Source organism: Scomber scombrus, chromosome 7 (genome assembly GCF_963691925.1).
Source record: "Scomber scombrus chromosome 7, fScoSco1.1, whole genome shotgun sequence".
NCBI lineage: Eukaryota > Metazoa > Chordata > Actinopteri > Scombriformes > Scombridae > Scomber > Scomber scombrus.
This window is the reverse complement of record NC_084976.1, coordinates 17205765-17275894: the sequence shown is the minus strand read 5'-3', so window position 1 is coordinate 17275894 and position 70130 is coordinate 17205765. Positions and strand designations below refer to the sequence as shown.

Below are 70130 nucleotides of genomic sequence, written 5' to 3'. Positions count from 1 at the left end.
AGTCAGTTCCGGCAGCTGCAGGTCACGTGGCCCATATACATTTAGAGTTTTGACTTGTTGTGCTATATGGCCATAGGTGGTTTGTGGGTGAGTTTTGACTTTTTGCATGTGGGCCACATATGAGCAATACATAGTTAGAGAGTGAGTCGCGACACCATTACAGCATTCTGTCTAAAAAAAAGGGCACACTTATTACACGTTATTTTACTGAAATGTGAGCCACAGAGCTTCAGGAGCCTCATATTAATGTTTAGAGCATTTAATTTGAACAAAATTAAGTACAATTGCATAGCTGTATGCTTATATAGCTGAGCTTATGATCCAATGTTAATGTTTTTTGTTTTAAAGATTTAAAACTAATGAAAGTGAATTACATTTTTTTTTTTTTGCTGAATCCTTTTTATGTAATTGCGGTGGCTTAAGGCTAGTTGTGGATTTAACAGTCGTCATATACTGAATATCAGCCTTTGTACTGAAAATTCAGTCATGGTCTTGGTTATGTTCCTGAAACTAAGAATATTTATTATGCCATCACTGACAAGAATGATAACAGCTAAAGAGGTCCCATGTCAAGAGATCAGTCTCCATGACAACTGGGCAAACTCATCTGCTGGGTCAGGTGGTTGAAAGCTCAGGAAGAAGCTTCAAAGTGGATCATGAAAATTAGTTGGGTTGAGCAAAAAGAACCAGATCATTAGTCCTTAATAAATTACAGACCCATTTCCAAACTTATCTTTATGTCTTAGGTTCTTGGGGGAAAACAGTTTTACGTTAACTACTATTACGAAGAGTCGATGACAGATGTCCTCCGACTGCTACCTTGTTTTGAAATATAAGTGCAGCCACAGGGCAAGGGTCTCTGGTTCTGTGTTGAACTGGATTTTCTATATTTATGCAACAGATGTTTTTCATCTCAACTGGTAACTCCTCTTTATCCCCATCCTCCATCTTCTGTGGAGTCCTTCAGGGTTCTGTACTTGGTCCACTACTTTTCTGCTGTCTATATGCTCCTGTGATGCAGTGGTATGAGTAAGTACTCAGATCTTTTACTTAAGTATACTTGTGTTAAAGTAGAGTAAGTATTACCTTCAAAATATGCACCAAGTACCAAAAGTAAAAATACTCATTATACAGAATCACCACACACAGTGTTGGATTATGACTATGGATGCATTTGTGTGCATCGTTGCTTTAATATAGCTGGTAATGGTGGGGCTGGTTTTAAATACCTAATACTGTTGAGGAGCTTGACCCATAATAATCCATAGTAATTTATGAGTTGATTGCATTTTGTATTGAGAGTTTGAATCAAGTAACTAAAGCTGTGAAAAAGATTTTGTGTGGTGAAATGTACAACAATTTGCAAACAAAAAACCTTCAGTCCTAAAATACTTGTCAAACTCTCTCCAGCTCAATGAACTCAACTCTCAATAAGAATAAATGTGAAGTCATATATTGGACCACAGTGCTTAACCTGTGTTCTCCTTGTCGGGTATTTATACTCTGTCTCCGATGTGGAGAAAGTTACCGTTATATCCTCCCACTTGATTAGTGATATTTCTTTATCTCATCACCAACTACTTTAAAAAGCTACAGCACAAGTTTTAACAAGGAGGGACCATATTCTCGCCTCCCTCCCTGGAGTAGCTTGTTAGCCACAGAACTCAATTTAGTATCCTGTGTTAATTCAGCTTTAAGTGGTCTTGTCTCTGCCAACATTACAGAGCTACTGTCCCTATAACACACTGACCCAAGTCTCCTGTCTGTCCACAGATCCAGGATAAGTGTTGTATGGTGAGAAGCCCTCTATAGCCGCTTCAAAACTATGAAACTTCGACTTCCTGCCACGTTTCTGTCTTCTGTTGAGAGATTTAAGAGCCATCTTCAAACACTTTTACTCATTGGCCTTTGCTGTAACCACATCTTCTGAAACCTCTGTGGGTGTTTTTTTATTTTGTTGGATTTGTGCAACACTGTCATATTATTACTTCTACTTGACTTTTTTTGTAGTTTCTTTTTGTGCTGTATTCACTTGGTTCTATGCAAGTTAAACTGATTAAAGTAGTGATCAGTATTTAAGTACTTCAAAAAATGTGAAGATTATCTGTGTGTCTGTGTGTGTGGTGAAACGACTCAGGTCAAATAAGGACAGCAGGCAGTGTGCATCTCATTTATTTCACCCATTCACACACCACCAAACAGCCACAGCTATCTTTGAGTCAAAACGGGGTACCATTAACCCCTTAAATTAGAATACATAAATAAAAGCTGTTTGCATATAAACAGTTGCTGATGTACACATTCCGACTTGTTGAAGCACACACTGATTTACAAAGACACTAACAATGTTTTCTTTTTCTTTTTCTCAAAATCTATGTATGAATTGAGGCTCGTTTTTTCAGTTCACTGTCACAATGTCCTTTCCTGTCGACAGATGTCAAGCCTTTGCATAACCGAGCAGGAGTAAAATCTGTTAGGGAGCGAGGACAGTCCTTTTGTAGCTGTATACTATTTACAGAGTGAATCACAGGAGGTTATTTGAAACAAACAAGATAAGGAGTCAAGGAAATGATAACAAAACAACTAAAAGCTGTTTTTTTGTTTTTTTTAAACATTCATATTCGTTTGCCGTTTCCATCAAAAACAACCAGAAGACCAGAGCTGGTTTATTGTCTCGTTCCACCTTAAAAAAAAAGAAGCAAGTTTCCTTGATTTAACAATTAGCCCTTAGCCCTGCTTGTCACATATTACACCCTCATTTCTCACACACACACTTTTTTTCCAATCTTCCATTCAACGCAAGCTTCAGCCAACTCCACATGAACAAAACTCTCTGCTGCCTCTGGGCCCGTGTGGCAGCCCATTCTCTCCATCTACAGGAGAAAGTCTGAACTACATAGTGCTTTCTGCTCCCCTGGGTTTCACATACATTTTTTAAAAGAAAACCTCTCTCTCTCTCGCCACCTCACGATTGTATTTGGCAGTTAAAAAAAAAAAAAAAAGACAAAGATCTGTTGCTGAGTAGAAGCAACAAACACACTTGTTCCATCTGCTCTGAGCGCAAGCACTATCTCATTACACTCTCAATAAAAAAAGGGAAAAGAAACAATAGTGACACTAAACCCAATTCACATACTGTACAATGCTAAGAAGCCTTGAAGGTGCCTGTAGTTTTTTTTTTTAATGATTGAGTAAACAAACACGATATAAGTTAAGGAATCCACATGGTGTCGTGTAAAACTCTGTCCATCATGGAGAGAGGAGAACAGAGGAGATGAAGAGAGGGACGTTTCAGAGTTGACGACTTCCACTTGTTTCTCTCGTGTGGCAGTCCCGTCACAGAGCTCGACGACATGAAACCCGTTCTGGCTGATTTTGTCAAACGTCTTTAGCGGAGTGTTGATGAACCCGAGGAGTCGGGTCTTACTCTTCGTCGGCGTTCTTCAGCATGAGGATGGAGTTGTAGATCTTCAGGGCCGGACCCAACTTGACGGACAGGATTTTAACGATGTCCGCCTGGGTGAGTAGCAGGAAGGCTTCGCCATCTATTTGCTAAAGAGCACAAAAAGAAAAGAAGAAAATGCAGGCGATTGTCATAGACAGATAACTGATCTAAACTGACTCAAACTGGACACGTCATCATCGTGGGTTTATTCACAGCTGATTAGTGTGTGGTGTGAAATTGGTACTATACATCTACAAAACATTATGCACAGTTTGACATTTAATCCTTTTTGGCAGCATTAAAACGCTTCGTGTCGAATCAAAAATGTCAAAGACAAAAAATATTCACATTTCTTTAGGGCTGCAGTCAACCAAAGAAAATTTTGGTTGACTGAAATTAGACATAATCTTCAAATAATCGATTAGTCGCAGGGGGAAAGAAAATGAACAATTGTTGGATGTTAGGGGACAGAGTGAACTCAGCAGCCACACATTTCCCCGTTCTCTATTTCTCTCTCCGTTCTCGTTGTTGCTAACCTTCACTTCTCCAGCAGTCGGTGAAACAACAGACTTTGTGACTTTTCTTTGTCCTGAGAAGCTGCACACTGTAGTCTGTACATTTACTGAAAACTTGCTGCTAACCTTTTCCTCTGCTACTCGCATTCACAGTCACTTTTCTGTCGGTCACTTTCTCACTTCAACATTCACTCGTTAGGCACACATTTTACACCCTATTCCTTAAAAGGAGCTACTCTACTAAGAGTTTTCCATGAAATGACACAGAGGTTTAGTCACATAACGGAACAGCGCTGCACAGAGGCCCCCAAATACTAATCATTTCAAAAGAGTGGATATTTGGTTTTATTTTTGGCATTAAAAAAATATTTTTTGTACAATTATAGAGATAATACAGATTCAGTAAACGCTCAGTAAACATACAGTTAGATCTGGCGGTCTCCATTAGTTTGGGCGAGTTCAAAATTGTGAAAACAAACACCTTAAGTTATTTGTTATTCTGTCCCTCCCACCGCAGAAAATAATAGATTAATCCTTGAAGGCGATTGAGCACTTTTCTCCATGTGAAAGTAACACAGTGATTATTTGACCAGTGTGAATTTGGTCAAATGAGAGCATATCAATCAACTAATCAGCCAGGAGATTTTTCTACAAATGTCTCCTTAGCATATGTAATATATGCAAATTTTAGGAAATGCAGGCATTCCATTGCACATAGCTACACAGCAAACTGCAAAGTCTGCACACTGTGACTGGTATAAAAAAAATGATTATATGAACAGACTGTTTTGGCCGAGTACACATGGGTAGCAGCAATACATACAGGAAATATTGACTTGATTAGTAAACAAAATGCTTATGTAGATATGCCTCATGTGTGAGTTTTTAAGTTGCAGCTGTGAACTCAAAACAGAAGAGCTGAGCATGTTTCTTAATGCATATCTTAAAATGCTAAACAACTGCCTTTAGTCTCACTGTTCACCAAAAGTTTTTATTTCTCTCTGCTTCTTTTTTCATTGATACAGAGAGACGTCTTTTTTTAAACGAGTAACTTGATGGACAGTAGGCGAGTGAGAAAAATTGGAGAATAACCTTTTCTTAATTTTGGATCAATATATTGTAAGAAAAGCTGATTAATTGGAAAAACCAGACCTGGGTGAATCGTAATCAGTAACACATTGTTGCACTAATCTGAAGCACTGGTGAGTTTGGCCTGTTGCACAAAAACTGAAAAATGCGAGCTGTGATTTGCAACTTGAGATCATTTTCTCTCCTGTTTATTTTGTCGTAATTTCACTGATCAAAATAAACTTGCAATTCATGCATGAGTATTTGAGAAGTCATCTGCTATTTGCACGCGACAATCATTTGTGAGACATGACGCTTTCACTATTTCCAATCTACATAAAAGCAGTTCTCCCAAATCACTTAAGTGAAATGAGGCCCTTACCTCTGTTTTAAATGTAGCAGCATGTTCTTTACATCCTGGGAGTCCTTTGACAAAACCAGCCACCTAATAAAAAAGAAAAAAACAGCTGTGACAGGCTGCAACATTCAAGCTGTTTAACTGAATAAACGTTTATCTTCGGCTCAAAGTGCCTTTTTGTCTTTATGGAAACATTATTAAATCTGACAGGCGAAGCGATAAAGCACCAATTCAGTCTAACAACAAGAAAGCTCCTGTTAAGTATTTATGCACAGTAGCGGTTTCTCTGAATGATCAGATGCCTTCATGTTGGACAAGTGAATGAATGTCTGCTTTTCATGTGTTGGCACAGTGAGTGAGTAAGCATGTCGGACCTCCTCAGCGCTCCATGTGGCCACTCTCTTGGCAGTCAGCCCCAGGACCTCAGGCAGCAGCTGGCAGTGTTTGTCCCAGCAGAGAGCCACCCGGTGAGGGGGGGAGGCAGAGATGCCAGGGGAGAAAACAGACTCGTGGAGGGCCTGCTGGAGAGAGATGGTGTCTGGAGAGGCTGTGGAGAGGAGAGAGGAGGGGAGAGACTGCAGTCAGTGAGGGAGAGGTGGTGAGTTACAGCCTTTATTTTACATCTTATTTTACACACACTGACATGCACCTTTACCATCGCCAATCTCCTCTTTGACATAGTGCATTTTCAGGTATTTGGGAACCGGAGCAGTCCTGAAGGAGACAACAACATAAAAGTTAAAAAAGTGTCTCCTCTAATACAAATGCACACTCTGCAGTGAACAGGTTTCAGGTACCTTTTAGGTCTGGTTCCATTTTGGCTTTGCTCACTGGCGCCACTTGGTGGATCTGGCTGACTGTTGCGTCCTGAACGCTCAGCTTCCACGGTCACCGGTTTCCTAGCAACACAGATAACCCGCTCTCAGGCACAGACCACTGGATAGAGTTGCATGTAAAACTCTGATAGCAGTTCTCATGGGAGTGTGTTCATGCTGTCAGTGTTGTATGAGTTCAGCGAACCTGTTCTGGGACTCTTCAGCTCCTTCAGGCTGATCTGGCGTTGAAGAGGTCGGTGTCGTAGTGTTTGTGTGAGGGTCGGGGCGTCGCCCGCGGGGATGAGGTCCACTGATGGCGAGAGGTCGCTCTCCACTGAGACGGTCTGGCAGCAAACCCTCTTTGTTCAGATTCATCTCCGAGTAGGGACAGCTCACCTGACTGCACACATAAAACCACAAAAACTTTAACAAAGGACAAACCATAATTTCCAAACTGTGAATGAGACAGAAAACTCACTTTTGATCTTCTGTAATAAACAAATCACACTGAATAAGAGGGAAAAGCAGCTAAAATCGCATTAAACTCCCCCACACACAAACACGAGCAACACATCTACACAGCCGGCAGCCCACACAAGAATTAATGACATTCACACCAGTAACATGCTGTCTGAGCAGTAGTGGTAAGATACAGAAAATTTGGGATAGGAATTGAAATAAGAATGTAGAAAATAAGAAATTGAGAAATTTTTTTGTTCAAGTATTTAAGAAACTGGATTTCATCATTTTAAATGTGTTAAGCAACAGCCGTTAAATCAAAAAGGAATTTTAAATGTCTAAGATGGAGAAGCAATACAACACACAGACAGAAAAAGAAAAGAAGCACTTGTGAAAGAACACAACTGAGCGAGTGTTACTGACGTGTAGTGGGTCCCATAGCGAGGTCCTCTGATGTGGCCGACCCCGTTGCATCCTGGGGTAGGACATCCTTGTCCTGGGGCAGTCAATACCTCACTAGAGCCTGAAACACACACACACACACACACACACAAAAGAGTGTGAATAAAAGTATGCAAACAACTGCAGGAAAATTTCCATTTTGTATTCATTATAGAAGTTACATGAAGGCTGAGACAAACTGTGCTGACTGTGTTGAAATTAAAATGTTGGATCCTCAGCTGACCTCACTAACTACTTGGCGGGACAGACAGAGAGAGTCGAAGTGTGTCTCACCGTTAGGGTATTGAAGAGGGTGTCCAGTTTTCTGACACCACCCTACAGGGTGCAGATCAGGGCAGTCTGTCTCCACCCAGTAGTCGTACTCTGAACTCCAGCCATCAAAGTGGATCTGATTCAGTGAAATCAGAAAAATACCAGATGATTAGACAGAAGCCGCGCACAGAGACAAGTCAAACAACATTTTGACGAGGAGACGCTTCGTACCTTCAGTCGGTGGTCCTCAGTGTCTGCTATAGTTGTAACACGGATGAGCATGGGGTTCCTTTTGTCCACAGCTTCCAATTTCATCCCAAACTGGAAGCCGTGCGGAGGCCGCTGTAGCACAGAGCAGCATACAAATCACACAGCTGTATGTAGGTTACTGTTACACACTGTGCATATTATACGTCTTTGTGCACTTTGTGTGTGTGTGTGTGTGTGTGTGTGTGTGTGTGTGTGTGTGTGTGTGTGTGTGTGTGTGTGTGTGTGTGTGTGTGTGTGTGTGTGTGTGTGTGTGTGAAACGTACGGGTTTGAAAGCCCGAGCAGGAGCAGCCTGTGTGCCCGTCTCTTCCAGATATTTCTCCCAGGAGAAGCTCTTAGGCTGTTTATATTCTGGAGAGAAGACAAAGACAAGATGGATCTGTCAGTCACTGAAGACGAATCAGACATTAAAACATCTGTGCAGCCTAATATAAGGCTGTTACATTAATGTATCGTCCATCAAAGACTAAAGACGATGTAGGCATTCACAGGCAGCATGCATTCCTCCACTGCTGTACTTTAAAAACTATCTTTTATACATTTATTCAGAAAGAAATTAGAACTGCTTATCATAGCAAACTTTAAGAAACATTTTTTTTACGCTTGTATCATTTTTTGCTACAGAAACACCAAAATAGGCAGAATACTTTCTATAAGAAAATGAGTCAAATCAGGGAATTATTCATTAGTTCTGCAGCAGAATAAGCTACATCTTTTTTAGCACATACAGTATATATTATAATGTTAGTTAGATCATACATTAGTTGGGCCCTACAGTATATTAAAATAGATTATACTGACCCACGTGTGTCTTGGTCTGTGTCTTACCAGCTGGAGTGGTCAGAGTCAGCTCGGCCTCTTCACAGAAACCCACAGGATGGATGTACGGACTGCTAGCATCACACCTGATCATTAAACAACATTAAACATTTAACAATTCATACAGTTTTGAAGTTTATACATGTGTGACCTTATTTTCCAGATTTTTTTGTTTCATTTCTTAACTTATCACTTTCATTTCCAATCATCTTTAGGCTACGGCTGGACAATTAATCATTTTTTATTTCTAATTATGATATTGGTTTCCGATTTAGTACCAGTTAATGATGCTGAGAGGACATTTCTCAACGTTTGCCATGAAACAATGAGAAAATAACGTTTTATTTCTCTCATTCACTGGCTTTGTGAATAACCACCACTCCCTCTCTTCACACCTTCTCTCTCTCTCTCTCTCTCTCTCTCTCTCTCTCACATTCGCTCATGCTCTCAGTTCCGTTGTGCATTCTTTTTTTTCTCTCAACCTTTTTAAAATAACTCGGGAATCCGACAGCATAACCTAACATTACTTTTAACATTACCAAATCTTAGGAGTTTTCAGCAGGTTGTGGCAGTGCACTAAAACATAGTTGATCTAATTTATTTTGATCTAATTTATTTTTATTAATTACTTTTAATTATTCAACAGTTAGTTCTGACCAGGAAATTTGATTGGACAAGTGTTATTTAATAAGTGCTGATACAGAGTATAACAGCACTGGGACTTTTAACTTTTCATGTATCGCACCACTTTACAGGTGCTTTAATAACCGTTAATAACATTAAAAGTCGTTATCTTGCTTAGATTGTAACAAACACCAACAGACAGCCTTGGGTATACAGCTGTTCCTCTGGGAGTAAACCAGCTGTCACAGATGTTACCCAGGATGTGCAGGGACAGTGACACATACATCTTCCACCAACCACGTACTGACAGCCGCTGCCGCACAGACACTGTCTGAAGCGGGAGTCGAGGCGAGAGAGATCATGGCAGTGAGTGGGCACAGGTGAGATGCTTTATATAAACATACAGAGACTACGATGCAAATTGTGATTTATATTGATGTGCAGGACAGTAAAAAAAATATACCGATAAACAAAAGACACCGGTCTCTTTTGCAGGTCTGAAAGTTTGCTAAAAAGTTCCAGGAGACCTATATATGATACTGCTTCTGACAATTTTTTAAATAACAGTTCAATAAATGTATGTTTTTATTGTCAATGAGTAATCATGTTAAATAAACATGATCTCAATATTGACCAAAATAATCATAATTATGATTTTTGCCATAATCGAACGGCTTGACTTTAGGCACCAACCACCATACTGATGCCTTACTGACATCTAACTCCCGCACATTTCACTTGGATTTAAAGCTTTGATCATGCCTTCTCTTTTCGTGTCAGCCCAGCAACACATGTTCTGAGTACCCTCATCTGCTGGACTCTCACCAATAATCATATGTGTCATCCCAGTTGTCAAAATGAATAAGCAGTCTGTTGTCCACGACAGCTGCGATGGTTGCAACACAGATCAGCGACGGGTTCTTGCGGTCAACTGCCTCCAGCTTCATCCCTGCTCGAAATCCAGACGGAGTCACAGACTAAAAGATAATTTTAAAAAAACCAAACACTTTTAGCCTGTGGATAGACAATACATGAAAAACCCCCACTTGTGCTTGATACTCACTGTGTTGAGGCTCTTGAAAAGGTGTTTGGGGGCCAGTTGACCCCTGCAGTTCTTCACATACATGCTCCAATTAAACTCTCCATCCTTACAACCTACAAGACAAAGTTACTCAGACCCGTTGTTGCAAAACACTAATTTAATGGTTATTTGTAAAACCATAGTTAGCATTTGTGAATACCTTTAGGCAACAATAACTTATGTCCATTCTTCTCACACCAGCCTGCAGGTTTCATGTCCCATGAGTCGGCGTTGGCCCAGAAGTCGTAGCATTCTGGGTAACCATCGAAGTGAAGTCGTACCCTATAGCCTTGAATCTGATAGAGGAGGACAAGAAACGAGAGAGTGAATTATGGGCAGAGATAAAAATACTGTAATAAACCAAAATCATAAAGAAACAGTAGCACCCGTACCTCTGCGACAGTGAGCACACAGAACAGAGACGGGTGACACGGGTCCAGCCCCTCCAGCTTCATTCCCACCTTAAAACTGTTTCTGCTTTGAGGAAATGACTGATGCTGCAAGACAAATGGAAATCACATCACAGTCATGATTCGGCTGTTTACGACAGACCAAATAAACAAAACCATCTGATTATATTTGAAAACATTAAATTAAATAAACACCTCTTTGAATAGTTTGACGGGAGCAGCAACAGCCCTCTCCTCTTCCAGATAAGCAGGCCAGCTCCACGCACGCTTTTTATTGGGTGCAGTGGCCACTAGGGGCGGGTCACAAAGAAAAATTTCAACAATAAATGTGTCAGCCAATGTTTATATTTGAAACACTTAAGTCTAATCATGCACCACTCGTGACAAACATATTTGTAGATAAACTTCCCCCCCTTGTTTAAAACAGTTTTATTCAGGTTTAGATGAGCCCAATTTACGTGACAATTTTATTAAATCATGTTATAGAAATAAATGTGAATGGATTATTAGGAAAAGAAAATGTTTTGTTCTGTTCCTGTAACGTTTGTGTGCATGTGAGCAGATGCCTATATCAAGTTTCCTAAAGTGCCTCCAAATTTGAACTAAAAGAAAAATACTTTTTAAAAGATTTGAGAAATTTTAAATGCCAAGTAGAATTGAAAATAAGACCTAATTTACAACAAGATCACAAATCTGAGGAGAAAAGTAACTGTTGATATATCAGAAGACTTACAAGAGGAACAACACAACAGTGAACTAAGACTAACAAAACAAAATGTTTTAGCTACATAAAGACTGGACTTGAGGTAGCATAATGCAAACTATTTTAAGACTTAAAGGATTTACAGGCATTACACATTTCACTCCATCCCTCCCTCCCTCCTTTTACAGTGGCAGCAGTCTCACATACCAAGTTTGGCAATTTTGGGACCTCTCCTGCCTTTGGTCGTCTTGGCTTTTTCCTACAAAAGTTGAACAAAATGAAGCCTGTTTATAACTGGCACTATTACATTTCCCCCCTATGGCTTTGTGTATTTTCTTGACATAAAGATAAAGAGAGCAACAACAATAATAATAATAATAGGAAAATTACAGAAGATGATATTTTGTTAGCAAAACAGTTCATTACAGCAAGATAAAGTGGCCCATAGCCCTGGCAGTGGTAGCAAATGTTACGGGTATGCTCCTTACCTCTGGTTCCTCCTGATTATCTTCCTCTTCATCACCAGAATCCATATAGATCTTCCTCTTTTTGCGCACACGTTTACCCAGCCTCTCACCTTCAACTGCCTGACTCTCTCGTGCTTCCCCTGGAGATGATCTGTACAAGAGATTTGGTTCATGATAAAACAACATACCGTAATACCTTAAAAGACAACAACGTGGCACTGGAGAATACAAGACGTGTGACTTTTACCTGCCACTGGAGGGCTGGGCACAAATGGAGCTACAGAACTTGCCCTGAAGGAGGGCATCCCGGGGAGCATGCCCACCACAGGCCCTGCATCTTGCCAGACCCCTGTTTGGGCCCATGACACCACTGGAGCCAACTTCAACGCTTGGGCCAATCTCCACACTGGGGCCCTCTGTACTGGGGCCTTCATCTAAAGACAGGAGAACAGGGCCAAGGCCTAGAGGTCAGAGAAGAAGGAAGTGTAGTTCACTGCACCAAAGTAGGGCATAAACACTGCCATACTATATGATAACAGTGCTGTAAAGGTTAAACATATGCTGTCCTACCTTTACTTTTAGATGATCCTGACTGACTCTGACTGGATGGAACTGTGGCTGTGCCAGCCTGTGATTGGCCCTCTGGTGGAGGGGTGGGACTGTGAGAGGGTGCTGGGTCCAAGGTCTCACATTTAGGCTCTGCCTCCTGTCCTTTGACCTCGAGGTCTGTGACAATCTCCAGAGTACCAAACTCTGTCATGCGAAACTGAAAGAAACAGGGGAGGAAAAAGATATTCTCATGAGGGTTTTTCTCTGAAAATAAATGATTAAACCAAGGTCTCCTGATCAGTTATATTTGTAGTTGATGGCCTAAACGATGGTTACAATCATTACCCGCGGGTTGCAAAATTAACTTTTTTGTCCATTGGCCACATGGTTGGTGACTCACATTTTACCAGCCACTCAATTGATTACCATTGTTTTGGCAGGTGAGTGAAGCAAATCTAACAGCCACACCAATTGTGTGGCCCGCTTACCTGAGCGAAACAGAGCTTCTGCTATTTTCCCCTGAAAGTCTATGTTTTATTTCATAGAAATGCATTTATTTTTTAGTAAGAGACGGTGGTTTTCACTTTAAACACCACTGTGTGAAAACCTGCTCATACAGATTTGCATGAGTATACACATAACAAAGGGTGATCCTGAATAGGGCTGCATCTAACAATTATTTTCATTATCAATTAATCTGATGGCTATTTTCTTGATTACTCGATTAGTTGTTTGATCTAGAAAGATGGAGAAAAATTTTGATCACTGTTTCCCAAAGCCCAAGGTGATGTCCTCAAATGTCTTGTTTTGTCCCAACAAACAGTCCACAACAAAAAGATATTCAGTTTACTATCAAAGAAGACTTAAGAAACCAGAAAATATTCAGATTTGAGAAGCTGGAATCAAATAAATTAAAAATAAGAAACTAATCAAAACAATTAATAGATTAAAAAAATAGCTGGAGATTAATTTAAAGATGACAAATAATCCACGTAAGAATCTGTATCATACCCTGATGTCACTCCCTGGCAATGTGGCAATACCATCCTTCCAGTCCAGAGCACCCATCATGTCAAACTCTGCTCCCTGGGAGGGTCCATCACTGGGCGGAGTGTCAGTCATTCCCACTCCTCTGATATCCCCAACCTGAAACGACATGACAGTTACATCAACAACACCAACATATACTCACATAAAGATGCTGCAAATAATCAAAATATGACACAGATGTTTAAAGGAGAGGCTCAGTCCATATTTCTGACTTCAGTGATGCCATCTTCCATCTGTGTTGACAGTAAGAGACTATCACAGTGTGGCAGCCTCTGTGTTGTTTTATCTACGAAGTGCTCCCAACTCCAAATGCAATTTATACCTGCACTTGTAAACAGTGTTGCGCAACATCACCGCTAGATGGAGACTGTGTGCTGGCTTGCAGGATACACCATGCACTTCGATTTCAGACAAAACAGTCAATAATAATATTGTTTTGCTGGTCAACTAACCGGGAAATAGGTGCACAAACGGCCCCATTAGGATGAACCTTCATCCAGATCATTGACAAACACGATGAAAGATGTCTCAACTTTAAGTTTACCACACAAGTTCATCTTTTCCTTGTTTTAACAGTATCTCTTAAAACCGGCTGTTTGCCTGGTTATGGGCAACTGTGGGGGTAATTTGATAATCAATTTCAAGGAAAACACTGTTTTCTGCACTGACTGGCCAAACTTCAAATCGTTTTAATCCGACTAAAATTGCGATATAACGTTTTAGTCTTGACGCATGTTCAACACTGAATTAAGGTGATATTTTCTGCTCGTTCGGAGGCCATAAGCATATGAAAAGTAACCAACAGCCCGAGCCAATTGGTGTTGATTAAGTTTGACTTTCCACTTCATACCTCAGTTTTATTCTCGCCATAAATAAAGTGTATGTAAGAGCGCCCATGATTAGCATTCGTCTTATACAAAATGGCGGAGCATAGGAAGAGGCCACCAACACGTTTAAACTATGTAAATTACTCAAGTTACCTATTTAAACAAAGCACGCAAAGCCGCTACGCGTCGAACAAAAGCACATGCTTGCTGTGTAATTTCCTGACTTGGTGTTTTCCTTCACTCTGGTTATTTTCTTCACTTTCCCCTTGTCACGGAATGTCAGCCCAGGTTTAGCTAGCGCTGACATGAAGCTAGCCCAGCTAGCTCCTCTCCGTTCAAGTGGACGGAGGATTGCTAGGCGGCTAGCCCTAGCATTGTGACTGGATGCAACCAGCTAAGGACAATCTGTAATAAATAAGTTTCCCGGTTAATAACAATAGGAAAAGGCAATTTGCAAAACATCAATATTTCACACAATAGCAGACAGACTGGCAATAACATCGTGCCACTGTGACGAGCTTGAACATTGTTGCTTGATTAATTTCTTCCAATAGAAACTTGAAAAACGATTTATTCTCGCCGTTTTAAATCAGAGTGGAAATAATGCGAACTAACGCGTACTAGCAAAACGAAGGCCGGTTTCTCACATTTTGCCTCTGTTAAGGGCAATAAATGAGTATTAACAGCGGTAATGTTTTAGAAATAGTGGAACTCACCTCGTTTCTGTTTTAACTCTTATTTAGAGCTGGATATAGAGGGATGCGCATGCGTGTGAGATGCGCTGCCTGACAACTTTGGGTCTCGGAAAAGTTCAGTTTTCAATCGGTGGTCAATATCAGGCCTGTGTGTGCTTATAACACGCCCAAAACTCACTTCACTCCCGGTGTAACGAGTGAGAGCGACTTGACCGGAGCTCGTTTCTCTTTGTTCATAAACAGGCTGAGAAGTATTTTCCTCTCAAGAAGCGCAAGGACCGCAGTGTGTCTGCTGAGGTCCCTCTGTGGTCAAACTGGACGCTTTAATCACTCTGCAATCGTCTGACGGACAATTTGTGTAGATTCCACACACAAAAACATGCGATAATTAATTAATACACGACCGTGTTTAATGTAGTGTTAAATACTCAGGCCTGTATTAACCACCCGAAGTGATTTTTATGAACCAAAACGACCCAAATACTTTGCAACACACGATTTGTCAGTGTACTTACAAAACATCTGCAGCTATGTGGGCTGATGACGCTATAATAAAGCTGAACAGAAACATTAAATAAAGCCGGACAAAATGAGCAGCTAATCTATAATCAATCTCTAGAGCGAAACATCACGTCTAATACTGTGAAGTAGAGGTGATGTTTTGCGAGTAAATTAATCCACACACATGGAGGCTGGTATCGTGTGTTGCGGTCCAACATCACTTTATGGCATTTCTAGGCTGCTGGATGTTGCTACATATCGTAGTTTATGGTTTTGACGTGACAGCAAATCCATTTAAATTGAATTAATGGGATAAGCAGTTCACTCATTCACTGTCTGGGGTCTTTTGATTGATTTGAAGTGTTGGTTGGGTCGCTATAGTCGTCCACTAACTCATACTGAAGCAAATTATCTCCAGCTAACCTGCAGTATTCAATCCCTCCATTACGAGCGGTTATGGAGATTTTATGGACCAGTTTAGCCATAATAATGCTGGAAACACACGGTTAATGAAACACAAAATCCTTATAACACCCATTACTATATCATTATGTGCTGAATAACAGGTACGCTGTGAGAAAAGTGGTTATTTCAGGCAACAAAGGCCGCCCTGATCGAGGTGAAGTGAGTTCATTTCTGGTAAAAGCAGCAGCAGCAGCGGCGGCGGCGGCTCAGGTTGGTGTCTTGTGTTTGTCGCTAGATGGCAGAAGAAGTCCACTTTCTGAGGGATTAGCCGGGTCGTGCAACCTGCAGCAAACCCTGGATTATTCTGTAATATAACATCATGTACAAATCATGAGATGGCATTCAAAGGCAAAGCGGTCGATTCGAAGGTAAGAGGGGCAACTCGTGTGTGAGGATGTAACCCGCAGCTGTGACCTGTCCGATCAGATCGTCTGTCGGTCGACTGAAGGGAAATCAATGAGCGATGAAAGAACCAAGATGACATAATGACACAAGATTGTCGGGGTTTTTATTTTAACATACACACGCAAAATTCCTCTAATTTTAATTTAAAGTGTATGCAGCAAGTCAGGCTTTGCAGTAACACACGACAGAGTAGCTATCTGCCTGCTCACCTACAGCGCACAGCCCTCCCACTGCAGGGCTACACACACACACACACACACACACACACACACACACACACACACACACACACACACACACACACACACACACACACACACAGCTCCAGGTTTTGGTAATGTGGCGTTAGGGTTGGGAAAATATGTGGTGTTGCCTACTAGACGGATTATACTGTTGTGAAATAATGACTCCCTTCCCTCTCTGTGTGTCTCCACCCCCCCTCCCAGACCGTGCTCTTCAATCTGCTGCTGTGTCTGTTCATATTTTACTGTCTGTTCTACATGATTGGCAGCGTGTGTTTCGGTGCCTTCAGGTGAGCCCCCCCCCCCCCCCCCCCCCCCCACACACACACACACACACACACACAGAGAGAGAGAGAGAGAGAGAGAGAGAGACACACACACACACACACACACACACACACACACACACACACACACACACACACACATACACATGCGCACTGATGCACATGCAAACAGAATATCTTCATCTTCATCATCATCATCACCACCACCATAATCAGCGGGGGGTAGTCCATAATGAAACAGGGGTCTCCTGCGTGTTAGAGTATAATTTAACATACAGAAGTCATGTAGGAAGTGGAGATCATCACTTTGAGCACGAACAAAGTGTCAACTTAAATTATTTGATTATGTTTTGCAGAGGCCATTTACTGTGGTGTCAAAATGTGCTTTTTACAGTTGATATTGTGTTTACATGGATAATTGATAAATAAAATCTTAAATATAATATACACTCACCGAGCAGATTATTAGGAATAACTGTGCAATCTAATGCCACAAATAATACTTTCACAAAGCTTATATTTATTTTTGTAAAATGTATTTAAAATATAATCTACTCCACCATTCACTATGACTTCAATAATAAACATAAAGTAGATTTATCATCTTCATGTAATATTCGTCAAAGTAGAATTTATAGCAGAGCTGTTGTATTTAAAATACCTTAAATTATACAGGTGTACCTAATAAAGTGCTCTGAGTTTATATTTATTGTTGTATTATCTACATACACACACTGCTAACCTGGGGCAGGTAGTGCTGTTTTTTTGTGTGTACGCTAAATATAGTGCCATGTGCAGTCTGCAGTATGTAGGCTACTTCATGGGTATTTGAAGGCGATGAGATACATACTGCAATCTGTGCACAACCGTTTATTTTTCTCCAGTATCCCATAGTGGGTTAATTTGGTGATGGATCAACGTTTGTAGCATTTTGCGGTGAGATTTGTCAAAATAAGTCTGTGAAGAAGTGTTTACATTACCCTGTAGCCTATAAGTGGAGACTCCCTTTTTTCTGAAGCAAAGTGACTTATATCTACGCTTTATGGTACTTAAGTTCTCTAGTTGTAATAGCTGGAAGTTTGTTTTCCTCTTCTTTTGATATTTAACCCACTTTTCACTTTATACAGGTTGGATCACTTTGATGGACTGATTCCATTTGACTTTAAGACTGAGCCTACTGAATCCAACTCCAAATATTTGGGTGAGCACACATTAACACGGTCACAAATGTGTATTTTGTGTGTTTTTTTCTCACTGAGAAAAAAATGTGTTTTTTCATGTGTTTTTTTCTCACTGTTTTGGCCTCCTGCAGTGAACCTCCTTTCCTTGGAGCTCACCTACTTTTGTAGTGGCCTTTTGTTTGTTGCAGTGGTGAAGAGGCGAGTCTGGGACTACGCTGTCACTGTGACGCTGCTGCATGTATTTATCACCAGTCTAGGTGAGCACAAAGTTACAAAATACTACTACTAGTACTACTAATGCGCTCACAAAAATACTAAATATTTTGTTTTTTTTATGCTGCAGTGATGATGGAGTTTCCCATGGTGTGGCAGTGGTGGCTGGCTTTAGGTAAAACTAATTGGCAACTTCCCTGTCAATAATTGCATCTCTGTAATCAGTTCTTTAAAGTGTTGTACATTATTGTTGTTTCATAGGCAGCGGCTTGTTTCTGATGATCTGCAATGGTCAGCTGACAGCTTACTTCACCTGCCAGAGTGACCAGAGCTACGCTTTTTTCAGCATCTACTGACAGACAGAAAACTCCTTTAAGTGTGTACAAACTGTTTTATACTCAGCTCTGTGAAATGGGGTAGAAAGGATCACACCAGATGCTCTCTTCCCGGAGACACCCATTAGATTCTCCATGGTGATGGGCTTTTTCTGTTTGTCTCTAAAAAAAGATATTTCCTCACCATAAAGTCAGAGATGGGACCAATTTGTGTATCAGGAGTTGCAAACAGACTGGCATGCTTTTGTTTGTTTTATGTAAATGCCACAAGGAGTTCTCTGTATTTTGTTTGAGACGTACAGTGCCTCTTGTCACTGTGCAGACTTTAAAGGCAGTCTGTGAAGTATTTATTCTGTAAACTGTGAATGTAATCGCCGAATGGGGATGTTGCAATACATGCTTGTATATTTTAAGGAAATAATGTGAGGTGTTTAACAAAAAAAACATCAAATGGATGGTTTATTGTCTCATGTTCTGATACATTAAGGTAATCAGGACTTGTGAAATAGTGACCCGCCTATTCCATATTGTGAAATGATTTCATAAAATACACATACTTAGAAATGCACTATTATTTCCTACTGCTAGCACATTAACACACACAATTAGACAATGCAAGTCCACTGCAGTGTTAGTGTAAGGAATATTTTGCTTAAGTATTTAAAAATAGACTGATTTAATAATTTATCACATAAAAAATAAATATTTGAACAATCGCTGCAGTGCTCCCAGAGGATTTGGCGGTGTTACGAAACAGGCCCTGCTGCCACGCACTCTTCTGGGTTCATGTAGGAGAATCCCAGGAAGGCCTCGCTCACTGCGCCCATCTGACACCTCTCATTGACGGAGGCTGGGACAGGTTGTATTGTGAACTCAGGGTCAATGTAGCTGACATCAGAGGGACCGGTCTGCAAAGATAGAAGAACAGACACACACTCAGGTAAACTGTGCAATAGATTTAAAAAGAAAAGAGTCCTCACAACAAACTTCTGAATCACTTGTACCACTTTGGGGATGAAGGGCGCTGTAACTCTTCGGGCCAGGAGGTCATCCCAGTTGATGGATGCAAAGAATGGATGTTCCTGCAGCTCCACCTGGATATAAAATGAAATAAACCCTGCTGTGGTTATGTGTGTTTATATTAATTGCTTTTTGTCTTTCTTTTGTGTGCGGACTTACAAAGTCACGGCTCTGGCCTAAACGTTTGGAGACGTCCCTTTCCAGCAAGCCTCCCAGCAGAGAGCGAGCAGCCTGAGATACCCCACTACGCAGCTGCAGAGGAGCGTGAAGTATGTTCTCAAACATCTCTGCTTTGCTGTGGCTGTAAAATGGAGGCTGAGAGAGAGAACAGGGGGATGTAGTGAGGAGAAGATGCTAAAGAAAGTGAGATTGTGAAAAGTTAATGTCCGTTTTTCTCACCATTCCATAAAGCATCTCAAAAAGCACACTGCCGAGGCTCCACCAGTCCACTGCTGGACTGTATGGGTGACCCTGTAGCACCTCTGGAGCAAGGTACTCAGGAGTCCCACAGAACGTGTGCATAATCCCACCGATGGCCACACCTTCTTTACAAAGTCCAAAGTCAGCCAGCATCACATGACCCTCATTGTCCAGCAAGATGTTCTCAGGTTTGAGGTCTCTAAGAGGGAAACCGATGCAAAAATGTATTTCACAAAATATATACTGGCTGCTGTTACAATTTTCACCTAGTTTCAGCTTTGCTTTGCTTCTTTTTACTCTTTATTTTTTAAAATACTGTTGGAGGACATAGTGGTTTTTAGTGAGAACATTTTTAATGCAGAACTCTCATCAAATTGAAAATGTCTTTAGGATTTCCCTGCATGAATAAATAAAACATGTGGAACACGTTTAAATCAAACATGAGGTAAGAAAGTGAGCAAAAGCAATGAGTCAAAAAAAAGACTTTGAAGACTGACTTTGCAGTGCTTATATGTGTGTGTATGTGTACCTGTAAACAATGTTAAGCGAGTGCAGGTAGCCCAGTGCCATGGCCATCTCTGCAGCATAGAAAGCAGCCCTGGGTTCAGGAAATAGCCCCTCTCTCTGAAGGTGGTAGAAAAGCTGAGGACAAACAGATGAGTGGTCACATACACTGAAAATAGTAGTTACCTGGATTCAACTCCAGTTCTGTAAGTACATATTATGCCCCTTAATGGGCTTTGTTGTTGGTATATCCCTCCGAGGCTCCATTTCAGCACATTGAGACAGATCTTTGCACTAACTTCCCAAACAGTGGGTACCATCCACCTACTTTAAAGCACCAGCACACCTGCTGTTCGTCTCCTTTTGAGCACAGCAACAGAATTAAACAGGGGACAGCTGGGCCTGTAGTTAGAGGACTACACATGTACTCAGAATGTGTAGAACTGGACTTACATCGAGGTAACTATTACTATTTTATTTCATACAAGTCTCCAATTTGTCATAGTCCACGCAGCCACTCTCCTACAAGGGCCACTTGTACTTCTACTGCACATGTGTGGAAGGTGTTCTCCAAGCGACTCCAGAAAGAACTACAAGTACTACGTGTGCTTGGTGTCTGCAGATATGAAATAAAACTAGAGACTATATTTATATAGTTTAAAGTTATATATGTATGATTCTGATTGTTATCCATGTAGAATAGTTATGTGAATCGTGCAAATGGAGATACAAGCTGCAACAAAATGTTGACGGGTTGCAAACACACAGGAAGTCTCTCCCAGGGGAGACACTCTTCAGTGCACTGTCAGTGGGCGGGCTGCCTTAGGGAGAATAGGAGAATCAGAGGGTGGCATAGCTAAATTCCCACAGTGAGCAACATATTTATCCCATTAGAAACAAAAACTACCCACCAAGAATATACAGAGTGCAATTTTCACCAGGAAATGGGTATTCGCTCTATTTGCAGCATCAGTGTAATTAATTGCCAACATAGGTTGGAAACAGAACAGGGAAAATTGTGACAGATACCCCCCTGGTGGGGTTAGAGCTATCTCTGGCCAAAGACATAGGCACAAACAGGCCCAAAACCCTCATTGTGGCCAAGATCGTGATGGTATGGCAGGAATGGCTAGGCAGGACTGGACTCCCACGTGTCTGCTTGGCATCAACAAGGCACAAGAAGCACAGGACTGGCTATTAGCAGTTATCTTCCACTGCGTCACTTGAGAGTGGACTTCTACCAGCAGGCAATCCATTTTTTGAGGTGGCTGAATGAAAAAAGGAGACGAGCAGCATAGACTCTAGGGTCTTACAGTTGGGGGATGCTACAAGATTGCTACCTCCTAATTGGGCAGTGAGTGCAAAGATCTTTTATCAGGTGCCAAGGCGGAGCCTTATTGGGGTAAACCAAAAGTGAAGCCTTAGAGAGCCAAGCGGAACAAAATATAAAGGAGACAAACAGTGGGTATGCTGGTGCTTTATAGTGGGTGGATGGTACCTCCTAATTGGGAGGTAGGTGCAAAGATCTGACTCAGGGTGTCATGGAAGCGCCTCAGAGGTATACCAATAGCAAAGCCTATTAATGGGCGTAGCATGTACGAAACAGAACGACAACTACATTCAGCACATCAGCAGCACTGTTGAGAGCTTGTAGCATTGTCTCAAGCTAAACAAATATAACCATAGAAATATTGCTAAATGTGTTCTGCTGGAGTTTTGTAACCTTGACTCTAAATCTGACATGAAAAATTTGAAGTGTTTTCCAGTATTTACTAAAACAGCTACAGGACTGACAGAGACAAGTATTTACATATACGTACCTCCCCTCCATTAACATAGTCCAGGGCGAAGTAGAGCATGTTTGGTGTTTGGAAAGAGAAGTGGAGTCCCACCAGGAATGGATGTTGCAGTCCTTTCAGCAGTACGCTCCTCTCAACCATCACATGCTTCTGCTACAGAGATACATATGATACAGTGGATGGTTCCTAAAACATGACGTCTCTGCTACAGACATACATTATGATACAGTGGATGGTTCCTAAAACATGACGTCTCTGCTACAGACATACATTATGATACAGTGGATGGATGGATGGATGGATGGATAGTTTACCTCTTTCCTCTTGACAATCATCTGTTTCGGCAAAACTTTCATAGCATAGTAGCCTCCCTGTTTTCTATGTCTTGCTAGCAGCACCTGTAAAAGTTTTGATATTTAATGTCCAAAAATAATAATAATTCAGAGAACGAACACAAAAACCTGCAAGGATAGAGATTTCCTACCTTTCCAAAGCTTCCTTTGCCGATAACTTTGAGGTAGTCAAAATCGGACGGTTTCATCCTGGTTAACACAACAAATGAAGAGATATATGTTGTTATATACAGCAACAATATGCTGTATGACTTCAGCTTACCTAAAATGTTTGTCATTAATCACAGATCTGATTTATTAGAACATTTTCTCGGTAATGTAATTGTTGTTTCACTGTATGCATGTATGAATATGCATGAATTAAATCATCTGTTGCGTTTAGATCAGACTGATTGTTTAACACCTTCTTGAAACACGGTTGTCTGCGCATCTTTCAGCAAAATTCCGCTGAATCAGGTGCTTCTCAGTTGGAGGACAACAGACTTACAGAGAACAAAAGGGACTGGAGCACACTGATGCTCTAGTTCACAGCCAGAGCACTTGGACTCTGATGAAGAAGTGTCAAAGCAGACACTTTAGGGCTGTGAATTAATCAGTGTGCTCCAGTCCCTTTATTCTCTGGATATCTAAAGAGGTTTCAAAATATCTTGTAAAATAATTTATGAATTCCTTACTATCTATCACATTGCCCTTTATGTTTTAATAAGGACTGCTTTTTACGGATCTATGAATCTATACATTAATTAGAATAACTCAATATTGTATAGCAACAACTTAAAACTATTTTTAACTATTTTGTTTGTTGAGGTGCTAGGCCACAGCAAAAAAGAGTTGCTCTGTATTGTGTTTCTTCCATGAAATACATCTAAACCTCAAGACAAAATAAACTTACCGAGAGGTTTCAGGGTTCACTGTGCTCTGTGGAGAGAGAGAAGTGACACAGAGAGGCAGGATGGTCAGGAGGTCATATTTGGTTTCATCTTCTGTCAACACTTAGTGTAGTCTTTAAAAAATGTCCCTCACCACATTGACTTTGTCCTCCTTCGGTCTTCTCAGTTTGCTTTGCCGTCGCAGGAGCTTCTCGGTGTCCAGGCTTCAATCATGAGGTTAACAAAAGTACATGTTGGTTTAGGTGAGATTCAGCATGAAGAAAAAAGCTGTTAACCTTTTTTTTTTTTTTTTTTTTTTTTTTTTAAAGTTGTGACTTACTGCTGGCAGAGTTGCTGACTGGAAACCAGTTTGTGTAGGAAGTCACTGAAGCCAGCTTTCTTCCCCTTGAGCAGAGCTGTAAGACAGGGAGGGGGGTTGCCTCTTACATAAGAGCTCAACAGCGGCATTTATTCAATAAGTAAGTGTTAAGTGGTCCCCATAACTTTAACTAACTGAAGGCTGAGTGAAAGAGCAATAATAATACCAACCATAATAATTAAGTTAACTAAGCCTATACAACAGTTCTCATGCTTATTCTAAATTAAAAAGTGCTTTGCTAAGAATAAAGAAGAACTATGAAACTGCTATACATTTTGTTATGAACATTTAACTACTTTTTAAAAATGTTTTAAAGAGTGAAAGCCTGGATAAATCACTTAAATGTTATATTCTTCTGTATTGGTTGTAGTCATTTCATCCTCATGCATGTCTGGTTAAACCTTACCTGAGAAAAAGGACACAAGCCGTCTCATTTTGGAATAAGTCATCGGTCGGTCGTGATTCACAGTCATCCTAATTACACTAAAAGTAGAAAGTTAACAGCAAGGACAGTAACTAACTAACTCACTGACTGACCAGCAGCAGAGCAGTCTCGCCTGTATCAAACTCTCCTCCACTAAAGGACCGCTGACGTCGTAGACTCAAAGTACCAGCAATGATGCGTTTAAGTACCCTCGGAAAATGCGGAGTTGCAACTTTGAGTTATAACTTTCCTCAATGTTCCTGTTAATTGATCCATGTCTGCTTCATGGCCAATGGCGAGTTTTAACACAAAGGAAAAGTCATGTTTTAATTACAGAATCAACATTTGCATTAACATGTTCAATGCATGTGAATAGGGGTTGCAACCAATGATTAGCCTACTTTAATTAATGAGTAATCTCAGTCGATAACTTGTTTGGTATATAAAGTGTTAAAAAATTGATAACTGTTTCAAAAAGGCAAGGCCAAGTAATTTTATTTATATACAGCACCAGTCAAAATTTTGGACAACTTCCTATTTTCCTGTATTAGAAAGTGTGTCCACATTTTAACTAGTACTACTGTACTGTACGAGCAGGTCACTAATATACTGTATGCTGTGTATAGTAAGTAAGTCAAGGTATGCTCCCTGAACGCACAGTAAATGGGTCAAATAATTCAGCTATTGATAGCACGTTCCGATAGCATGTGAAGACAGCATACTGATCTCATGGCCCCTTGTGTAATGCTGAACCGGGTGCCCACGAGTTCATACCATCCTGCCACATGGTCACACGGTCATTGAGGAAACCCAAATGACAATTGAACTGACAGGGAACCGATTTCTTATTTACCTTCTTTCTGTTTTTTTTCTTTTCTTCTTTTCTGTAGATTTATTTTTTACGGTCAGGGATTCCTCACACGTTCCAGTCACAGGTGGTTAGAGGGAGGACTGCATACCACCAGTAAGTCTGAGGAGTGGGTGGCATTACTGATAGTGGGACATGTACTGAATGTATGTGTGTGTAGAAATAAAAAGATGAAAAGATTAAACAGTTTGTAGCTAGTGTTACAGGAGGAAAAAAATCATGACAATATATTTCAATTGACCAATATGGTTGGAACAAAGGACGCAATACAAAGAAAACAATATCACTTTTCATGCCATTTAATTGACACTGAAGCCCAGCATATAGGATAGAAGGTCAGTGTAATTTTTAATGACATGGAGTTTTGCAGCTTACAGTTTCCTTTTGAACATAAGGACAGTTGGGGTTTTAGTGTGTGGGTAGTCTACATGCATGACACCATTCTCAACATATGACATCTGTGCATCTGTCTTCATGTCTCGTGTGGCCTCTGCACGCCTGAGAGACAGCAGGGCCTGTCCACACCATCCCAGACCCAGTTTTATGGATGTGATTTATCACCAAATCCCCTATAGCAGTGGTTCTCAAACTTCTTCATGTCAACGACCCCTAAACTGACAGAAATTAGTGACCCCATCTAATAAGATTTTGCTCCTTAAGGACCCCTGGAGATCCCTGGACACCACTTTGAGGGCCGCTGCCTTTAGCATTTCCATATCCAATTCAGTTGTCATATCCATAGTGGCTGGTTTTTCTATATCACAGCAGTTCATGTACTCCAGACTCGCTCTGACTATTCACAAGTCTAAGCCTGGCAGTTGGGCGCTGAATTACATAATCACAAATATATTACTTCAACGTATGATTATGTAATGGAAGTGAAAATACCAAGAAGTACTTTGAGTCTGGCACAGTTAGAGGTAAACAACATTTTTAGAGGGAGACGAGAGAGGAAGATGGGTGTTGTCAGGGGAAACACAACCTTCTATACCATGATACTGTTTTTAAAAACATTAAATTATGAGCTCAAAGAGATTTATAAATAATACTGAAGCTGTAGAAAAATTTGCACATACAGGAGATAAAAAAGAGAGACCTGCACTTGTCTCAAGACCCAATGTTTTAACAGGAAGTGTTATCTAAAACTGGAAATGAACAATAGAAGCATGCCAGAGGAACCCTATATGTGATCAGAATAAGAGGGTGTGAATCAGATATATGGGGCGTTTCGTGTCAGTGATACTGAAATAATGTCAAGTTTGTCCGTGTGTTGCTGGTGTCTAAATTTGGAGCTGCTGGGTTCATGACAGTTGGTACAGGGTGTCTTGGTTACTGTTGCAGAAAGCTGATCCTCAGTCAGCAACAGGGGGAGGTTCCTCTCTGTTGCAGTGGTTGGAGAGCAGGAAAGAAAAAAAACCTTCACCACCCCCCCACTCTGTCATCCCTGAAGTGAACTGGTCTCTACTGACTGACTGCCCTCAGCCTGAAACCTCTCCTTCCATCAGTGTGATGGCATGGGAACAGGCCAAGGCTGGTTTTGCCAAAGGTGACACTGAACATAACTCACACATCTGAGCACTCCATGTCAGAAACAGGATTCCTATAGAGAGGAAACCCACTCCAAAGGACAGGGGTTCAGCCAAGGATTCGTTCTTCTAAGGAATGACAAAATTCAAACTATTCTCCTGCTGAATTTCATCATAACATCTAAAGCTCTGGCAACCTCTGACCTCGATCTCAAATAGCTCGATTAGCACCACCTTTCATCCTCCACTGCCTACGTCTCTTTCCTAAATTATCTAATTTTCACCCCTTTAACCACCATTAGCTTTTAAATCAGTGACATCTCTGAACTGGAGTCAATCCATGTGAGGTGTTTTTTTCTTTCTTTCTCATGCTCATCCTCTCACAGTCAGAGATCTGGGGGTCATGTAAAATGCGGACAGATTTTTGAAAATGATGGGTCAAAGTAATATTGTTTCAGACCTCTTATGAGCATCGAAAAAAGACCTCAGTACTATACATGTAGCACCGTCTGGTCTCTTAATAGTGAAGGATAGTTTCATACACATAGATAGATAGATAGATAGATAGATAGATAGATAGATAGATAGATAGATAGATAGATAGATAGATAGATAGATAGATAGATAGATAGATAGATAGATAGATAGATAGATAGATAGATAGGTAGGTAGATAGATAGATTGATAGATAGATAGATAGATAGATAGATAGATAGATAGATAGATAGATAGATAGATAGATAGATAGATAGATAGATAGATAGATAGATAGATAGATAGATAGATAGATAGATAGATAGATAGATAGATAGATAGATAGATAGATAGATAGATATTTTTATACTGTAGCCTACATACAGTAGGATTTTCTATGCGAGCTCAAACATGACAGTAGTAGTACTTTCTCTGTCCTGTAGATGGTGTCAGCAAACCAGAGGAAGGTAAATTGTACAGCAGCATAGCAACTGTCTATCTGGTGTTTATTTTCTTACTGTGTGAAATTGTACTTTGATTTAAAAAACAGATTAGGACAGATTTTATCCTAATCACACCAGTTTGGCATATGAATGGAACAAATAACAATTTTCTTGTTTCCAAATTGCTCCATTACTTTTCCTAATTTGACATAAATATTAACTCTTCACACTGATGCACCTTGAGGATGTTACATACGTAGGCAAAATAACAAACGAAGTCTTTGTGTTTTGTTGGGGTTTATTTATCCATTGCAAGCAATTAAGCAAGCAAACAAAAGATTAAAGGAAAGCATGACTCTTGTTGCCTGTCTAAATATAGAAGCTCCCAGGTGCATACTGGTCCTATACTTGCCTACACATCACCTTTAATGGCACCTTTAGTGTTACTCAATTCTCATAAAACAAAACAACATGACAACAGTAAACTTGATATGTTAATCAATAAATTACTTATAATCTAAATGAGGTATAAATACTATATCTAATCTAGAATAAGTAAATAATAAATACATTTATAATAAATTATAGATAGCCTCTACATACACTACTACCAAGGTAAATAATAATAACCATCATATCATATGTAATTGATATGATATGATGTTAGTTATGTTTTTGTTTGTTGATAGTATATTTTTTTATTTCCATCATGAACCCACTAACATCACACAGGCAAAACAAACATATATTGACAATAACACCCACCAACACCCCAATCCCATCAACCCTGACAACAACATACAACAACAACACAAATAATTACAAATGACATGCCCAGTTAATGCTCTGCAACAAAAACAGATCCCATGCAAACGAGAAATCAATCTAATACAGAGGTTTTCAAAGTGGGAGGCAGGCCTCCCCAGGGGAGGCTCGGTGAATGGGAGTGAAAAGTTAGTTATTAACAACAGACAGAATAGACTAAATGTGTGTTATTTGGTTAAAGAGATAGATCAGATATACAATAGTTTGGGGGAATTTTACTGTTTTTCTCACTTTCCTAGTGTCAGAAACTGATAAATGCCATCGGATAGACTTTTACATGTACTTGGTGTAGTCTGATGTTATTTCAAACAGCAATAACAGGCTATTTGGGCTCAATTATTGATTATGTATATGGGATCAAATAACATAATCATGATCCCATAGGTACAGAGCGAAACTAGTACATTGGATGGGGGGAACTTTTTCCAAGCTTTGTCTGAGGGGAGGCCCACAGACTCAGACTTTGAAAAACCCAGCTATGATGCATTACAGAGTTGAAAAAAGAGAGTTATGGCATATACAGTCTATGTAATGGCCCCAAAAAGATATAACACTGTGCTAAAAAAGAAGGGAAATCATTTTAAAAAACGAAAGGAAAAAGTTGATCAGTACCTCCCAGCTATGATGCATTACAGAGTTGAAAAAAGAGAGTTATGGCATATACAGTCTATGTAATGGCCCCAAAAGGATATAACACTGTGCTAAAAAAGAAGGGAAATAATTTTAAAAAACGAAAGGAAAAAGTCAGTACCTCTACAACAAATCCTTAGCCTACATTTCATTAATCCGTTGACCTCATTTCTTATAAATCCTTACATTTTCTATTGACTTTCCTTCATGTATCAAATTTTCTTTTATGTAACAGATTCTTTGATAATCTGATACCCTAAAGAAAATGTAGGCTATAGGCAGTCAGTCCTGTAAGAGCAATGTATTTCCAGTGGCTTGTCGCACATGATTTCACTGACACTTATTATATCATAGTTATAATAAATTGTCGGTATCACGTGTTGTTATTGTTTAGTTAAAACTGTATCATGGATACTGTACTTCCTAAAGCTTTGCGCGCACGCCCCCGGGAGCGCAGATTCCCAGCCAAGTTCTCGGGAGCGCGCGCGGCGAAGGGGCGGGGCCGCGCGGAATCAGCGCAGGCAGGGATGAGAAACTTGTCCCGGATATTTACCTAACTCTACCTCTACCTGGCTCTTCCGACGCACCCCGTCCCGAGCGTTTCACAGCGGGCTAGTCTGGGGAATATGATCCGTCTCTGAAGCGGGACGACTGAGGTAGAGATGACTTTTCTTTCTCTTTCCCAAAAAAAAAAGAAAAGAAAAAAAAGAGAAAAACATTCACTTGTGCAAGTTGTAGTTACGAGCACCGCTGAAGGAAAGTTTGCCAGACTGACTGCTGTGTTCCTCCTTTTGGGTGTAGCTGAAGAAAAGTCCAGGTTGTCAACATGTTCCTTGTTCGCGCTGCGGTTCAAAGTACAGTAAGGTCATAACAGAGCTTATCGACAGGCTGCGATAGTCGGAAAACAAAAAATATATGGGCCTTTTACTTTGAGATAGGCCTTTTGTGTGCGTTTGGTGGAGACTAGCCTGTAGATTTAACCTTTAACATCCATGTTGGGTGCCGTACAGATTGGATTATGGCTGTAAGAGGTTAGTAGGCTAGGTGTTAAAAGCTTTACAAATTCAGAGAACACAAGCTTTAATGTCCTTTAATGTCTTCATCTGTGAGAAACTTGTGGGTACAAACCACAACATATTAGAAACAGATGCAAAAATGCAAAACACCCAGTGAAGTCATTATCTACATGATGATTAATCCACTTTTAAGATGTTGCATTTACTTGTTAATTCATTAGAGACCTGCCTGTGGGAAGGCTAATATGGAAAACGAGTCATCAAACTGGGACCAGCTCTGTTTTTAACATATTCAGAGTGTGTCACTGTGTTCAAACATTAACTCAAACTCTGTGTGTCCTTTCAGAAACAGTGTCACACAGGCCGGCTTGGATCCATTAATCGTTCACCTGGAAACCGACTCAAGACAAATGTAATTACACACATCTGCATGCATATAGATGCTTACACACACACACACACACACACACACACACACAGACATACTCAAAACATATTGGCTTTAAGTGCATGTGTGCATTATTGTGTGTGTTTCTGTATATTCTGCGGCAGGTGTTATGCCGTATTTGGTGACCCATCAGATTGTGTGACCTGCAGTTTTGGAGGAAGTGCTCAGATCCTTTACTGAAGTAAAAGTAAGCATATCAGTATCACAATGTATAAATCCTGCGGTTAAAATCATACTTAAGTAAAAGTTTGTAATTATTATTATAGAAAATCAGGCTGTGACTGATTTATAAAATGCTGCTTATGCACTGACTCTCACTTAAGTGAAAGATCTGAGTACTTCTTTCCAACACCGCAGGTCACTGAATCAGATGGGTCACCAAATACAGCGTAACAACCGTCTGAGGTCTGTTGTAGTGCTGTAGATGGGCGTGTTCAGCTCTGAAAATGTTTAACATTCTTATCATTCATTTGCCTGCGAAAGGCGGAGAGACACAGAGGGAGAGCAGCAGGGAAAGGGAAGAGACATGTTCAGACCCAGGCCAAATTATAAGGGATTACACAAACATACACACACATACACAGTCACTCCTTCGCATTCACAGTGCATTACTCACTGCAGCCCGATGCTCCGTCCAGCACATATATTACTCACCACATAGTGTCATTCTGAGGGAGGTGCTTTCGTTGGAAGACAACAGACTGGAAACATCTGATGCTGTTTTTGTGGTTTTGTGTGTTTCCAGGTCCGCTCTCGGTGACGAGCTACGAGCAGGGTGTTTGTCTTGAGAGGGAGGCAGAGTTACCGTGGTAACAGACATGCCAAAACCGGACCTGCTCTGCCTAGTTCAGCTGCTGGACGGCACTATCGAGACCTTCAGAGTCAACGTGCGTAACACACACAAACACACACACATAGTTTCCAGTCTGTTGAGGAGATCATATGTTGCTCCTCTCTGTCTCTGCACTCTGTTTATGATCATAATGTCAGTGTGCGATATAATGACAAACTATTCTTCCCTTTTTTCCAATTGATCCACATCTCTTGTTCAACACAACAACCTCGTTTTGAAGGACGAGCTCACCTACTGCAGCTCACAGTGCTCGTCTGGGAGCCTTTTTACATAATCAGCATATCATGTCGCACAGCAGCCTGACAGCTGTATTCACTCACACTGACAAGCGTACACACATGCAGGAAGGCAATCACAATATTGCTCTGTGTGACAGCAGCTGTGCAGCATCTTTATGTGAACTGCGGGAGAGCAGGCACCGTGCTGCGCTTCTAATGTGCAGGATCCTAATATTGAACTCCTCATTACTTTTTATATAAGGCTCTTATGTTTGTTGATTAATGTTGAGGTTTATGGCTTTTAGAGATTTCCACTGAAAAAGACAAGCAAGCAAGGCCACTATAGACAGATTTTTGTGTTTTATGTACCCACACATCAAAAGTGCATTTCCTGGGGCAAGATTACACCTTTCATTGGAGTTTACAGTAAATACGGAAGGTGGGGAGACCTTTTGTGATGAAGAGAGCTCAAAATATGCTTCTAGTAACAGAAAGTGAAGAAAGGAAAGGGGACAAAATGTAACTGAGCTGCAGGGTATCCCATGGAGTGATTAATAAAACAATAAATATTTAAAGAATTTTTTGCAGAAGTTTTGCACTGCGGATGGTCTTTTATAAATCACATTGTTAATATTTGAATTACTTTTTCTAAACATGGAAAACTGAATAAGTGTCCCTCTCCACAGTCTATAGTCACAGGATATTTACTGTACACATGCAAATAAGCCATAGTTAAATGTCACTCAGAGTTTTGGCCCGGAAATAATGTTGTTTGTTTGTTTCCATCTTTCAGAAGCAGGATGAAGGCGTGGGCCTGTTGGACCTAGTATGCGACCACCTGGGCCTGCAAGAGAGGCAGCTCTTCAGTCTGCAGATCAGAGAATCCAGCACAGCCATCGCCTCAATCACAGCCAACACACACTCTCCCGTGAGCTCACTGTTTATCTGCTGCACATTTAGGCTGAGATTGTAATGCATTGCACTCGCTGATTGCTGTTCAGATGATGATAACCACAGGCAATGCTTACACAAATGCTTTTTTTTTTAGCTTTGCTAGTTAGCCATTATACTTAATGCATTTCTTTTAAATTCAAATAAGCTTTATTAGCATGACAAAGCTAACATTGCCAAAGCAGTAAAGGAAATGATTAACATTGACAGATGATAAGGAATAAATATACATTAATATGCATCTCTTTCTCTCAGCGATGGTTGGAGCCGGAGAAACCCTTGAAGAAGCAGATAAAAGGTATCTGACTTATTCTGGAGTACTCGTGGTCTTTACTTTGAGTGGCTTGACCAGTCAAACACACGTTCTAATCCTTTTGTTTAGAATATATTTTGATAGCTTGAGGTTTACTTGTAACTGTAGATATCTGCCATTGTGACATGATGAAATCTCCCTGCAGGTCTTGCATCTCCCTTTTATCTGAACTTCAGAGTGCGGTTCTTTATGACTGATCCTAACTCTCTCCAGCATGAACAAACAAGGTGAGTGTATGTGCTCCTCTTGTTGTGTGTTTATATAGAGGTTATATATAAGTGGATATTAACCTGGAGAAGCTGCATGCCACAGAAGGTCATTTGTGCAGGTGTTATGAATAAAAGGAAAGTTGTTTCTTTAAAATGTTGTTTTCCCATTTATTTAATGTTTGATACACTCGCGCCAAAAATGAACTTCCTCTTTTGCGATTCTTGTACATGACAGTAACAAAATACCAGTTTGTTGAACCACTTTTAAAAGATTGCTGCAGTACACAGACAATACATTTGTTGGGTGGTAAAGTTCCCTTTGTGTCGTCCCTGCAGGCACCTGTACTTCCTCCAGATCAGGAGTGACATTAAAGAAGGACGGTTAGTTCACACACGCACGCACACACACACACACACACACACACACACACACACACACACACACACACACACACACGCAGTTCATTTGTAGCTGTTACAATGTGTCATTATGGAGTGTAATTGCAGGTTGCAGTGCCCGCTGAGTGCAGCTGTAGTGCTGGCCTCTTATGCTGTGCAGTGTAAGTCAGCTTCCCATCTCTTCCCAGTGAAAATGATTAATGACTTAATAATAACTTGTGTGAATAATTATCCCTGTCGAGGGCTCTCAATAAGCAGCAACTCTATTACATAACCCTAGATACCAGTGTGTGTGCATGTGTGTTACTCAGTGTCTGTTTCTATCACCTGTAGCTGAGCTGGGAGATCACTGTCCGTCCCGACTCCCTGGTTACCTGTCAAAGTGCCACTTCATCCCTGAGCAGGATGATGACTTCTTATCTAAAGTGGAGGACCTGCATCCACAGCACAAGTAACACAGATCATCATACCTATGTGCTGTTAAAAGACAACTGGCGTGTTTCGCAGTTAGTTTTTGTTGTTATTGTACGTGACTCTCTGCGGCTGCGTGTGTGTTCCCAGGGGTCTGAAGCAGAGCGAGGCAGAGCTGTGTTTCCTCAACACAGCACGGACGCTGGAGTTGTATGGAGTGGAGCTGCACGCTGCCATGGTATTGTGGTTGCTTCAATTAAATGTACAGTTTCCTGCTCCAGTTTAACTTCCTCTTGATTCTTTTTATTCCTTTCATGTGTGACACTTTTGTCTTTTCCTGCCTTTCTCTGTCAGGACACCAACAATGCCCCTCTGATGGTGGGTTTGGCATCAAGTGGTGTTGCAATATTCTGTAATATGATTTGTTCCAGTTTCTTCCCCTGGTGAGTGATGATCCCACTAATTAAATCTCTTGTTTCTGTATTTTCTAAGTCTGCAACCAATTATATTCTTCCTGTGCAGGGGGAACATCATCAAGATTTCATTTAAGAGGAAACGCTTTCTTATACATCTGAAACGCAAACATGTGAGTCCCTTTTCCTTTTATTTGTTCTTAATCATTTTTAAAATTCTTGGCTCTTAAAGTAATTGAACGTTTAAATTCAGCCTGTTTCTCTCATAGCCTTATGGATGAGCTGTAATATAATTATAGCTAAAATGTAGACAGTTTAATTTTCTTTGTGGGTAATAGGAAATTATGCACAATGTCTGCACAATATTTTCAACAAAAATTCACAAATACAAGCTCAATATGATGTGAATATTGTATTGATTTAAAGTTTTGTATCCACAGTTTTTGCAGGTTTTCTCTGTGTTTCTATGTGTGACTAGTAATAAATCCCTCTTAATAAATATAAGCACAGGCAGATTTATTGTATTGCCGGCAACAACCTCAACCTGAGCAGCCTAAGTTATATAAGAGAGATGATGTGATGAATGTCAGAGCTACAAATAACATCAGCATCACAAATAAAAAAAACCTGAAAACTGAAAAACAGTCTAAACTCGCTGTGTTGCAGGGGGAGACCCAGGACTGTGTGGTGTCTCTTGCTCTTCCCTGCCCCAAGACCTGCAAGAACCTGTGGAGGTCCTGTGTGGATCATCACTCCTTTTTCAGCTTCAACCGTACTGCCAGGAGCCCCAAACACAACAACAGCACCGTCCAGTCCTACAGAAAGCTGATAACACAACACCTTGGCCTGGGAAACAGTAAAACTGAAAGGTCAGCCTGCATCTGTTTTAATATATTCACACATTTTTGCTATAAATACTGAACTTTTCAAAAATTTATTTCTGTTCTTTCTCCCCAATTTGCAGTGGTCCGGTGTGCCAGCGTGTGGTGGGAGGGATGGTGTGGAACCCAGTCCTGCGGAGATCACTTTCATCAGAGCATCTTGAGACTAAGAGTCTGCCCTCCAGATCCCCCCCAACCACCCCCAACTGGTACGACCTGCAGCATCCGCACCGGCTATAATGAGATGTCACATGTTTTGTCCTTGAGCTGATTTCAGACATAAATCAAACATCACTTTCCCCTCTCTCGATCTTGGATTGTGTTCAGTCATTTCACAAAACCTCAGCTAGTTTTGAGCAGAACGTAGCTGACTGCTCTTTCGTCTCTTTGGCAGGCGAAGTCCGCGAGTTCGCCACGGTATCCGCAAACCTCGCCCGTCCTCCATGGAACTGACCAATGATCTGAAAGACATGTCGGAGGGAGAGGACGTCTTCTACACATACAGGGCCTCCGTCAGCAGCAGCAAGGACAGCGAGGGAGACACTTCACCACATCAGTCAGTATTAGTTCGAATACAGATTATGTTTATCTCTACATCTTAGGCTCTGTGTCTTTTCTCTCAGTTCAGTGAGCTTTGCTGACATGATGTGTGTTAGATTGGTTTTATATTTACATTGCAAATGGATTTAATGCGAATTTTGAAAGTTTTAATTAATTTTGATTTAATTAAACTGTTGCCACCAAATTGTCTGAAATGAAACTAATTATCTTAATGTCATGAGTTGGCCAATCTAAAACAAACTCTGAGCTGTTGTCTGGTTTATACGCTTTTTGCTGCTTTCTGTGCCAGTTTCACTCAGACAAAGATGGGCTATTTGAGAAAGAATCAATTAAAATCTGTATCGTTTCGACATTTTAATGTTTGGAAAAATCACAAGTTGACATATTTGTGATTATTGGTACAAATTTCTCATAGTTTCTTTTTTAAAATCAAAATATTGGTTGAAAAAATCACAATGAAATATTTTTCCCAATCATTCAGCCCGTGTTCAACGTGTTATCAGAGCATTCATGTTAATCATAGGGGGAAAACAGTAGACAGTAGGCAGAATTATACTATCATCATATGACATGCAAGTCATCTTTTTGACCTACAGTTATGGTGAAATATCTCTTTAATTCATCTCTTTCAGCCTCTCTGGCACTTACAGCCAAGGACCAGATGAAGTTTTGTTACAAGCTGATGACAGTATAGGAGAGGATGATGTTGACAACAACTCACTCTACAACAAGGTCAGTTATCGTTGGTGGATGTGCCTTGGATGCACAGTGTGTGTTTGTGTGTCTTCATTGTGAGCGCTTGTGTCCGTGCAGGGTGCTCCCGGCGACGGTGACCTGTTACTAATACGCATTGCCCCTGATCATGAGGGCAAGTTTGGCTTCAATGTTAAAGTGAGTCTCCTTCACATTTTTCTCTCTGTCTCTTAAACACAGCACACACAGGGCAATATTTTATTATTTTTTTTATTTACACACAATACACTTCGTGTCGTCGTCACTCCTCCACTGTTGCTCCATTTATGCAATTTCTCAACTCCTCCTAGGGCGGGGTGGACCAGAAGATGCCTCTAGCTATATCCCATGTTAAACCCGACTCTCCAGTAAGAAGAAACTCTGATGTCTTTGTGTTTTGAAATTCTGGTTTTTCGATGTTGAGTCAAACTTTTATATATAACTTTTATGATGAAATGTAAGTATGAGACTCATAGGTTGATGAATGGATTTTAAATGACTAATGTGTTTTTAGGCAGGTCGATGTGAACCGAAACTCCTGGAGGGAGACCTGGTGGTGCTCATCAATGGTCGAGACATTTCTGAACACACACATGACCAGGTTGTCATGTTCATTCGGGCCAGCAGAGAGTCACACTCCAGAGAGTTGGCGCTGCTTATCAAACGTAAAGGTGTGTGTGTGTTTGTGTGTGTAATAGAGGTAAAAGCGCTGAAAAAAGCATGTGATCCAGGTGTGCCCTCCTGTCATATCGCTTTGAATATGCATCACATCCTTGACCGTCCTTGTGCTCCAGGTCCTGGCCGGGTGGCACCCCTGCTGCAGTTACCTCCCGCCCTCACACTCACCAGCCAATCACAGGGAGACAAGCCGCAGTCACCCGGCCATTCAGAGCGGGTCACGACACTGGAGGAATCAATGAGACAGCTGGAGAGAGGAATACAATCTGGCACACTATGTTTCCACTTTGAGGTATTTCAAAATGCAGGCTTGAGCTAAACAGTGGATGGGCATTTAAAAGTGTATTTATACAACATTTTACCCAAATGCATCTATTTAGGAGGATTTATTCCCACTGAGGTATTTGGGGGTCTTTTAAATGCTGTTTTAGGGACAGATGTTGACTAATCTTCACTTGGACTACTGACAGTCTAAAACAAAGATGCCGTTACTGGCCTGGAATTTAGTTTTTGTTTATGTATGTTGCTGTGTGTGTTTATGCGCATGTGTGTGTTTGTATGCTTGTAATTTCTAGAATTTATACAGGAGGAAGCCCGGCCTCACGTACAGCTGCGCTCGGCTCCCTGAGAACATGGACATGAATCGATATAAAGATGTTTTACCTTGTAAGTGTGGTTTATTCTGACTGCCTGTAGCAGTCTCAGCTCTGTGCCACCGTGTCTAACCTTGATCTGGAACTCACCGCTGTGCCACCTCCTGAAATTTAATTGGCTAAGCCTGCGGTGTATCGATGGCTCTGTTATGACCCTGCTGCTGCCCTGCTCTCCTTTTCAGATGATGCTACCAGAGTGGTGCTCCAGGGCCAGGAGGACTACATCAATGCCAGCCACATCACGGTGCGCATCTTCGATATGGATTTGTGTGTCTTGTCCCTGTTTGACATTTAATGTAAACTCATCCTCTGTGTGGGTGTGTGTATGTGTGTGTGTGTTTGTCTGTTTCTTAGGTGGCGCCCCCAGTGTCTGGTGTGTGTTTACGTTATATTGCAGCTCAGGGTCCATTGCCGCAGACCTGCACTCACTTTTGGCAGACTGTTTGGGAGCAACAGTCACACACCATCATCATGCTTACAACTCTGACAGAGAGGGGACGGGTATACATACTTCTACATATTCATACTGTAAACATTTATCCACACTTATCCAGGACTGAACATGAGTAAACAGCCAGAGACACATTTGAAATTACGCAGCTCAATATCAACAATTCATCAACACAGTGATTACTGCAGCAGCACTTCTAGCAGATGATTGCATGCTGTTTCATGTGTTATTTGATTAATGTAATTACAAGGATCAGTGGTGATGTTTATGCACAAAAATAATCAATTCACACAGTTTGAGTAATTCTATGGTTTCACAGGGTAGAGAATGGCTAAATTTTAAAGTGCGAGCTGGATGCTAATGACAAATAATTTGAGGATCAAGACAGACAAAGAAAGAGGCAGTAAGATATCAAGGTCTCATTGAATGAAGCTGTCTCTGTCTGAGCTTGCCTGTTGCTTGGTAACCAGATGCTCATTAATTGATCATTTTCATGATATTCGTCAAGTGCCCTGGCTTTCTCTCTACTTGAGGATCACACACACACGTACGCACACAGTGCACTCCACACACGCACAAATTGACATTCAGTTCACATCCTGCTCCTGATGAATTGCTTTTGTTCTTCAGGCTGCCGGGTGGAACATACCATGCTGTTGAATATGAGTTTGATTTGAAGAGAGCAGAGCGGAGCTGCTGGTAGCAGCAGTAGTAAATTGTATCTTGACTGATGACTCATGTGAAAAGTAATATAATTTGCTGGTGATGTCATACACTTACAGACCAAGTGCCACCAGTACTGGCCGCATCCACCGGAAGTGAAGGATTACGGGCACATGCGGGTGAAGTGCCACTCGGAGGAGTGTAACCTGGCGTATGTGACACGGCAGTTCACTCTGACACACACGCAGGTACGGTAGCAACGTTGCAGCAGAGCGTTAGAGCTAACACCTGCTTTCATAACCGCATGAACCATGAGCTAAGCATGACCACAGTGACACAACACAGCATTTTTTTTGTTAGTATGTTTTTAGTGGCATGTGCCATGCCTGTGCCATATGCCATGTAACAGAGCTCACCGCAGGAAGCAGCCACTCCTGGCAAACTAACTAACATACAGTCGCTTCCGTGTGGGTGGGTAGGTGTGTGCATGTGTGTGGGTGGGCGAGTGCATTTGTTTGTATTAACAAATGTTGTGGCATGCTTGTGTGTGGGTGGGCAGGTGTGTTGTTGAGCTTATTTGTTTTCTTCCTGAGAACTTTATGTGACAGAGTCACATTAAGACTTTCTATGGTAGCTAATCTGATCGAACAAGCTGTTTTCTACATTAACTTCCAGGGCAAGCAGGTAAATAAACAGATAATGCTCAAGGATGCATGAAGTATGAAAGCACACACATACATACACAGATACTGCTGTGTTGGCCCATCTGTTCCTCTGGCGGAGCAAGTTAATCCCTGCATGGAGTCACAGGCCACATGTCCATAACTCTAAACTCAGCCATTCTCCTCCCCGCCTTCACCTCTTTTTTTCCCAGCTCTGGTCTTTTTTCTCTATTCTCTCTCTCCAACCCAGCCTGTTTTTTTTTCTGATTTCATCTCGCTGTGTCGCTGTGTACTTCCTAATCTCAGTGTCAACTACTGGTCACGTGCAGTTTTGCTCTGCTCACCTGCTCTGTTTTTCCATTACACCGTCTGGTTTTTGTTTTCCTCCCATACTGAATAATGTCCGTGTGTTAAAGCCTGTAGTGTACTGTACGTCCCATGTGGATGATTTATTTCCCAAAGGTTACGTGTTTATTATGTTAAATCCAGGTTATTCAATACTTTAATTCTCCTTTTTGTGTGCGTGTGTGTACATGCTTAGCTTGGTGAGGAACGTGCAGTCACACACCTGCAGTATGTCGCATGGCCGGACCACGGTGTACCCGATGACCCTTCAGACTTCCTGTTGTTCATCAGCTCAGTCAGGGAGAGAAGGAGAGGTGAAGAGCCACTAATGGTACACTGCAGGTAACACGCGCGCACATACACACAAAGCGCACTCTAATTGAACACTGCTTGCGCATACTGTACACCCCTCTACTGTACACTCAATGCTGTGTTTGTTTTGGATTACTCTTTCAGCGCTGGGATTGGACGGACAGGTGTTCTGATCACCATGGAAACGGCTCTGACTCTGTTGGATCAGGGTCGGCCGGTGTTCCCACTGGACATTGTCAAAACACTGAGAGATCAGCGAGCCATGATGGTTCAGACCACGGTACATAGACACAGAACAAGGCTTTATGCTTAAAAAACACTGTTGGTATTTGTAAATGATACTTTTTACTGTTGTTAATGTCTTCCTCATTAAAATCTTGTTTCTGTGGTTACCTGTAGCATGAGGGATGTTGTAGCTGCACTCCAATTTACATTTCTGTATTTTCCAAATAACAAGACAAGCTTTTAATTCTTATAAGATCCAGTTGATTTTTTTTTATCTACCTATTGACTAAGATGTGCTTATTTTGCACTTTATTTTAGTCATTTTCCTTAGTTGGAAGGTCTGAAGCAGCACAGGATGTAACCACAGAAAACATTAGTGTTTGAAAAGTGCAAGTAAAGATTATTAGTTCAAAGTGAAACTTGCATCTAGTCACACTAACAGTTACAATAAAGATGTTTTTATTTTTTATTGTTTTATTTTTATTAACTCATTAGCTGTGATGATTTTCCTGTTTATTTAGTTGTTTTCATTTTTTGTCTAACATAGATTCTTGTGTTTTCTTCGCTCATTCATTCACAAAGAGCACACTACTATTTGGTAGCAATTACAGAAATGTGTTTAATAGAGTAGAAGGAAAGTGATAAACTTTATTAAAGATTGGAATATAATTTACACAAAGCTCCCTGAAAATATCATGTAAAATTCAACAAGAATTTTTCAGGAATGGGGACTCACTGTGAGCAGAATTACTTCAGAAATCCAGCATCTTCGTTTTGACGTCTGTAGGTTCGTTCATTTATTTGCAGACAGCAAATTTGTTTACCACAAAATTACACTGATGGCTGATGAGCCTGAGCTCAAAGGCTTGGAAGTCTTTTGTTGTGACGCCTCAGTGGTAGTTGTCGAGGGAGAGGAAAGTGTTACTCGCTGCCTTGATAGGAGGTGGTGCTGGGAATATGGCAGCCCTCCAGTCAAAAGCCTGCTTCTAGGCCACTGCTGCTACCACTATCACCCCTATTTTGAAAGGAGATCCGGTCCCTCGGGCTTCTTCTCTCTGATGTTTTTATGCTGATGGAACGCTTCCTCAGGTTTCCCCTCATATGTTCCCAGTCATGAAAAACATGCGCAGTCAGGAGACATCCTTTCATGCTGAGGATGGCATACGATTTTTATTTTATTATTATTATTTTTGGAGGCATTTTGATGCTTTTATTAGACTGCGGAAAGTGGAGGAATGACAGGAAATGAGAGATGAGGAATGACATGCAACAAAGGTCCAACAACAGCGATGTTGCGGTTCATGGTCGGCGCCTTAATCCCAAGGCTACTGGAGCACGCTATTCTGTATTTTTTTTTTATGTCAACAAGTCCCATGACAAATCTGTCTCAGTACTCTGCAGCCACTCTGTGGCTCTCTGTCACTTATGTTCCTACTGAAGACAAAACTTCTTTAAAAGCAGGTCACAAATACATGGTTTCATGTTTTTTTTCCTAAAACAACTGGACACTGTAGTTTTTAAGTGTTATTGTTCAGTTCATTTGTTTGGGACTATTTTTAGGTGCAGAATAATACACATTTTGTCTGTTGGTGAGTGTTTACGGCAGCATGGTGGTGACTGTTGGATTGACTCAAAATGTAGTGCAGCAAAAATGTGACCAGAGTTTATGGATGTTGCTTATTGACATATTTTTTAATAGTTTTGGACACCAATGACACAGAGGATAATGATAAGTTTTATCAGGCTTTGACTACACAGGCAGTACCTGTTAGTGTGATTAGTTCATTGTTGATTTCTTCTTTTAAAAATTGCTTGCATTTTCCTTTAAAAAAAACATCAGTTTCCGAAAAACTAATAATTATTGTATGTTGTGTGTTTCAGTGTCAGTTCCAGTTTGTGTGTGAAGCCATTCTGCGAGTCCACAAAGAGAAACAGGAGGGATCTACAGCGCCGTAGTCTATATGAGTAACAGAACCAGAGCAGACACACTTAACTGCTTCAGCCTCATCTCATAGAAAGTGACTTCCACAGAGGGACCAACAGTGCTAGAAGAGATTAACCTCTGTCATGCCTACAGGGCTGGTACACAGACTGGATATTGAGAGTGTAACTAGCGTCAGAGCACAGCTGTCTGTGATCTGTGTAGGCAAACTATAATGTGAGCATATGAATCTTACACATAGTCTGCCTTAGTTATTGCTGATCGTGCATTAAGCTTGCACGGCTGCAGGCTGCAGTCTCCGTATATTTATACAAATTTGATGTGAGCTGCTAATTTCTGTCCAAGTGGCCACTCAGGAATGATGCCTCTACTTCTTAAACTATGTGTGCCTCAGACTGACTCCTCCCAGATCGAACAGGGCAGCAGAGGCAGACCAGGATCGTTATAATCTGTAGTTTATCTGTGTGTCCCAAGACGAAGAGCATGGCAGGCTTTAGATCGAGACAGCAGATACTGTTTGAGGTCAGTGTGGCGCAGCACTGCACACGGACCACCAGAGGAGCACCCAACCTACTTTTCATCACTCTTAAATTATTAAGACACTAAATAAACACACTGATTTCTACTTATGTGTCAGCTTTCTCCTTTCTTTCTTATATAGAATATGATATTAGATAATTAAAGGAGGAAATGTGTCTTTATATTGGCACATTGATGATAACTCATAGGCAATACAAGCCTCTTCCTGCCACTACGCCTCCTTGCTGCTCCCTGAAGTGAAGAGTAGTCTGCTTATTTAACCTTCAGCTGAGTGCCTCTAAAGCTGGCATCATGTCAGCACAACTATCTCAGCATCACAAATCAGCCTTGACTGTCTGGTTATGACAAAATATTGGCTTTAAAGAAGATACTGTGACACAACCTAATATTGCTGAGTATTGCAGTATCTGCAGGTTCATGAGGATGATATACTTACAGGGTGTTATAATTAGTTCAGAGTTTAGCTATGATATTTTTGCAATCCCTATTGTCAGTTTCACTGCGGCCCTTTATTCATAATAGCACAGTATAATGCAGGCATGTGGAGTTGGTGGAGTCTTTAAAATGCACTAATGAGCCTAATATGTGTGGGGAAGGTGCAGTATCTCATTTCACTAATACATTAGATCAAAACATCCAGAACAACCTGATTAATGTGCAAAACTCCACATTTGTGAGCAGTTTTGTCCATGAAGTGTACATCTATGTGGGTTTGTGTGTTTATACTTTAGGCAAAGACCTGGTTTGTAAATACTGATGTAAATAATAATGGACAATACACCCACATGGCAAATTTTTTCAGGGATTGGAAGACACAGGACCCTCTTTTTCAGGGCTGGGTGACAGGGGAAGTTGCTGCATATGAAAGAATTTCATGCAGCTTGTGTAAGAAGACAAAGAAGTGTGTTTATGTGTAAAGATGAGGTGGAAACTTCAGATTTATAAGAAAAACACTTGTGTGTGTTTGGAAATAGGTTTTGCTGATTTACAATTCTGAAATTATACTTCATAAAATGGCATGTCATAAAAATCATTTTCATGAGAGTAATTCACACCTTGATTCCTGTATTGTTTAACTTCAATAGATTTAAATGTGATTACTTGTATCCCAACAGTAAATAATTCAGTGTGTGTAAACCACTATTCGTGACAGTGTGGAGATGTTAAAAAAAATCAGTTCACTAGATTGATAAAATGTGAGAAGTATTCTAGAGAGACTGAAGGCTGGAGACCTCTTAGAAGCCCTTTAGCGATCCCTGGGACACCCTGGACCGCATGTTGGAAACCGCTAATGGTCTGTATTCCCTGGGTGGACCCATGACAGACAGGTGGCGCTGCTTCACCGGCGCTGATGGGTCGGCCAGTGTGAGGGAGCAGAAGTTTGTTCTGCGCTGTGTTTTTACGCAGGCGCAGATCATGCTGTTTGTCCAGTTTCGCTGGTTGACTTTTACCTGTGAGGTAGACTAGTTTCGGCTCGCCGGTGGAAAGAAGAGCTACCGAGCACCGTCCGGTCCAGAGGTGACAAGACTTTTTCCTCCTCCCCTCCTCCCCTGGACCGTGTGACTCAGGGGTTCCCGCTGCGGAGCGTCGGCCGGGATTTCTCCGGGATTTTAGAGTCGGTGCGCAACAGCGAGAGAGACAGGAGGCAGGTGCACGGGAGAGGAGGACAGGACAGGGGGAGGAGGAGGGCTGCTTCCGTGAGAGACTCCTGTCGTTCACACCACAACGAATGACTGGAAATCAACTGGTTGGCGCCTCGGTGGTCGATTTGTGTGAGTTTCATTAGTATGCGGCAGGAGTCTCCCCGCTGCTGCCGACTGGACTGATCGGCAGCCCTGAAGTCTCCTCCGTGGCTGCTGAGTGACTCCTCGCCCCGGGGAGGACGAGGAGGAGGCGGCGGCAGCACAAGCAGGACCCCGGCTGCACCGACTGGTCGGTGGGGCTCTTTTCACGCACACAGCGCGGACCTCCTCGCCCTGTGGATCAAGAAGATGATGGGCTTTCTGCGCCGGACGTTCAGCCGCCGGTCACGGAGCCGGTTCCAGGCGAGAGAGGGGGACGAGCGGGACGGTAAAGGAGGAGCGGGAGGAGGGATGACCGGGAACCCCCTGCTCATGGCTCATCAGCAGCAGGTCGTCCACGCGCCTGCCGTGGTGACCGGCGGAGCGTCGGTCCACATCCCTGCTGCCGGGACGGCGCGGACAACCATCACCTGCAGGGTCCTGCTGCTGGACGGCTCGGACGTCAATGTGGATTTGCCTGTGAGTGCGCTGAGGGCTGTCCGGTGTGCTGACTGCGGCTCTGTGTGTTTACACTGGCCGGCAGAGTGTGTAAACAAGCGCAGGACTAGGTGGTAGCCTAGATCAGTGGTGTCAAAGTGTGGCCTGGGGACCCCGCGGGGACCTTGAGTGGATTCCAGGAGTCCCCGTGCAAAATAGATGACAGGCATATTGAACTAAACTGTAATTAAGTCCTATAGAGGCAGAGCTGTTTTCAATTTACTACAAACCCCCGTTTTAATTCAGGTAGTGTGGACAAACTGCATCACATGATTGAAGTGTGGAAACTTGATTTTCTCATTTAAAAAGTTGTCAAATAGATTGAACACAACTTTGGTTAGATAGTAAGAAAATGGTTTTGTTTCTTAACATCCTCTTATAACCTCATTCTGTCAGCAAATATGCAGTTAAAAGACAATAGACCTGAAAACAATTATCAATTAATCGATTTGTTGGCTGACCAAAAATTAATCAACAGTCTTCACCAGTTCAAGCTTCTCAGCTGAGAGGATTTAATCAGTTGCTTTACAGCTTTAAGTGTTAGACTGTTAGTCAGACAAAATTAGCAATCTGAAGACCTCTCCTTGCACCCTGGGGCAGTCTTTTTGGCAAGTTTTTGACATTTAATGGTTTAACCCAAGTTGCATCACAAGTTCAAATCGACCTTTTAAAAAACGTCTTTGGTCTAAAATGTGACTTTTTGGAGTTTGATGCAGACACAGTTTAACCTTACTAAAAGTTTCTGTTTCGCTGCCTGTAGTGTCACAGTGGCCTACATAGTATCTGCCAGTGTATACGAGCGTGTCTCTTCCCTTTACAGTAAGAGGTGCAACTCCAGATGGTGTTATGATCTGCCAATTCATCTAAAAATCTAAACGATCATAGACCTGAAGCTGCCCACTCCTGATTGCTCTTACACTTCTTCCTCTCACTTTCTGCCTCTCTCTCTCTCTCTCTCTCTCTCTCTCTCTCTCTCTCTCTCTCTCTCTCTCTCTCTCTCTCTCTCTCTCTCTATCTCTATCTGATTTTCTTCCGCTGTCCCCCTGGCTCTCTCTTCCTTGCGCCATCTTCCCACTTAATCTTCTTTTACACTCCCTCTGTGGCCTGCTCTTTTGCTCATCATCTTACTCTTTCACACTCCGCCCCCCCCCCTTTCTTCTCCTTCTTCATCTCCTCCTTTTTGCGCTCCATCCATGTCTCTCTGTCTTCTTTTTTTTTTATTCCCCATGTCCCTGATCTGATTTAGCTCTATGGGGACTTTGTGCCACAAACGAGCACTACGAGTGTGTGTGTGTGTGGGAGGGTAGGTGGGATGATGAGCGATTGTGTGGGCATGCATGCGTAAGTGCCTTCTTGTAAGATGTTTTCATTTTGAAGGTTGTGTGTGTCACTGAAGCTGTTGCGTGCGTGCGTCACCTCCGAGCACCCGGCTGGTGTGTGTAGTGGAGTATCGGAGCAGAGAGACTTTCTCTTGTCCTACAGGGAGATAACAGCACTAACGCAAAAGCCACAGCTTCTAGAGGTATCACAGCTCCAATAAACCGCACAAAATGACACATGGCTCGTCATACTGGCGGCTTAGTCACGGGTGTTTTGGAACAAGTTTGCTCATGTCTTCGTGTTTTCCCACAAGCAGTGACACAGGTGCACTGAACAGAGCTGCAGTCGCCTGAAGCTCATTAGCCTGCCACTCCAGATTGAATATTACCAAAACACAAGGTAGAACAGGAACAGTAAAATAGTGATTGCGTGTGATAGAGGCAGTGATTTCAATCAGCTTCTCTAAACTACACGCTGCAGAATGAACAAGACTGTTCTGGTGATTTTTTTTTCCTGTCCCCAATCCCTTAATACCACTGATTTCCTCACACATTCATGCACTCACCAGGAAGTTTAGACCGGTTATCAGGATCCAAAGTACAAGGCTGTCATCTTTCTACCCACCCACTGTGTGTTATATGGGGCAAATTCGGGTCAGGTCTTCAAAAGAGGCGGTGAGACACATCTGCTCGTAAATTGTTCAGATAAAGTTTGGGGCATAAGTGTGCTTACACATGTGCGGCAATGACAAAGGCCTGAAAAAAGGGCCTTTACCTCAGAGGCTTGTCCTTCTCCTTTTGACCCAGATGTGCACAAGCGCGCACACACACACACACAAACACACACACACACACACACACGGACAAACAGCGACATTCATGTCCACTACAAGTCATTATGCTCCTGATATAGACACCAGGTCTGTTTTCTAATTCGCTTTCATGCCTAAATCACCGGAAAATCTGCAGCCACCTGAACAGTGAAACTCCTTACTCGGTTTTAAGACTCAATTTATCAGCAGAAGATCCGGTTACTACAACAGAGAAGATAAAAATAAACACAAACACACACAATGCTCCTTCAGAAAAAATAATTCACCTTTTGTTCTTCTGTTGTAGAGCAAGTCCAAAGGCCAGGACCTTTTTGACCAGATCATGTATCACATAGATCTGGTTGAGACAGACTACTTTGGACTGCAGTACATGGACACAGACCAAATCTCAGTGAGTACACACACACACACACACACACACACACACACACACACACACACACACACACACACACACACACACACACACACACACACACACACACACACACACACACACACGTTTGTCTTTATATCCTTGTGAGGACCCTCATTGATATAATGCATTCCCTTGCCCCCCTTACTCTAACCATAACCATCACAGCTAAATGCCTAAACCCAATCCTTACCCTAAACTGAGCCTAAACCGGGTTCTAACCCTCACCTTCAAACCAAGTCTTAACCCAAGATGTTCTCACACTGCTGGTTTTCAACTGGTTCTCACAAAGATAAAAAGACATGCACAAACACACACCCTAATTTTTGTCACTGTGGTCCACAAGCTGAAACTCATTCTCACCTTCTATTTTTTTCTCTCAGCACTGGCTGGATATGTCCAAGCTTATAAAGAAGCAGATCCAAGGTAAGCTTGAGTCAGGGTGTTTTTCTAATTAGACAAACTTGTGTGTGGAGGAAATGTGCAGTGTGCTGAATGTGCATGTGGAAGCAGGTAAGTGGGGAGCAGGTGGCGCATTATCAAATGTTTACATGGCGATTAGCATGTGTGTTAGGAGCCGTACCCTTGTTTGCTCTCCAGCTTGTAACAGGGGGAATGAATGGTGCTGGCAGGGGAAGAGAGACACATGTTGTTCTACTTGTTTGCTCGTCTTTTCTTCACTAGTAGTAGTTCAGGAGTGTGAAGGAAGTCTGATTGATGTTCAAGTGAAAGAGGGTAGAAGTAAATATGTGTGAATGAAGATTTGTGGCCTGTCTGAATGTGATTGATGGAGTGGATGAGCAGAATAGAGTGAAGGAACAAATGAATGAGACAAAATAGATAAAAAAAGATTAGATTCCATTGAATTAATGTTCACTCGATTACTGCTTCATCATTTCTCGTCATCTCTCTCCATCCTTTTCCTTTCCTCTTTTCTGTCTTTCTCACACTAACGCACACACACACTAACACACTCTCACACACAGTCTTTTCTCACACTTTGCCCTCTGTCTTTATTCCTTTTAGATGGGCCACCATTTAGACTGTTCTTCAGAGTGAAATTTTACTCATCAGAGCCAAATAACCTGCGTGAGGAATTTACAAGGTAAAAATCTCTCTCTTATACACACATACATGCATACACATGCACACACACACACACACACACACACACACACACACACACATGCACACACACAGTTTTCTCCAGAGCCCCGTGATGAGGTCCAAAGGGGATGTAGGGCTAATTACTTTGCTGCTGTGGGCAGATTTAAATCAAGGCCAAATGGACAGAGACTTGGTAAAACAAATGATGTGTCAGAGATGAGAAAACGTCAGTGAATCAATTGATTTATGCTCTCTTGCACTCTGTTTTTATTTGTACCCCAACAGGTATCTGTTTGTGTTGCAGCTTCGACAAGACATCTTATCTGGCAAGTAAGTCATTGTCATCGTTAATACTCACAAATGTGACATACAGCATTGAAAACATACATATTGTACATACACACACATACTACAATGGTATATATTGCATAAATATACAGTATATATTATATATTTTTGCTGTTCAAAGTAATGGACATTTGGAATTTGGAATAAACTGAGTGATGAGAGGACAGATTAGCGTAGTTTAGCACAAAGACTACAGAGATACAATTTGAGAGAGTTTGAAAGCTAATGGCTTGTACAACAAGCTTTCCTAAAAACTCAAAGCTAGATAGACAAGTACTCTGTCATGTATGTGAACAAAGGTTTACTGACATGAGGAAAGTACTGGACGTTGAGGATGGATGGCTATGAGAGAGGGGATGAACGTAGGTGGAGTATTAAGATGACAAAATCCCGGACAGCAGAGACAGGAGTTATCACAGTGGCAATTATTTGATCTTTTCTTGTGACAATGGTGAGGTAAACAGTAGAAATTTGGCGTTCATGTATGTATGTATGCGATTGACCATCAAACGTCTTGCTGGATGGTATCAAGTTACGTTGCAGCTTGAGTAAAAATGAGAAAAAGTCCTGCTCACTATCGCTTACTGCAAGAATATTTATCAGTGTGTGAAATTTAGGTATGTCTGACCTTAATCACATAGAAAATGACAGGAGGTCAAAAATCATAAATCTTACAGTGTTGTCATTCATAAAATATTATAGAAACATCCATATCAGCCTTTGTGTTGCAGAATGCCCCGATTCAAATAAATGAGCCGGTTCATTTTTACACACAGGACTAAAGTCGGTCTTAACGCAGCCTTAGGAAGCAATCTTAAAATAACCAGTATGAACAGTAGGAAGCAAAAACTGTTTCAATATAAATGTAGACACATAAACATTGTTTTAACACAGACCATCACAGAAAACAATGTCAATATGTCCTTTAATGCTTTCATGAATATTCATTCCTGGATCCAAGCCTTGACTCTACATCTGACTTCACCTTAACTGGAACAGAAGAGATTCTTCACCCTCAAACAAATTTCCCTCCTCACAAGGACAAAACAAGTTCTCATCAGTCATTTTCTGGTGATTCCTCTTCATTTGTGAGAAACTGTGCATTTCCCAACCTGGGATACACGCTCACCTGTGGGAGCGTACACACAGGTCACCTAGATGAGAGTTTGTGGGACTTCTGTACAGTAAAGTCTGTTTCTTATGCAGAAACACAAGCATGCATCCAGAAAAACACACAAACGCACACATAGTGTATTACCCCCTCTCTCTCCTCCTGGCTCTATCTGGGCCACGGATCCCCTGAGTCCAGCTCTATTATAAAGCTGAAGATCAGGAACAGCAGAGGGTTGCTTATTTTAGGAAAAAGGTTGCTCCTCTCCTCCTTGACACACACGCACACACACACACACACACACACACACACACACACACACACACACACACACACACACACACACACACACACACACACACAGTCTAGGGTATTCAGACACTTGTATGTCTCTCCAACACATGATAACATGTAACATCACACCACGGATAGGGCAGTGTTTTTGATTTGTTGAGAGTGTGTGAAGCTCAGCTCACCAAAGCAGTGTCACTCTTTTTCTCTCTTCAGATTGAAATGTCCGTATGAAGTCTCAGTAGAGCTGGCATCGTATTGTTTACAAAGTAAGTAGATTTCACAACCTTATTAAGAAAATGTATGTTTACAACTACACTCCTGTAGTTTCATGTATTTTAGCCCATCATGTACGAATTGTATGTTTCACATCACTGCTACCTGTTTTTTATTGCATATTGTGAGATTTTAGACAGATTTTCTCCTGATTTTCAGGATGTTGTTCCCTTTTATTTCCATGTGATATGAAAATCAACTAGCAGATACAGAACATGAAAGATGTTTTTATCGTTTGGATAATGGTGTAGTTGTGAGCAGTAACAGCTTTTGAAACTCTTTATTGTTGTCTTGAGCGTTTACTTCAAAGCCCAAGATTTGAGATAAGTTGTCCTAAAGCAAGGAATTTATGATCTGTGGCATCAGAAAATCAAACAATAAGCAGAGGTGGATGCTGTGAAAAGTACAGTATGTATTTCCTGTTTCCTTGCATGAAAAGGAAGCCTGCAAAATCCCAGATGTGAAATTGTCCTTAAATGTCCCAACCAAGACAATTTTAAAAAGCAGTTTATGTTTACAAGTGCATTATCTTACAAAAATTAATCCAATATTCACTGTGAATTGCTTGTCTCAAATGAGTTTCTAGTATGCAGCTGCATGCTGTCATACTGGATTGCAGCTGTTGGAAGAATTTGCAACTTCAAAGAGGAAATGTCAGGAGAGACATCACCTCTCGTGCCGCTTTCCTGATATGTTTATGTGTTTCTGAATTTCTTGTTTTTGGTGGGTCTGTACTGAAATGATGTGTGTTTGTGTGCATCATCATCCAGGTGAGCTGGGAGACTGCGACCCCTTGGAGCACTCTCCTGAGCTGGTGTCAGAGTTTCGTTTCACTCCTAAACAGAGCGAGGCCATGGAGGCGGACATATTCGGCAGGTGGCTGGACCTTAGGTGAGATGTCAGGTTGTCGAGCCATCGTGGATTCAGTGTCGGGCTTTATTGAGGACATGTCATGGTCACGCAAAATGGGACTAAAATCAAGGATGCGGGATACTTTTTACTGTGTCAGAGCAGCTCATTGGAAGGTGTCCAGTTGTCCCCGCAATTTGACCCAAGCCGGTTTATCTCCTCATTGGATGAAACAACTGGGGCAAAAAGCTAAACGCTGAACAGAAAATCAAGTCAGTGCGCTGCTGGCTTTCAGTGCCTACATTTCCACTTACAAGCGCGTCTTCATTTCACTGTCCCTCCACTCTCTCCTCCTCCTCCTCAGCCTTGCCCGCACTGGTGTATGTGTGTGTGTGTGTGAAGGATTAAGGGATTAATCCCTGGAGGGTCTTGATTGATTCCGGGCAGTATTTAACCCAGCCGCGGTCTGATTGCTCCCATCTCGGATTAGATTACGTACACATATGCTGCGCTTCACAGAGCCGACGGAGCCACACAAGGACAAAGCCACACAAAGTTCACATCTCACACAGTCCTTCTCACACACACAATACTGAGACTGAGACTGAGTCAGAGATGCAGCCAGAAGGTTTCTCACTCAGTATTTCCCTCAGAGCTAACACCAATTACCAGTAGAGGCCATGCTGTTGTAACTGGTAGTTTTCTTTTTCAGACCAAGCTGCTTCACAGTGTCAGAGCTCAGGTGACGGAGGAGGTGATGTTTTTATTGTGAGAACTCAACATGTGTCTTGTTTTGTATCGTCAGGGGAAAGAGCCCGTCTCAAGCAGAGATCTCCTTCCTCAACAAATGCAAGTGGCTGGAGCTTTACGGAGTAGATATGCACTTTGTTAAGGTGTGTGTGTCTTCTTTTTTTTGCGTCACTGCATTGCGAATGTGTGTTTTTGTGAGAACTGAAGGTGTGTGTTGTATCTTCAGGGCAAAGATGGAGGAGAGTATGCACTAGGTCTCACTCCCACTGGCATCTTGGTATTTGAGGGCTCCAACAAAATTGGCCTCTTCTTCTGGTAAGTACATCAAATGCTTCTCTAATCATCATGTCCTATTAAACTATGAAATGAAAAACTGCCAACATTTCAATACATAGTACCGATCCCATAACAGTGCTTTAGAGCTGCAATGATTAGTCAATCAATTAGCCTATCTAATAATCAGCAACTATTTTGACAATTTAGGTAATTTTTTTAAGCAAAAAAGGCAAAATATTTGATATACGAATATTTTTGTTTGTCAGACAAATCAGGATATTTCATGGTATCACATCTGTAGGAAATCAAGATGAGTATTTTCCACTGTGTTTTGATGTTTCATAGGCTAAACGATTAGTCATTTAATTGAAAAAATAATTGAATAGTTGCAATCCAGCAATCATCTTTTTCCTTAATTCTGTGGCTGAATGAATTACTTAATAAAAACTGTATTTATACAGATAATTCATGCCCAATAAATGATCTGCTTAATTTGGTCGGTATTGGTGCCTGTACAGATCTGGAGTATCAAGTACTTTAAATAACACTCAAACTTGAAGTACTAATACAGACTTATTGGTTTTCTTGTGTCTTTGTGTGTCTTTGTGTGTTATCCAGGCCCAAAATCACTCGGCTGGACTTTAAAAAGAGTCGACTCACGTTGGTCGTGGTGGAGGACGACGATCAGGTTTGTATTTTGTCGTGAACACATGTCTACATACACAAACAAATGCAGATGCGAGGTGACTTATTGGTTGTTTTCTGACTGTGGAGGGCCGGGAGCAGGAGCATACGTTTGTGTTCCAACTGGCAAGCTCCAAGACCTGCAAACACCTGTGGAAGTGCGCCGTGGAGAGCCACGCCTTCTTCCGGCTACGCCAGCCAGCCACAGGCAAAGCCAGCCAAAATGACTTCACGCGTCTCGGGTCTCGCTTCAGATTCAGGTAGAGCTCAGAGACGCACCTGCTCATCACTCATTTACTTTTATTGACGTCTGAAACTGTACTGAGGAAGGATTATACAAGTTGGCTTGCTCATCTTGTTGTGACCAGCTCTAGTACCAGCATATGGGGAATAGTGTGTCACATAAAACAGAGCCTTTGTATCTATGGTTACAGTGTATCTATGGTTACATGGATCTGTTCCTATGGCGACTGAGATATTCCTCTCATATTGTTTGTTTTCTTCTGAGTATTATCAGAGATGGTCGAAGCAAATTCTCACACTTGAAGGGCGCTTCCTGTCATTTGTCAGAAGTGGTATAAAGTCTGTTTTACATTGGTAAAACAATGGATCAACACTAGATGAGTTACAGGTGGTTGAAGTGAAAACAGGAACACCTGAGTATAATAACCATACTCATGTTACTTACCTTTAAAGGAAAAGCTTAGATTGTATTCAAGTGTGTCTTAAATCAATGTTAAAGTGACCATTTGAACATTGAACAGGTTTTGCTTCCTGTAATCATTCCCTGCAGATTTCTGCATAATGTGATTATGAATCAAACAGGTCTCTTTGAAATGTACAGTATTTTAGTGAAAAGAATTGCTCTTTATGTAATAAGCTGCAGTGCAGAGATAGTCACACAAAGAGGGAACGTTGCGGTAAACAGACTCTTGGCAGACTTTAGAAGATATCCACTTAATTTGACGAGCTCAGCCTCATGTTTCTGTACAGAGTGTGTACTATGGGTTTCGCCCCCCCATCACTTACACTGAATTGCTTTTTAGAAGGGATCTCTTAAGGGTCAGTATGTTTTAATGTTCAAAAAGGCACCTGACTGTTGTTTCAAGACCTGAAGAGATGTTAGCCCATCCTTTAACTTTTGTTGTTAGTTAGTTTGTTTTTAACATTTTTGCCTTTATTGGACAGTAGATAGTGAAGTAAAAGACAGGAAACATGAGAAGAAAGATGGGTATGACATCCAACAAAGACAACGCTTGCTGACCAGGGCCCTCCTAACCTTTTATTTTTAACAACTTTTTAAAAATGTATAGTCTGTTGATAAAAGAAACGAGTAAGCAATTGATTACATAAAAAATGTACAGATCAAAAACATGAGATTCAAAACTTGTGTAAATGTGAATTCTGTCATGTTCATATCTCTAATGAGTTTTGTGTTCAATTTACATTATTCCATTCACTAACTTGTCACAATGATTCTGTCTCAAACACAGTGATACATTTCAAACACTTTTCCCTGACGGTGGCACAATAGATCATTTAAAACTTTAATAGAATGAAAATAAAGGCTCAGTGTGTAGCATTTAGGGGGATCTATTGCCAGAATGGAGTATAATGTTCATAAGTATGTTTTAATTAGTGTATAATCACCTGAAAATAAGAACTATTGTGTATTCGTTACTTGAAAATGAGTCCTTAGGGAGCGGATCCTCTTCCATATAGCCCGCCATGTTGCACCGCCATGTTTCTACAGTAGGCCAGAATGGACAAACTAAACCCTGGCTCAAGAGAAGGCCTTTTGCATTTTTTGCAGGTTTTGCGGCCGCCATAGGTTCTGCTACACTCCTGAAAGGGAGGGGGTGAGAGACGGGGTATTCATTTGTTTGTTTGCAATCTGCAACCTTACCTCTAGATGCCACTAAATCCTACACACTGGTCCTTTAAATGAATTTAAGCATCCAAATACACTTTGTGTAAACCCTGTTACTCAGGGTAAACTGCAGTATTTTTGATCTCTGCTGCTTACAGCTGTAATATTTGACCTAAACCTAGCTGAATTAATATTCCCCTTCTTGTGTCTGTCTCAGTGGTAAGACAGAGTACCAGGCCACTCATGGAGGCAGACTGAGGCGAGCCAGCACGTTTGAGAGAAGGCCAAGCAAGCGTTACCCCTCCCGCACACATTCACTGGGTAAAGGTGAGTCTTATCAGCAAGTACTGTACAAAGCACTGATGACTAACAGCACCTGTGTCTGCCTTTATTGTATGTGTGTCTGTGCATGTTATCGTTAAAGGTCACATCCTGTGTAGTTGTATAGCTGTTTTAATCCAGTTTAGACTATTTAAATGTTAGCTTTGAACATATTATTCATTTAGAGAAAAGGATGAGGTGTAGCCCCATCAACATGTTTTTTGTATAAAATGTGTAATTAGTCCTTTAATAAATTCCTTTATAAGACAGTGCGTCACCTTCTTAAGCCAGACTCAAGTGTCGCCTTCCTGCAGTACTTCACTCCTCCATGATTCAAACCCTCTTTGATCAACATGCGTCTATCCTACATAAATGATCTAGGGCAGACTGTATTTACTCCAAATGCCTTTTATCTGTTAGATCTGAACAGCAATTAGACCCTGGAATACAAAAATGAATGAAGATTCAAATATTTGTAACAGCTTAGTGCCAGAGTAATAACATCTATGCAAAGAGACTGGGGATGAAAAAAAGCAGACTTATACTAAGTGTTCCGTGTTACAAAGTACAGATAAATAAAGATACAGAGTCCTGCTTTCTCTTTCTCTCCTCTTCTTCACTAACATCATGTTTCTCTCTCTTTTTCTCTCTCAGTTACCATTTCTCCAGCCAAGCCACCACACATCAGGTAAACCAGACATGCAGAAACACCCACAGATATACCTAAAACACACATGCACATTCATATTATTGTATTTGTGAGAACTTTCCATTTATTACATTCACTCCTTATCCACTAACCTTGACCTTAATCCACATAGCGGCCTGGATAATCTTAACACTAAACACGTAACACTAAAACCGGACCTGGGGTGACCGAGCCTTCTCCATTGCCGCCCCCTCCCTCTGGAACTCGCTCCCCAATCACATCCGTGACTGTACTGACCTGCCCACATTCAAATCACTGATCAAAACCCACCTCCGCGTCAAGCGTTTTATTGTGCTATTTCATTTTACGTGTACTTTATTGTTTCTATATTTATTTTAATTCATTGTTTACTGTGTTTTTTTTCCACCCATGCTTCTGTAAAGCGTCTTTGAGTACCAAAAAAAGCACTATACAAATAAAATGTATTATTATTATTATTATTAAAATATCCTTTTGTAAAAGGAAAAAGACGATTGTAGGGTTTTCCACCACATCTAAGGGTATTGTGCTCAAAACACACACCATGTAGATTTAACAATGAATCAATTTATTTGTTTAGTTTCTTAATCTGCTATCAATTATTACTGTCATTCTTCTTCAGCTCTCACGCCAGCCCTGATCCTAGCCTACATCCGGTGAGTGGCCTCAGATAACCCACTTTCATGCACACGCAGACATGCAGCAGACACTGATCTGGCTTCGCCTTTGCAACAACATTTAATTTCAACATCTCTTCAATCCTCTCCTCCCCTCCAGTACCAGCACAACATTCCTATTGGTCACGAGCCGTGGCACCCGCAGCATCCTGCTCTCACACCCCCAGTTTACCTGCAGCCCTCTGGACGCACGCCTCCTCACAGGTAAGGGTGAGGGTTAGGGTTAGGGTTAGGGTTAGCTGACTGCAGAGTGTGGTTGTAGAGATGACTCAGTGTTGAGGGTGTGATTGTGAATTTGCTCCTGGATGATGTGTGTACCATCTGTCGTAGGGGGACCTTGATCAGACTTTGACTGAAGGGCAAGTTTTCTATTTTTAGACAAAGTCACTCATCTCGTGCATTCGGTGCTCCATGTTATCTGTTTTTCATCACACTTCTTGTCACTCATCAGCCTCATATGTCTGTTTGTACCTGCCCGTCTGCCTGCTTGTCTGTCTGTCTTGTCTGCCTCCATGCTTGTGTCTGTGTGTGTGTGTGTGTGTGTGTGTGTGTGTGTGTGTGTGTGTGTGTGTGTGTGTGTGTGTGTGTGTGTGTGTGTGTGTGTGTGTGTGTGTGTGTGTGTGTGTGTGTGTGTGTGTGTGTGTGTGTGTGTGTGTGTTCAGACCTCCTCTTGAGGCTGCCAGTCCCGTGTCCAGTCATCCTCCTGCCCCGGAGCGAACCAGCGGCACCTTCCCAGGATCCATCAGCGTGGTTTACAGGGACAAAGTCATGACCGCACTCTGACCTCTGTTTGACACTTAAAACTGACACTTAACACAGACTGGCAACGCAAAGAGAGAAGCTCTGACAATGGATTCACCGAAGATGTTGTCTCCATCACCATCATCATTTCCACCTTCATCCATTCGTCTCCCCTCATGTGTTATATCTTTAAAAAAAGGACAAAGGACCATATCATGATCATGGACTAAAAGACACCACTAGGACGCAACTACAAATAAGATTTAATCCGTTTGTGCCTCAGTTTGCTTGTGGACATTTACATGTAATCATGGTTGGTGTTTTAATCCCATAATATGTTTAAGATGCAAGATCTCAAAACTGCCTTGGAGATAACAATTTCTTTCATGCCTTAGAAACTTTCTGACTTTTGCTAAATTATCACATAATCACTTTAATTAGAGAAAGTGATGCAATTGCTGAATGATGTAATTCTCAAAAGGTGAATGGGGGTCCAGTCCTGCACATACTGTATGCAGGTTTTAGGGATGAAGCTGCTTTATATTTAGTATATAGTTCAGTGTGAGAAACGTGCACTAGAGTCCTCCTTATCTGGGATTTTGCTTTCAACATGAGGTTTTCAATAACTTTTGCATTAATGCTCTATCAGGTTATGGATTTATTAAATCAACCAATTGTTTACAGAAAATGTGGCCGATGTTTTGCTGTTGTAGTGTGCCTTTTAGTCTATTATGTTTACCCAAATATTCACACTATGCCTTAAAGGATGTTGTGGTTTCTCAAATAAATGTAATGTTTATAATTACAAAAATGGCAAAGATCTGTTCTTTGGTGTGTTGTGTTTTGAACTTATCCCACTTATAACAGTGGTAGATAGTCTTTTTGCACATCTATAGTGAGATGGTAGAAGTCATGAAGTTGGAATGATTAGACAGTAAATTATGATCTTCTGTTCTGAGCTTCGTTACAGCTGCTAGAAAAATGGAGGAAGCCGTTTTAAATGGCATTTTTGTTTTGGGGGTGGGGGTCTGTTTTGATTGCATGTGTCATCTTCAGTTACCCTCTGAGCGGTCCCGCTACAGACCATCAGTTCAGCGTTGAGGAGAATGAGACTTCTTATTCTGGCAAGATGCACCACCATCATCGTCGCCACACACACAGCCAGGACACGCTCTGCCATACACACACCAAGAACAGTGAGTATGGTCCAAACAGTTGGTGTCTGTGAATCTGTGATACGTTTGGACTGAATGCTCTTTCATGTTCAATGCTGCACGTTGGCTTGGAAGCCTGTTTTGTTAAAGGGCCAGTTCACCCAAATCAAAAGAAAAACCCATTTTTCCACTTAACAATAGAGTAATTCAGTGTTCAGAGTTATTTAACCATACAGCTACATTTGGTCAGGTTTTGAAATAAGTGGTGCAAAGACCTCTTCTGTCACTCCAATACAGTGCAGGTGAATTTAATTTGTGGTGCTAAAATATTGTAAAATAACATTTGAAAAACTTAACAGCCATGTGTTGTTGCAGAAATAATGTTTTGTCACCTCATTGTTTGTTTGCATTCGAAGCAATTTTATATTCACAGTACAAAATATTGTTAAAAACCAGTTATGTGTTATCCAGAGTTTCACCTCCATGAAGCAGAGTTCTCGGAGTTCTTATTGTGTTTTGGATGAACTGCACCTTTCTTTTGTATGTTTCCTTTCTTTCATACTGTTTTTCTGTTCTTTCTGTATTTCTGTCTTCTAAAACATTAACATAAAGCATTATTACAGACCATATAGGTACTAGCTTCACCGTCTCTCCCACATCAACCCCCATTATTTATCCCAGTGAGTCTGTTCATATTAAATGATCAAAAGTGTCAGTAAAACTTCATTTCTATGTAATGGCCTACAGTGTGTCTGTTTACTCATTTAACCTTGTGTGTTTTAGAACGTCGAGTTCCTCCCTGCCCAGCTGATGAGTTGGAGATCTCTCAGTCTCTTCTCAAGGCTCTGGAGTCGGACAGTGATTCTCCTCCCTGGCCTTCACTACACGTCAACATGGACAAGGTCAGACACATTTCCTGCATTTCCTGTTCTGCTTAAACAGTGAGATCTTATCCAAACCTCTCCTCACCTTTCTCTGTGTTTCATTGGCAGGGAGATGAGAAGCAGCTGTCAGAAAAGTCTCTCCACCCTCCTGCCTCCCCAGCGATGCTCCCAGACCACCTTAAGTGTAACATCCTCAAGGCCCAGATGGAAGCAGCTTTCAGGGTGAGCAACAAAGACCCAGTTAACACAGTGTGTAGCCTGCTGTGAACTAATAGGGTAACGCCTTCTATGACACCCATGTCTATAATGCATTATAAACATACTTATGATGTGTTATAATGCTTATAGCACTCTATGATTATAGTTATAAGCACTCATAAATATTAATTATGCGTTATAATAATAATAATCATGGCACATTATAAAACATTATTTGATGACTTATATAGTCAAGTATCACCATAATTTTTTTGCAAGCACTATAGTTTTCATAGTTGTAATGCATTACATTCATTTTATAGTGCATTGTAATCACTTTTATAGTGCATTATGTAACTCCAAGTGGTCATAGGGAACTTTAAGAATGATTTAATTAGATTTAATGAAATTCCTGAAGTATAGGAAAATATAATTCATTACAAGCTCATTATCAGTCAGTAGTAGTGGTCATTGTTTGCTTTAAGTTAGGTGAATAAAATATTAAATCTATGCAAGAACAACACAAAATGTAAAATTAATTTATTTGTTGTAACAGACAATTAACTGGGTACTCCAAATTGACACAACTTTTGTGATGGTGAACAACTGTATGATGGACATTTACATGTCACTAACTTGTCACTTATGTAGTGTTTCCCCAGAAAACTCACTCTAAACAATACATTTCAACTGTACCTGTACATATTTTACTTTACTATGTAAATCAACAAGTGACTTCCTAAAAAAACTCAGGAAGTGATAAGTGTTTATTATGCATTATAAAATGATCATAATGTAATACAACTACAAGAATTATAATACACTGTGATCCTTATAAAAAAAATGTCAGTGTGTGACCAGCAATATTAACTATTATGATACTTGAACTTATAATTCATTATAAAATGATTTAAGTGAATATTTGTAAGTGTTAAATCTATAATTATACAATGCTATGAGCAGATGACATCATAGTATTATACATATATAACATATTGCATTATTTGCATCCTTTTCTTCTCCACACTGTAGAAGGAACCTCCAACAACGCCTAGAGGAAAGAACTCAAATGAGACCCTCAATGACAGGCCAGTACCCCTACCCTTTCTTTACATGTTTACTCATCTTTCTGCACGTGTATTGATAACAAATTCTCAATGTGAAGATTCTGATCTTCAGATATCAGAGCTCGTCTCAAGACTCAGCTGGATCCAGTCTGACTGCAGACAAAACGCCCCACCGGCAAGAGCGCAACCCAACGCCAGAGAGGCCCCAACCCAAAGCCAACACAGGCACCAATCGCAGGAAACGATTGGTCAGACAGTTCAGCTTGTGAGTACACATCTCCTCTGATTGCTGTTGAAGTGCAGTGGCCCCAACCAGCTCTTGAGCTCTTGTAAGAGGAAAATTGAACTCTGTAAATGAATACTTTACTGGGTACTTGAAGCACATGTAATGCTATCTCCGCTCTCTGGAAATGACATTTTGCTCAGAACAGTCCGCAGGTCATGAAAGTCATTTTTGTCTCTCTCAATTCAACTTTCATCAGTAACCATGAAGATGAAGATAATCTACCAGAAGCACTCGCAGCCATCTCCTCCCAGAGTATGGCAAAGTCAGGCTCCAGCAGCTCATTGGACAAACAGATACAGCCGTCTATATACCCACAGGTAACTCTCACTTATGCACACACACACCTTAAATAAACCATTTGTTCAGTGAACTACACTCTGCTCATAGTGGGATTAATTCAGCCTCTCAGCATTATCTGTAAGTAAACAGAGGAATGTCTTTGTGTGTGTATACGTGAATGTGTGTTCCAGGTGGATAATATGCCAGCACTGGAACTGGGTAGTCCGTGCTGTCTCTCTCCTTCGCCTTCTCCCCACCTCTCCCCTTCTTACTACCGTAGCTCCATTCCTCACCTGGTCCCTTACCTTGCTGCCCATAACGACAGGTAACACACCTCTGCTCTGCTCTATATTTGTTAAAACCTTTCTCCAGTGATCCCGCAAAGTATTTGACAAATTAAAGTGAGGATTTAATGGGTGTAATACTGCTCCAAGCGACTCAAAAAAGTGACTTCGATTTCAGTCAGTCCAGTTCACTAACTGATTCATCCACTAATCATTGCAGCTCTACTTTTATAGTGTGTGATGGTTGTCCTCAACTATTTCTGTTGTTTGTATCTTATTTAGCTTTGAAAAATATTTTATGCTGCCTTTTTGTCCAGGTCTGTCTTGGAAAAGATATTTTGTTCTCTGTGAGATTGAAAAAGGAAAAAACAGACATACAGTGTCCTGAAACTCATCAGGTTTTGTATGTTTCTATTTCTGTAGTGGAGAGGAAATGAGGCTGGACAGAGAGAAGATACTAAGAGCCCTCCTGATGACAGAGCTCTGAGACATTGACCCTCGACCCCTGTGACATCGCTGCCAGGTCCAGCAGGCCAGGCATTGAGGGTGGAAAGTGAAAGTGGATATTGGAGACCCAAAGGCGTTTGGCTGCAATCAGCATTTGTATATTTGCATAATACATTCAGTAGGTGTGAATATATGTATATTTGCATAAAGGCAATTGTTATATTTGCTGGTTACTTAAGAAGGATCTTTATATTCTTAAAACTGAAAATGTATGAACTGTAAGTGAGCTTGAATCAAACTGACTCGCAGGCTAACTGACTGACTCACACATTCACACACATTACAGAAAAGCTACATATGTGACTGGTGCTGCCTGCATGATAAATATGTTACAAGATGAAATGTTATCTGATTTGCTTTGAGGTTATGTTTAGTTTTTATGTGATTTCATCATCACTGTGTCTTTGTTGATGCCTAAACTGTGTTTCAGACAGCGACTGTTGAGGAATTATGGCTACTGCCATCAATCTCTACACTTTAAAAAAAAAAAAAAAAGTTAAAGGATAGGTTCACGTTTTTTAAAGTCTACCTTAAAGGGGGCCATATACATATTTACAAGTCTATATTTTTAATCAGGGGCTCTACAGGAACATCTTTGCATGATTTACAGTTTTAAAAACTCCTTATTTATACTAATCCTTTATGCAGCCTCTCAGTTCAGCCTCTTTCTAAAATAGACTGTTTTTACTCCTGTCTCTTAAAAGCCATCCTCCTTATGAGCCCACTCTGTTCTGTTTGGTTAGATTTCAGAAGCTGCGTCAACACACCACAAAATAAACTCTAGTTGTAGGATTTTACTACATTTTCTGGTTCTTTACTCAAAAACTCTCAAATATATCTGGACTTGTTCAAGCCAGAATCTCATCCAAATTATGTTAGTAGATAAGAATAAAGAAGTGCAACAATCTTAGCAACCAAGGCAACAGAATAGACGATAGTTTATGGCCAGGTGACCCGACATCAGCTTCGGAGCAGGTTTTTGACTTGCAGGGAGCATTTCTACATACATTAACCTAAAGTTTTGGAACTCTGACCATGTTTTACATAGATATTTAACATCATAACTGTATGTAAATAACAGAAAACTAGAAAATGGATGATATGGCTCCTTTAAAACAAGACTCATATGTCCATATGCTGATTGAAACTGTTTCTGGTTCCTGTAATTGTTCCTGGACATGAAAAGATCCCCTCCTTATGCAGTTTCAATGTAGGGACAAAATCCACAGTCCTTGTTCTTTACATAAATGAGTTCTGAAGTTCAAGATTTGAGTTGGATAATTCAAACAATATTTTCCAAAGTTACAATATTTTTGTGTTTAAAATTCCCCATTTGTGTTACTGTGTCACATCTCAGTAAGGAAACACTTCTGAAGAAGCAAAACAAGGGAACCTGGTTCAAAAAAGACCAACTTTATTTTTTGTTATCGTTCAAATGTCGACATGTAAGGGTAAGGCCTAATTTTGATGTTGGATTACATAATTTGTGCTTTTTAATTAGTATCCTTTTAAATTTTCTGTGAACTTGTGCTTCTTTATAGAGTTGTGGGAGGTTATTTTAAAAATATAAGCGAAGGTATTCTTGGAAAAAAAGACTAACTTTGAAAGATACCCACTTGATTTGTCTAACTCAGACTGCTGAAGCCTCATATTAACTTCAGCTGAACTTGATGCATTTTTGCAGACTGTAGATTTAGTCCCCGATCACTTACATCAGGATCACTTTAGGAAATGAACTGTTTTAATATGCGTATTGGCATATGAGTACTGTTCTTAGATAGAACTGAAAAGGTGAACCTATCATTAGTAAATTCACTTTCAAATCAGTTTGTTCAAAATGTAAATAGGACTTGTAATTAATATGCTGATAACAGAGCAGACATTGTAAATGCTTATTTCCTTACTGTATTTATTTCAATGTCAGATATCTGTTTTGACATGCCAAAACATTTGCAAAACATTAAACATTTGACTGTCTGGACAGAGTGTATTGAAAGTGAACTGTATTCTGACTCAGTCTTGGAGACGCAGAAATGGGACTGTACTGCGAGTATCTGCAGGTTTTTGTGTGCGGACAGTTGCAGCCTCAATCTTCCCACTAGAAGGAGACAAATCTGCAGTAACTGCTCCTGTGGCAGCTGAACACATTTATCTTGTTTTACAGGTTGTCATGAGAAACATTTGAATACAGCTTGTTTTTTTTTTAAACACACAGTGTGAGTTTCTCATCCAAGTTCAAATGCAAAACTGGTAATTAGGTTAAAGCGTAACTGTGCCGCTCAACAACATTGTCAGCCCTTGTTTTGTCACAACCACATCTGAGGCAGCGTACGATCTGCCTCTGTACTGTATGTGTTCATTGTGTTGTTCCTGCCCTTGGTTGGATCTTAATAAAGGCCAAATCTTCAGTTTGACAAGTCTGCAGCAGCATCTTTAGTTTCTGCACTGACACGGGAATGTGGATCGGCCTCACCCTGTGTGTGTGTGTGTGTGTGTGTGTGTGTGTGTGTGTGTTTGTGTGTGTGTGTGTGTGTGTGTGTGTGTGTGTGTGTGTGTGTGTGTGTGTGTGTGTGTGTGTGTGTGTCGGTTTCACACTCCCTGTGAGGGAATGTTGTTATAAAGGGTATTGCTGATTTATCTGCCTCTACACACCTATCAGGTACGGTACAGTGAATCAGCCTGTAATTGCACCTCAGTTCTTTCTTTCAGTGAAGCACTAAACACTGGATAATTCATTTTCAAATTTTAAAGAGGCTCTGGTATGAGGAGGGAATGTGCTGCTTATGGGTCTTCATGTGTCATAATGTATTCCCATCGACAATGACTCAACTAATCACGTGGGCGAGAAAATAAACCAAACTTTCAAGGCTTTACATCCTGCTTTAAATCTTTAGATACAATAAGGGAGTGTAATGAAATCATTGGGCCGAGGAGGAGGGGTGGAAACTTATTACTTTTTTTCTCAACAACATTTTGGTTGATTTTTTAAAAAAGGAAAAAAAAGTTTAAAAGTACAACAAATATGTAAAGTTTACAGATCAGGTGCATGGTAAAGGAGCATGTCAGACTTTCTTCTTTTTTTATATATATATACACATATATGGCAGAACAGCAAACACTCTGGTGATAAAATAACTTCATAATGTAGACAGACTATAACATTGTATATATCCATGAAAAATACAACGTAACATAACCAAAGTGTAATGTAACTTAGGCAAAGACGAAGCAGCTCTCATAAAAAAGGAGAAAGTTAGCATAAAGTTAGAGTTAAGACCTGACTTCTCAAGACTTAACGAGCAGATACAACATAATATTAACCCCTTCTGTCCAGTAAATATTCATATTGTTCACCAGGATATCGAGATCAGTCCACTCAGACACGGTTTCAAATACAGATAACATCTATAAGCAGCAGATGAGCACTCAAGATACAAAATCCATGAAAAATTAGTCCCATTGTAGGCATCATGCATAAACAATATATACATTTAATGGGGAAAGAAGCTGATCCTATAATTCAGTACACATATCTCCTCTTCTAGACTATCTATAAGTAAACTGGTTCGAATCAATTCAACCCAATCTTTGAAAGGAGGATTTCCAACAACATAAAATTATTCTCTTGCAAATAATTTTCAAACAGTCCCTAATATCCTTTAGATTATACTTAATATACTTTCATTTCCTGTAATTCCTGAAATCTTTGATATGCTGCACTTCAATGCTTTTGTGCAAATTGTCATGTTAGATATTTAAACTAGGTTAAAACAGTTGCACTTATGGCAACATTTTCACCACTTTTTGACTTTTTTTTTTAGTAAATGATTAAAATTGCTCAACAGATTCTGTACTAATAAATATTTGCTCCTAAAGTCTGCCAGTGCAGTGATAACAGTTACAGAGGGGAACAGGTATTCTGGGCTTTGTTGCACAGATACTTAGGATGTTGCTATGCTGGTTCAGAGAGCAAGTTTCTGTGAGTGGGAGAATGAGCGTGTTTAAAAGGGATCTAGTTGGGTGGGGTACACAAGATTGTATTACACAATGCCAAATCTGCCCTGAGGGGGTCTGACATGGTTTTGTCTGCCTTCCTCCTTCTCTTCCCCCTTCCTGCACGCTCTATTCTTCGGTTTTCCACCCTGTGAAAAAGGCCATCGTCTCAGATAATGTGCTGTGTCCAAGTGACAATAGTTTCTTTGCCCTAGTTGATGTGTGTGTGTGTGAGAAATGCAGATTTATTCAGTGACGACAGTGTAGGAGTTCCCACAATTTTATCTCCAGCCACATTCTGTCATCACCAATCCCACCTGTGTGCTTATGCTCCTGCACACCACAAATCCTCCCAAAGAACAGACATCACTGTGACTACACTTTAATGAAAGCAAACAGTGAGATCAAAAAGCTGGAGACCGGCTAATTTCACTTTATGTTTATTGTTTTTCAGCATGGCCGCAGCAGGACGTCCTGAGCAGGAAGTTCACGTCCTACTATAGGACAATGAGCCCAAACAGTAACATTACAGGGCACAAATGGCAATTTAATTCACAAAATAAATGTTAGAGGTGTCTTTCATTTCCTTTCCTTCTCAACTCTCCATTTACAAATGATCAATCTACAAAACAGATGGATTTTAAAAAACTTTTTACAGGGCATTCAGTTTATTAGATGGTATTCCCTGAAATTAGCGTAGATTGTGGAAAGAAGACAAGGAAGGTGTGAGGGACTGATGAATGCAAGTATGCAAAAAAATCTTTAAGAAACCACCTCTGGCTCCTAAAGGTCACTCTGTAAGCCGTTAGGTTACTCTTAGGTTAAGTTATAGAGAAGCGGGGACGGTCCTCTGTTCAGGTTTGAATCCAAAACAAAAGGCAAGACAACATTGGCATTACACAACATGGAAACAAACTCATATAGCGTTTGCATGAAAGAATAAAGGAAGGGGGCGAATGAAGACTGAGATGTCACATTTTTGTAAGTGAAGTCTGATGCAAGGATCAAACTATTCGACAAACTCACAGTGTAACGTGTTATAATTCAAAGATACTGCTATTATATTCATTAGTAGTCTTATTGGTTAGCAGTGCATTGATATTTGGCATTATGTAAACATCTTAAAGTTTTACCTACTAACTTCTTCATGCACTAAAGCTTCCAATACAATCACTGTGTACTGTATCAAATGTATATAAACACATAAAATGTAATTGCATAAACAGATTAAGTATTAAAACATATTGACACAGCCATGCATAATACTCACTCTCATCTTTTGCACACTCAAACACACTCACACACACTTTCATTCTTCACAGAGAAGCTTAAAGAAAAGATTTAGCTCAGTTGTTACAAGGTATTTCTTCTCTAGTTTGGCTAGCAAATATATCCTAGTGATTATAATATCGTAACATGTTTAAAAAAAAATCTCTATAAAGCTTTTAAAATACACAATGTGCAATATAAGACAAAACTGCTATTTTTGGCTAAGGCCACAATGATTTTGGTATAAAATACATTAATTTCGGTTCTTAAAGATATAAATAACACATCTAAAAGACTATTTTTTAAAAACCTAACAATACATTACAAGTGTTTACACATATATCAAATTGTCAAATGACTGTTGTATATGTGTACATGTGTGACCCTACAGCAGGGTCAGGTCCAGGTACTGTCCCGCTGGCTTGGTCATGAAAGCGGGGAGGGACATGAGAGGAGCATCACCTCCGCTGGACTGACCGATCAGACTGCTGTTCAAGACAGAAACGGACTCCGCGGGCCTCTAGAGGAGGAGAGGTAGAAGATTTGGTGGGGAAGAAAGGAAAGACAGTGACAGAGAAGTGTTATATCAGTGTAAAAAAGGGACAAATTCAAAGCCCTTACACCAGCACCAGACTTTACCCATCACCTTCTCAACTGCCTTAAGTCTACACCTGTTATTACCCAACTACGGCATTATTATACTAGCTACAACACCAACAAATGACCATTCACCAAGTCCCACCTTAGTTACTGAAGCTACGCCTGTCAAGCTTTTCATTCTGGCGCGACACATATGCAGTTTACCATGCTAATTTACCAACAGGTCTTTGATTTTACACGGAAGAAACCATTTCTAGCTGACCACCATACTTTTGTCAGCTGAAAAGACGACTGTCGCTACCTGATTTTATTAGCTGTGGTTAGCTAGCGTAGGCTAATTTAAACCATAAAATGATGTGAGATGGTTGAAAGCAAGAGAGAGATTGGAGTATGATCAATAACCGATGAGTGTGACAGTTGCAGGAGTTGCTGTAATATCAACCCCAAAGCAAAAAGAGCAGGACAGAGACAATATTGTTTAGGGCTGCAACTATTATTTTCACTATTGATTATTTTCTCAATTAATCAATTACTTATTTAGTCTATAAAATGTCAGAAAATAGTGTAAAATGTCCATTATTAAAGCCCAAAATAACTATTTCTATGTTTTGTCTGCCCAACATTCCAAAATCCAGTTTACTATCATGTATCACTTATGAGACTCTGTAACCAGATAATGTTTGATATTTTACTAATAAGGTAATTTGATTATCAAAATAGTAGCTGATTAAGTTTCTGTTGATCAACTAATCAGTTAACTGTTACAGACCTATTGTATGACCTACTTCTGCTTAGCCTGTTGCATCTCAGAGTGAATGTTCCACTTCTGAACAGGTATTTCTCTACTGTAAGTAGTGAGCTTGTTATCTGGGAATGCTTACTTTAGAGCTGATTTTTCTATTCTAAATCCATCTTTTAAATTTTGCCCTCATGTTTTTTGTTTTAGAGAGGGGATTTTAAGAAGACATTACCCTCCAAACACGTTAGATGATGAGCACAGAGCCCCTTGCACACAATTTTAGGAAATCTACAGCTTGACAGGCCTGTAGTGCATAGCTGCGGTTGTTAAGCTATCATTGGACAATTACTATTAGGTAGTTAGCTAACGGTCAATTATCCCTCTTGGCTATTGCTGTACCCCATAAAAGACGTCTTTAGAGGACAGGAATGTATTAACCGCTATCAAATTACACCAACTGCAATAAAAGGGTCCTAGAGTCGCTCAGAGAACAGCAGCCCATCAAAATGATTTAAAATAAAACCCAAGGATTGATTAAAATCCAAGAAATTTCACTTAACCACTCAACCCAATCAAAATTGTTCTACTGTATGTGGTTAGTGGAAAATTCCTAGTCCAAATGGGAACATGTTGCGGTCGTGTTGAGCCCTTTATCCCACAGTGACCAGTTGAGACCCAAGCCACAGCTACAACCACTGCTAAATCCCCCTAACTGAGCCCTCAGCCAGTCCTTACCTGCCACCTGCCTCAGACACCTTAAATACACACCCATTCTTTGGGCTGCGTAAGCAATGTCCTGGTCGGGTCGTGAGCATGCACGGGCCCATGGGCGTGCATGAGAGCATCCTCGGGGGCATACTGTGGTGTGGGTAAGGGGGAGGAATGAAAGAGACAGGGGGCTGAGAGACAATAAACCATAGACACTAACCTAAAAGGCCATGTGGACCTGTAATCTCCAACATGGAGGTGTCTCTTAATTCACTCTCCTCCAAGTTTAAATAAGAGTCAAGTTCCTTCAATTCAAGTCGAAGCAAGCAGTGTTGTATGTGTGTGACAGAAGAGGGAGAGTAGACAGGATAAACTAGTTTGATAGCCTCTGGGCAAACACAGTGGATGCCTGACAATACAC

The 70130-nt window shown here is 40.8% G+C and overlaps 6 protein-coding genes across 9 annotated transcripts in view; 3 read left to right on the top strand and 3 right to left on the bottom strand.

Annotated features, from left to right (window-relative positions):
• Positions 1-2166: 2166 nt before the first annotated feature.
• On the bottom strand, positions 2167-14911 carry l3mbtl1b (L3MBTL histone methyl-lysine binding protein 1b). 3 transcript variants are annotated; one of them, XM_062422184.1, is made up of 22 exons: positions 14889-14911; positions 13307-13441; positions 12317-12512; positions 11994-12180; positions 11768-11897; positions 11487-11538; positions 10772-10866; positions 10559-10663; positions 10327-10462; positions 10149-10240; positions 9911-10062; positions 8444-8547; positions 7908-7993; positions 7606-7716; positions 7396-7510; positions 7084-7183; positions 6407-6601; positions 6184-6285; positions 6036-6100; positions 5761-5933; positions 5411-5473; positions 2167-3552 (listed from the first exon to the last, which is right to left on the bottom strand). In XM_062422184.1, exons 2-22 carry the CDS (start codon positions 13415-13417, stop codon positions 3424-3426), a joined length of 2499 nt encoding a protein of 832 aa, XP_062278168.1. In that variant the 5' UTR covers positions 13418-13441; positions 14889-14911; the 3' UTR covers positions 2167-3423. The 3 variants fall into 3 exon arrangements, with proteins under 3 accessions (XP_062278168.1, XP_062278167.1, XP_062278169.1); XM_062422183.1 differs by lacking the exon at positions 14889-14911 and adding an exon at positions 14326-14434; XM_062422185.1 differs by lacking the exon at positions 14889-14911 and adding an exon at positions 14326-14434 and having other exon boundaries at positions 6042-6100.
• Positions 14912-16165: 1254 nt separating this feature from the next.
• Positions 16166-18517, top strand: LOC133984067 (putative transmembrane protein 244). Its single transcript, XM_062423314.1, has 6 exons — positions 16166-16201; positions 16685-16770; positions 17895-17968; positions 18080-18205; positions 18292-18336; positions 18423-18517. Exons 1-6 carry the CDS (start codon positions 16169-16171, stop codon positions 18515-18517), a joined length of 459 nt encoding a protein of 152 aa, XP_062279298.1. The 5' UTR covers positions 16166-16168.
• Positions 18518-18932: 415 nt separating this feature from the next.
• On the bottom strand, positions 18933-24345 carry sgk2b (serum/glucocorticoid regulated kinase 2b). The gene is made up of 12 exons (XM_062422218.1): positions 24247-24345; positions 23802-23877; positions 23616-23685; positions 23485-23510; positions 22724-22781; positions 22554-22637; positions 22261-22392; positions 20466-20578; positions 19916-20135; positions 19676-19831; positions 19501-19590; positions 18933-19404 (listed from the first exon to the last, which is right to left on the bottom strand). The coding sequence occupies exons 1-12, from the start codon at positions 24311-24313 to the stop codon at positions 19243-19245; spliced, it is 1254 nt and encodes a 417-aa protein (XP_062278202.1). The 5' UTR covers positions 24314-24345; the 3' UTR covers positions 18933-19242.
• Positions 24346-29565: 5220 nt separating this feature from the next.
• ptpn3 (protein tyrosine phosphatase non-receptor type 3) lies at positions 29566-43078 on the top strand. 2 transcript variants are annotated; one of them, XM_062421730.1, is made up of 28 exons: positions 29566-29686; positions 30393-30458; positions 30599-30681; positions 31240-31381; positions 32359-32493; positions 32772-32814; positions 32975-33056; positions 33375-33419; positions 33546-33598; positions 33771-33888; positions 33999-34086; positions 34203-34291; positions 34371-34434; positions 34928-35130; positions 35226-35351; positions 35537-35698; positions 36336-36435; positions 36517-36594; positions 36747-36803; positions 36950-37106; positions 37230-37405; positions 37689-37779; positions 37949-38010; positions 38121-38267; positions 39000-39128; positions 40084-40229; positions 40344-40479; positions 42306-43078. In XM_062421730.1, exons 4-28 carry the CDS (start codon positions 31313-31315, stop codon positions 42378-42380), a joined length of 2631 nt encoding a protein of 876 aa, XP_062277714.1. In that variant the 5' UTR covers positions 29566-29686; positions 30393-30458; positions 30599-30681; positions 31240-31312; the 3' UTR covers positions 42381-43078. The 2 variants fall into 2 exon arrangements, with proteins under 2 accessions (XP_062277714.1, XP_062277715.1); XM_062421731.1 differs by lacking the exon at positions 30599-30681.
• An 844-nt stretch (positions 43079-43922) lies between these two features.
• epb41l4b (erythrocyte membrane protein band 4.1 like 4B) lies at positions 43923-64702 on the top strand. Its single transcript, XM_062421732.1, has 23 exons — positions 43923-45167; positions 47624-47728; positions 48136-48178; positions 48779-48857; positions 49145-49189; positions 50826-50878; positions 51656-51776; positions 52540-52627; positions 52711-52799; positions 53379-53448; positions 53535-53704; positions 55532-55641; positions 56290-56323; positions 56946-56979; positions 57101-57204; positions 58798-58937; positions 59679-59797; positions 59888-60001; positions 61010-61065; positions 61157-61309; positions 61527-61647; positions 61801-61934; positions 62317-64702. Exons 1-23 carry the CDS (start codon positions 44898-44900, stop codon positions 62378-62380), a joined length of 2316 nt encoding a protein of 771 aa, XP_062277716.1. The 5' UTR covers positions 43923-44897; the 3' UTR covers positions 62381-64702.
• Positions 64703-68047: 3345 nt separating this feature from the next.
• The window catches only part of esrp1 (epithelial splicing regulatory protein 1), a 10901-nt gene continuing 8818 nt past the window's right edge, over positions 68048-70130 (bottom strand). The window contains exons 15-16 of the mRNA XM_062422582.1: positions 69770-69859; positions 68048-68182 (exon numbers count right to left, since the gene is read on the bottom strand). Of these exons, the coding sequence (XP_062278566.1) occupies positions 68048-68182; positions 69770-69859 (225 nt within the window). The remainder of the gene's footprint in view (positions 68183-69769; positions 69860-70130) is intronic.

Excerpts from the sequence above, each read along its gene's own strand:
- l3mbtl1b (XM_062422184.1), bottom strand. The coding sequence starts at position 13,417 with ATGACTGACACTCCGCCCAGTGATGGACCCTCCCAGGGAGCAGAGTTT. Across the intron at positions 12,513-13,306 it reads TGCCAGGGAGTGACATCAGG|TTTCGCATGACAGAGTTTGG; the intron begins GTATGATACAGA and ends TGTTTCTTTCAG. Across the intron at positions 3,553-5,410 it reads CTGCTACATTTAAAACAGAG|CAAATAGATGGCGAAGCCTT; the intron begins GTAAGGGCCTCA and ends TGTGCTCTTTAG.
- LOC133984067 (XM_062423314.1), top strand. The coding sequence starts at position 16,169 with ATGGCATTCAAAGGCAAAGCGGTCGATTCGAAG. Across the intron at positions 18,206-18,291 it reads TGTATTTATCACCAGTCTAG|TGATGATGGAGTTTCCCATG; the intron begins GTGAGCACAAAG and ends TTTATGCTGCAG. Across the intron at positions 18,337-18,422 it reads GCAGTGGTGGCTGGCTTTAG|GCAGCGGCTTGTTTCTGATG; the intron begins GTAAAACTAATT and ends GTTGTTTCATAG.
- sgk2b (XM_062422218.1), bottom strand. The coding sequence starts at position 24,313 with ATGACTGTGAATCACGACCGACCGATGACTTATTCCAAAATGAGACGG. Across the intron at positions 22,638-22,723 it reads GCAAAGGAAGCTTTGGAAAG|GTGCTGCTAGCAAGACATAG; the intron begins GTAGGAAATCTC and ends AAACTTTTACAG. Across the intron at positions 22,393-22,553 it reads TGATTGTCAAGAGGAAAGAG|CAGAAGCATGTGATGGTTGA; the intron begins GTAAACTATCCA and ends GTATCTCTGTAG.
- ptpn3 (XM_062421731.1), top strand. The coding sequence starts at position 31,313 with ATGCCAAAACCGGACCTGCTCTGCCTAGTTCAGCTGCTGGACGGCACT. Across the intron at positions 37,406-37,688 it reads CACTATGTTTCCACTTTGAG|AATTTATACAGGAGGAAGCC; the intron begins GTATTTCAAAAT and ends TGTAATTTCTAG. Across the intron at positions 38,268-38,999 it reads CTCTGACAGAGAGGGGACGG|ACCAAGTGCCACCAGTACTG; the intron begins GTATACATACTT and ends ATACACTTACAG.
- epb41l4b (XM_062421732.1), top strand. The coding sequence starts at position 44,898 with ATGATGGGCTTTCTGCGCCGGACGTTCAGCCGCCGGTCACGGAGCCGG. Across the intron at positions 50,879-51,655 it reads GGCATCGTATTGTTTACAAA|GTGAGCTGGGAGACTGCGAC; the intron begins GTAAGTAGATTT and ends ATCATCATCCAG. Across the intron at positions 58,938-59,678 it reads CCATACACACACCAAGAACA|AACGTCGAGTTCCTCCCTGC; the intron begins GTGAGTATGGTC and ends TGTGTGTTTTAG.